We start from the raw sequence: 72,089 nt of genomic DNA on the forward strand, positions 1-72,089 counted from the left end.
CGTAAGCTCTAAAACATAATTGACTAGGTTATAATGAACCTAGAGATTTAGTTGTCATGCACGTGTAGGGATGGCAATTGGACCCGTGGGTATGGATACCCACGGGTTTCGTACCCGGTGGACATGGATACGGGTTGGAAAACTCACCCGTGGATCCTATCGGGTCGGGTACCCGAAATACGTCGGGTAGGGTATGGATAGTATATTTTACCCATGGATATCCACTGGATACCTGAAATATTAATTCACAATTTTACATGTTGTGTTTTTGGCCCATGAAGCAAATAAAAAAGCCCAAAGCACACCCAAACCGGCTAACCCTAAGTTCCCTTCCCGCAGTCCGCCACCCGCCCGGCCGCCCACCCGCCAGCACCCAGGCAGCACTCTGGCAGTCGCCACCCTAAGTTGCCACACCGCCAGCGCCCCGCCCAGCTGCCAGCCGCCCAGCCTGCTGCCCCGCTCCCGCGACCCGCCCCGAGCTGCGCCTGCGCGGCTGCGCCCCCAAGCTGCGCGTCTGCGTCATCCCGAGGCCCGAGCTGCGCGCCTGCGCCGTCCCCGAGCTGAGCCTGCCCGCCCTTGAGCTGCGCCATCCGTCGTCCGTCGCTCGCCCGCCCGCTGCCCCGCTTCCTGCCCCGAGCTGCGCGGCTGCGCCCCAGAGCTGCGTCGTCGTCGAGCTGCGCCTGCCCGCCCCAAGCTTCTCTTTGGTGATGTTGCTTATCAATTTCACATGTTGTGATGTTGTTCATTAACTCCCATCTGTCATAAATTGTGTTGCTCATCAATTTACATGCAAATTTATATTTTACAGTAGCATATCCACCGGATACCCGATACCCGACGGATACCCAGTGGGTACGGGTATGGGTCCATTTTTTACCCGATTGACTTGGTGGGTATGGATATTTGTATAAGGGTCGGGTATGATATCGGGTCGGGTTTTATTATACCCGAACACAACCCGACCCGCTGCCATCCCTGTGCACGTGCTTGAGTTATTGATCCATGCATTGTTTGTATGGGAGTGATGTCCTCATCAATGACATCCCTAGGCTCAGCGCACGTCTTCGCCAACTCCTCAACAAAACCCTTTGAAGCTCTCGAAACCCTGGATCCTTTATCGTACCTTTCACATCAACATCTCTTTCTGGTCGCCGCAACTACAGCTTTCCTCTTCGAGCATCCTTTGTCTGCTCGGGTCGCCACCTGTTGGGGGCCTTCTTCTTCCGAAGGTCCTCAAAAACTTAACTAACATGTTTTTCAGTATAACATAGACTGTTACATGAGGCTTCGGCTTTGAGATGAAGGTGTGCGTGGTATGAAGGTGCAGTCTAAATGAAGGACAAGCTAGCTCCGAAGTTGTGGCTAAAGGAGCTTTGGCTCAGCACGTTAACGATGGTGAAAGGAGAAACCGACTTAAAGGGGAAAAGAGTGCTTAGACCTCGACAGCTTGCCTTATGGTCAACCGTGAATGTGAAGGACATGAATGTAATTTCATCTAGGCTGCGTCCTATGCCTATAAATAGATGAACAGGAACACAGTAATGTGGACATACGCTGAATTGTATTCGCTCTGGCGCCATCCCTACTTTCCTACCTTCTGGCAAGCCGAAGGTACAAATGTAATATACATATCATTGATATTTATTCATGTTAATAAATAATAAATATAAATAATCTAATGATTTGGAATGATTGTTTATATTCTTTTTATATTTTTCATGTCTCTGTTTACATCTTTGCTCACTAGAATGATGAAGGTATACCCTTCATGACATTCGTATGGAGATCATTATATCCTAAGGGAAATAATGCCTCTAAGGACGACGGTCCCTAATTATTAACAATTGTGTTGCTTTGTTCTTGATGTATAGCATTCGAGAACTGAGAGCACCTAGAGGGGGGGTGAATAGGTGATCCTGTAAAATTCAACACTAATAGCCACAAAACTTTGTTATGTAAGTTAGAACGGCTAAGTAGCTTGAGGCGAGTTCTTGCGAACAAGATGATCAAAGAGAAAGCACACAAGAGACACGAAATTTTACCTTGTGGTTCGGCCAAGTAACACTTGCCTACTTCCACGTTGTGGCGTCCCAATGGACGAGGGTTGCACTCAACCCCTTTCAAGTGATCCAATGATCAACTTGAATACCACGACTTTTCTTCCTTATCTCTTTTTCCCGTTTACGAGGAATCTCCACAAGTTGGAGTCTCTCGTCCTTACAACAAAGATCACAATGAAAGCACAAGAGTAAGATTGGGAGCAACACACACAAATCTGCAACACACACACGCACACAAGCCAAGACTTGAGCTCAAGATGAAGCACAAAGAGTTCACAACTAGAACGAAGCTCAAATCACTAACACGATCGATCAAGTGCGCGGAGATGGAGTGTGGGAGTCTTAGAATGCTTAGTGAATGCTTGGGTGACTCCTCCATGAATCTAGGGGTCCCTTTTATAGCCCCAAGGCAGCTAGGAGCCGTTGGAGGCCAACAAGGAAGGCTATCCTTGCCTTCTGTCGGGTGGCGCACCGGACAGCCACTGTTCATGTCCGGTGCGCGATCTCCTTCCTATTCTGACGCAGACGAACATTGCAGATTCGTGATAGTTGGCGCACCGGACACTGTCCGGTGCACACCGGACAGTCTGGTGCCCCCTACCGACCGTTGGTGCAGGCCACGCGTCGCCCGCGGATTGCACGGCCGACCGTTGCGCTGGCGGCCATTGGCTCACCGGACAGTCTGGTGAATTATAGTCGTACGCCGCCAAACTTTTCCGAGAGTGGCCTGTTCACCGGAGGCTGGCCTGGCGCACCGGACAGTCCGGTGTGCCAAGTCAAGCTAGACTTTGGTTGTACCAAGCCAAGTCTTTTGCATTCCTTTTCTTCTCTTTCTTTCTCTGTTTCTAGTACTTAGACAATATATGTTAGTACTCAAAACAATGTACTAAGTCTAGAAACATACCTTGTTACATGATTTGCACCTTTTGCTTGTTTGGCACATAATATCCCACTCACTATGTGTTGGACAATTAATCACCAAAACATTATAGAAATGGCCCAAGGGCGCATTTCCCTTTCAAGAACAAGGACCAACATTGGCGCCCACCTCCGGTGAACTCATCCGACCACCTTTGACAAGCATCAACCTTCGTCATGCCACCGAAGAAAGCCGGGCCAGGGGCTACACTGCAGCCGCTGGATGTTAATCAGGAGACGCTACGCAAAGCTAGGAGCCAGAAGAGGAAGGCTACCAGCCCAACACCTCAGGAGGAGGAACTGGACCAAGAGATCAGGGACCTTGAAGCTATCCATCAACAGGTTCAAAAGAAGAGAGAGAGAATGCTTCGGCTCACCGATCTCCAGAGAAAGATTGATGAGGTCGCCGAAGAAATGCGCCATCTCACCGAGGAGGAACAAGACCGAAGGCCCCATCACAAGGAGCTTCGTCAAGAGAATTCATATAATGATGATGAATGGTATGGTGATTTTCATCATGGCAATTTTGCTTTCGATGATGCTTCTCCTTTGGCAGCAGAGTTGCAAGCTACCCCATGGCTCCCATCATACAAGCCACCTCAGCTTCCTATGTATGATGGGCACTCAGACCCGAAGCAGTTCCTAATGAGCTATGAGGCAACCATATCTTCATATGGGGGCAATACTGCAGTCATGGCGAAATCCTTCGTCATGGCAGTTAAAAGCGTAGCGCAAACTTGGTACTCTTCTCTTCGGCCTGGAACAATCACATCATGGCAGAAGCTCAAGGATATGCTAATTACTAGTTTCCAAGGCTTTCAAACGAAGCTAGTCACTGCTCAGGCTTTGTTTCAATGCACGCAAGACCATGAGGAGTACCTTCAGGTGTATGTCCGACGGTTCCTACGTTTGAGAGCACAAGCACCAACAGTGCCTAATGAAATTGTCATTGAGTCCATGATCAAGGGGCTTCGGCCAGGACCTACAACTCAATATTTTGCTAGGAAGCCCCCACAAACCCTGGAGAAGCTTCTTCAGAAGATGGATGAGCATATCCGGGCTGATAATGATTTCCGCCAAAGAAGGGAGGAAGCATACAGGTTTTCTGAGATGGCCAAGGGCTTCGGAGGAAGAATTCACCCCAGGCACGTCAGGTCGATCCATAATTCCATCCCAAGTGATGATAGAGGAAGTCAACCTCAAAAGCAACAACATAGCTCCCGGTCATCAGGGCCACAACAAAGCTCCTTCAGGCCACCAGCCCCAAGAGGCAGAGGGGGCAGAAGCTTCGGAGGAAGATACGAGGATCAGCCCAGAAGACTATTTTGCTTATTCTGCAGTGAAGACAAAGGCCACACCACAAGAACATGCCAAGTCACAATTTAGAAGCAAAAAGAGATTGCCGAAGCTGAGGCATGGCAGAATTAGCCGAAGCAGGTCCTACATACTGCTTCATGCTATTCTCCATATGTCCCAGAATACGTAGGTAATCAACACCCTACGACCTTTGTCGCTTCGGCAAGCCACTCTCAAGCTTCTTGGGCCTAGCTCCCCCCACCACCACCGCTACCACCTACTCTGACCCAAAGCCAGCAGCCAGAAGGGCGCCAGCACGCTCAACAGCAGCACGATTTTTGGGAGGAGTTCGAAGCTCGCAGTCAAAAGTACTGTGCCTGAATCCAAGCACATCTACTAAATAATATCCTACCCTTGGTGTATCTTTATCTTTTTGTCATTTTATTTTTCTTTTATGAAAAACAAGTCATGAAGGACTGAATTCTGATTTCATGTAATAATAGTGCTCGTATCATTGACTAAAATGCTTCCTCCTAACAAACTTCTGAAGCTATAAAAGTTGTTTTTAAGGGAGCATAGAGTAAGTTTTGAAACTACAAAAGCCGTTCCTAAGGGAGCACAGAGTAAGTTCCGAAGCTCAAAAGTCGTTCCTAAGGGAATGCAGAGCCAAAATACCACCGAAATATAAGGTGAAGAAGCTCCAAAGTTGTTCCTAAGAGGATGCAGAGCTTAAATACCACCGAAATAGAAGGTGAAGAAGCTCCAAAGTCGTTCCTAAAGGGATGCAGAGATTAAAGACTCCAAAGACGTCCCTAAGGGGATGCAGAGTCTTGAGTGTTTCAGTGTGGGCGTGTGTATTCGGCATAAACATCATGTTGCATCATATCATTGCATCATTCTGCATAGCATTACATCATACATCATATTGCATCAACATCAAAGATTGAGCACGAAGCAAATCTTCGGCAATAACTTGATGAATGAAAGTGTACTGAGGCACGAAGCAAACCTTCGACAAATACAATCTTACCTGGAAAGCCTGTTGACAACAGTGTCACACAACAGCTTTGCTATAAAAGGGCTCTTTTTACGAAGCAAGAAAAGAAGGGAAGGTGTTTTTTCGCCAAAGGCTCAAAAATGGTATGTGCGTAAATTTCATGCATCGCAAAGAAATATATTACATTAATATACATGTTTGATAATTGTTTCATACACAAATGCTACATTGTATCATCACAACAAAAGCCCAGTCTTATTTGAGAATTTTCTCGGTGGCCTCATTCAGTAGTCTATCGACGACTTCGTCGATGATGGTATTGGCAACACTCATCACATCCAGCGCCTCTTTCATAACAGGATCGGCCTGGGGGTCGTATGGCACGGGTAGCGGTGAAAGTTCAGCTGTAGTAAACAAGTGGTTAGTCCGAAGCCAGAAAACAAGCTAAAAATTCAATAGTAATACCTATACGCCTTGCGCGTTCTGCAGCTTCTTCGGCTCGCTTAGCTTCTTCTCGGGCATCGTAGGATTCTTTTTCATTTTTCTTTATAATTTCGTCGGCCATTTCCCGGCCGCCTTTCATCCAGACATTGTAATAAAATTTCCCGCCTATTAAAGTGGCTTCGGCCGAGGGCCCTTCGTGTCGTCTGTGGAGAAGACGACTTTGGCCTGGGCCGCAGCTTTAACGTGGCCACATCCAGCCTTCTCCAGAATTGTTGCAACCCCTCGAGTGCCGGCAAAGGCACAAATATCCCCATGGTCACTAAGGATCTCTTCAAAAGCTTCGGCCTCTTCACCTATCTAATCGATGACTCCCTCGGGGTCACCTCGAATGAACTTTTCTTCTGAAGAATACGCACCCACCTTGGCAAAGCTAATTTTTAGTTTTCTTACGCAATCCAAGGATTTCTCAAAGCATCTCTCCTTGGATTCACGAAGCTCCTCAACATTCTTTTTCAGCCTAGCATTCAACCATTCACTTATTTCTTGCTTTACTTTTGCAAGTTCAAAATTTTCATTAGCTTTGGCAAGTTTTTTCTGAAGGTTCTCAACTTCGGCTTTATGGGCTTCGGATTGAGCATTAAATTTTGCTTCGTTTTTCTTCACTCTATCCACCAATGAAAGCAGCATTTTATCTTTCTCTAAGGCTTCATTTCTCAGTTTGATAACCTCCGACTGAAGGTTGCCAAGGGCTATCTGGCAGCTTTCATCTTCAACATTCTTCTGTGCTATCAAAGCATTGCTAAGAATTAAGCCCTGCAAAAAGAAGGGAGACAAAGGATCAACACGAGAATAAAAGACAAAATATAATCTATTTATAAGTCCATAGCTTTCGTACCTTCAGACTATTGTACGCAAGGTTGTCTGCGAGGTCATCCTTTGACATGGCAGAAAGGCCAACTTCAAGCTTCGAAAATCCCATGTTTTTTGCCATCTCCCGGCAAACATATATTTCCTTGTTGTCCGGGAGACAGTATAGAAAATCATCTTCATCGGTGTCATTGTATACCAAGGCCTCCTTCGGGTACTTCAGTTCTCGGGCATAGTGTTTGGCTTCCGCGATTTCTTCCTCATACAACCTTTTACCCGAAGCATGTCGAATAATAAATTCAAGATCTTCCGAAGGTGCTTCGGGAGTAGGAGATCTAACTTTTTCGGGCGCGTCTTTCTTCTTCAGAGCCAAACCAGCATCTGAAGATCCTTGTTCAGTTTTCTGCCCAGTTCGAGAAGGCTTTGCTTCAGTGGGCACTGAGGGCCCAACTTTGATTTCAACGCGAACTGTAGCAGCTTCGGTAGTCTCTTTAGCAGGGGCAGGAGTCGATGCCCTTGTCGATTCTAGGACGGCGTCCAGCACGCTAGCCATCCTTCTCCTCTTGGGAGTTACTGTAGGAGCCTTTGATACCTTCGGCAATTCTGGCTCCGCTAGCAGGCTCAAGATTTTTGGCAGCCCTACCGTTTCCCCTAGCTCTGGCTCTTTGGCCGCCTTTCCTTTGGCTTCTGCACCATGTTTTGGTGTTTCGACTGACCCGGCTGCAGGAGCCTTCGGCAATTCAGCCAATTCTTCCCTGGGGACGGCAGGAGCAGGATGTTCTGCCTCAGCAGTGGAAGATGTCCCTTCACCAAGCTTCGGCACTGTGGCTGTTTCAATGTATCTAGGCCGGTGTGTTAAAACCTTGATCTTTTTTCCCTTCGGCACAGCAGAAATGGCCGAAGTAGCAACTTTTCTTTTCTTTCCCTGCTTTCGTGAGGGATAGCTATAATCAGGGTACACAAAACCAATGACGTCAAAAACTCTATTCAACCTTTTCTTGCCTCGACCTTCGAAGGCCAAGGTCATTGCATCATCTTCGGTCGTTGTATAGGCCCCAAGAAATTCATCACTGGTTGCCTCAATACCGCTCAACCACTCATCATTTGGCTCATCAAACTCACCTCTATATCTGAAGGTATATTTTAGATAGACCGGGCCACCGTGACTAGACCCGGCAGTAGCTTCCTTCGGCATCTCCCACTCACTCACGAGCGGCCACACTCTGTAGGCGATGTGCTCTTGAACCAAGTCTCTTGTGCCAATAAAAGTACACACAGTGTTGAAGCTTCTCTGGCATTCTTCTATATAATTCCCAAGAGTAGTGGCTGGCCTCCTGATGCTGAAGCGAGACCAAATGGAGCGTTGAATAATCCCTTTTATATCTTCCCTCTCAACTAAGTTATTCTTCACATAAAACCATTCTTCCATCCAGGCTCCTGGCCACCTTTTCCGAAATGTTGGAACTAGATAACTTACATCAGAGCGAGGCACGAAGCCATAACAACCAAAGTTGTTGTGATACTGCTCCTTGCTAGTAGCCTTCGTCTCATACAGTAGCTCGTGCATGTTGCAGAAGCATTTTGCGCTTGGCTCTAGCCCTTGGCTTCTCATGGCCCAAACGAAAACCCCCATCTTGATAATGGATTCAGGGGTAACCTGATGAAGGAAAATTTCGAAGGTCTTCAGCACTTCAACCAGGAATTTGCTTAGCGGAAACTGAAGCCCTGCCTTCATGAAGCTCCTGTAAACAACCACTTCATCTTCTTCGGGAGTAGGGGCGGCACTATCCCCTCTAGCTCTCACAATGGAAATATCTCAGAAATATCTCCCTTTCATAGCATCAATTTGACTCTGCTTAATGGATGATTTTTCGAAGATGGTGTGACTTGGTCGCCAGGGCCGATTTTCAGCGTCTTCGTCTTCACTTTCCATATCAAAGCTTCCGCTATCGTCAGAATCTTCAGACAAGTCTGCTATCATTTCGTTTGTAATCTTCTCTTTGTTTGTCTTCTCCATAGCCTCATAAAAACCAGCTAGTGTAGGATCAACAACCTTCTTCTTGTCAGCCATTTGATGGGCACTTGAACAAATGCTGAAGCTCACAAAACAAGCGAAATCTAACAGAGCAAGAAAATTAATACTTGAAAAAATAACACAAGCGGTTGAGATGGCACAACAAATGTTGTCGCTGCGTGTTCCTATTTATATGCCCAAGCGCATTGCAACTTGGCGGGCCCTACATGTCATTGACTTTCGCTATTCTAGCAAAGGGAAGGTGTTTTTTCGGACCTTCGGCTAAAGGCCTTTGTTCACGTTGCAGTCTGAATTTGTTAAATGCAAAAACAAATTAATACTGCGAGGGGCTACTGTTGGGGGGCCTTCTTCTGAAGGTCCTCAAAAACTAACATGTTTTCAGTATAACATAGACTGCTACAGGAGGCTTCGACTTTGAGATGAAGGTATGTGTGGTATGGAGGTGCAGTCTGAACGAAGGACAAGCTAGCTCCGAAGATGTGGCTGAAGGAGCTTCGGCTGAGCACGTTAACGATGGTGAAAGGAGAAACCGACTTAAAGGGGAAAAGACTGCTTAGTCCTCGACAGCTTGCCTTATGGTCAACAGTGAATGTCAATGACATGAATGTAATTTCATCCAGGTTGCGTCATGTGCCTATAAATAGATGAACAGTAAAAGGGTATTGTGGACACACGCTGAATTGTAATCGCTCTGGCGCCATCCCTACTTTCCTACCTTCTGTCAAGCCGAAGGTACAAATGTAATATACATATCATTGATATTTATTCATGTTAATAAATAAAGAATATAAATAATCTAATGATTTGGAATGATTGTTTAGATTCTTTTTATATTTTTCATGTCTCTCTTTACATCTTTGCTCACTAGAATGATGAAGGTATACCCTTCATGACCTTCGTCTGGAGATCATTATATCCTAAGAGAAATAATGCCTCTAAGGACGAAGGTCCCTAATCATTAACAATTATGTTGCTTTGTTCTTGATGTATAGCATTCGAGAACAAGGACCAACACCACCTTTTTCTTTTCTCGTTCATCCCCGGCATCAGCAGAGCCCTCTTGAGGATATGGGCCATACCGAAGGACATTCAATTCAAACACATAGTTCAACCTGACATTTGAACCATGTATCTCCCTACTTCTCGTCAGTTCTGTCTTCGCTGAGTACTTTCCAATAATTCTCACTGCCTCTACTTCTACGTGTCTGACGAAGGTGGCCGCATCTCACCTCCGTAGCTCAATAGCGAAGGCGAGGCTCAACACCATCCGATTATCTAAGAAGGGCATCGGGCGCAGGTTTATTGTACCCAGATCCCATCCATGAGCAAGCGGCCATACCCCGCACGCAATAAACTCTTCCACCAAATTGCGACCGCTGCTCGTCCTTGCCACGCGGTGAAGGGCGTCTCCGCCCTTGTCTCCCTTCTTCAGCTTAAACCGTAGGAACGCGATATAGTAGTGCGAGCACAGAATAGACGAAGGCAACTCGGGAACCCCCTCGGTGTCCTCCGGCATCACGTGAAACCAAAAATCCCACCAGTTACCCCACTTATTCTTGGCGCATGGCACGATCTCCACTACTTCACCTGAAGTCTTTCCAGTCCTCGGCGTGAAGGTTGGAGGATTACGGGGAGGCTACGCTAGCGCAAAACAAAATTTTTATCCCCATAATACCAAGAACTACTGCGGTTATAGGTCATGGAATTACCACTAGACGCGCAGAGCAGCGGAAGACGTCTCGATGTAGACGAACGCGTCGAGCAGTGCCGTGCAGTCGCCGGCGTCCTTCACGTCCTCGCACGGTTCGTCCAAGTGCTCCAGATGCAGCACCTCCGAGGTATCCACACGTACAGGGAGGAAGCGCCGCGTACCGAACTGCTAGGTTCGCGACGGCGGCTTGGCGAGGGCGAGAGGCGAGCGGCGGCTGCTGGTTTGCAGGTGGCGAATTAGGTTATCCCTTAACCGCGCCCCCGCCCCTCATTATATAGGAGTTATGGTGGGCTTCTGACGCCGAGGCCCATCATTAACCCTAAAGCCCAGTCTAATTTCGGATCTAATCCGAATTAGGCTTCCTTCCCCTTAAGTGTGTGACCCTATAGGTTCACGTACAAATAGACATAGCCCGAGTACTCTTACTTGGTCCAATAATTGACAGCGGCCTCTAGCAAGACATGTCAACTCCTATGTGTACGTAAAGATCATATCAGACGAACCATTGCGACATTACGTACATGCTGTTCCCTTTGTCTCACGATATTTGGTCTGGCTCTAAGCTGACCTCTCTTTCTCGATACTGTGAATTGGAATCCTTTCAATGGTTAACTCTTAACCCTAGCACGGCCATGCATTTCTTGATCCAATCACTCGAGGGGCCCAGAGATATCTCTCTCACAAAGAGAGGGACAAATTCCATCTTGACTGACCATGCCTCAAAGCATGCTTCCTGACAAACCCAAAACTACCTTTATAACTACCCAGTTACGGGATAGCGTTTGATAGTCCCTAAGTAAGTCAATTCACATCTTGAGAACATGCGACAATCTCAGGTCTAAGGATACAGTATTCATGTTGCAAGAAGAGAACTATATTACAATATCTCACGTTGGGTCGGTCCAGCCTCATGTCATACATGCACCCACATTATTAGTTTAACATCTCCATGTTCATGACTTGTGAAATGTAGTCATCAACTAATACATATGCTAGTCATCGACTCTGACTAGGGACATCATTTAGAATAACCATATAAGTAAAGAATCTCACAAACAATTCACATAATTGCTAATCAATACAAGGTGTCTTCCATGGATATTCAATTAAGCAATATATATATCATGGATACAAAGAAATATGCTCATCTCTATGATTATCTCTAGGGCATATTTCTAACAAAGGTGTAGGTACCAAACTGTGCAACCTTGCCATCGATCGTCTTTATCTACCAATGGAGACAATAATTCTTGGCGAAGACCTCGACCGAGGGCTCCCCGCCGTACGAAGTCACTGCCCACACAAACTTCTCCAGTGCCACCATAGAGTTCGACGTTAGCTGATGAATCTGAACCTCGAACCGTCACAGCACTTCGACCATAAACCAACACCCGGGCAAGCAAAGTCTGGCAATGAAAAATGCTTCAAAAACAACCAACTCCCCCTCCGGCCCCGAGACCTCTTCGGCTCCCGGAGCACGCCCCACACCTCTTCGGCTCCCTGTCCCAGGTGGATTGTGGTATCCTGGCGCAAGGCTTAATAGAATTAATAGAATATTCATACCAACAAGGTGCATCTTATTTTTTGAAAGCCTACCTCGAAAGAACCTTTGGGTTAAACGTGCTTGGCTCGGAGCAATCTTGAGATGGGTGACCGACCATGAAGTTTTCCCGAGTGCGCATGTGTGAGGACAAAGTGCGCACTAAAGACTCGTGTTGGTCTGTGGGGATGGTCTATGATCCTAGTGGACTGCTAGGAGTAAGTATCGTCAGTCCGGGAGTGGATAGGGTGTTACAAATGGAATCAGAGCCGACCCACATGGTTTCACGGGCGTGTGTGGGGTAGGGGTTTGGGTATATGGCGTATGGTGCATGTAGGCCCAAAGTGGTAACATGCCATGGCATATGACGAGACTGAACACAGAGACGTGACCAAGAGGGGGAGGTTTGTGTTTCTTGCCATCCTTCTTTGTTGCTGAGTCGACGGGCTTCTCATCTTTAGGTTTCCATTGATAGACGTCTTGTCCTTCTCGTTGTGGTTGGCCACCTTCCCCTTCCCTTTAGGATCTTCTCCTGACAACCCTTTGAGTCTGGCTCTGATACCAATTAATAGTCACCTAGAGGAGGATGAATAAGTGATGCTTGAAAATCACAACTTAAACAAAAACTTGATCCAAATTAAGTGTTAGCACAAAAATAGATCAAGTTATAGCTTATTCAACATTCCTAAGTAAATGATACTCCAACTGGTATTTTCATATGACATATGTTACAATTTATCCTTTAATACTTCAATTGGTATCATTTAACTTATGTGTCAAAGATCGATTATAGATAATTTGCCCCTCTTGATATCAAAATCAAAGTGCAAGACTCCTACAAGTATTCAAAACTTATATGCACACTCTCATGGGGAGGTTACTCTATAATCTCAGTCTTTGAGACTAATATTTGTTTTCAAGTCTATTATGTGTAATAGTCTCATTGAAGGAAAATGGAGTCACCGGAGAAACACAATAAGCTTCCACTGCAAATCTACAAGATTTTTCATTTGGTTCCACAAGTGATTCCTATAACACCCAAAATCCTAAACTTGTGATTTAAGGAAATACTTCAGAAAAATAATAATCAAGATAAAGCAACCTTGATAAATAATTGGACTTTGGAATGCACCCTTTCTAAAGTAAATGATCATAATAAAATAATGTTAGATAAATCATATCTTAATAAAGATTAGACATTGGAAAATGTTTTCTATCAAAACAAAGGAATATGAAATTTGGAATATAACTTTAATTTGAGTACACACCCAAAATAATATTCTATTGAAACAAATGTGGTGTGTGTATTTCCTGTTGAAAGCATTGCCTAAATAAAATAACAATAATAAATAAAGTAACTAAATAAATAGATTAATATAATCAGTGCACATCATGCTGGAGTTCTATTTGAGCATCTAAATTTGAAATTTGGAATTCAAAACTCGAATTGGAATTGAAATGGAAATAGGAAATCTGAAAAGGAAAATAGAAAAGATAAACCTGTTGTTGGGTCGATATGCACATGTGCGGCCCATCCCTCCTCCTTTTCCTACCTGAGTTGGCCCAATACTGACCGCGCAACCCTGGGCATGGATCTCTGACCAGCGGGGCCTCATCACCAGAAGCCTCTCCCACCCCTGGTCGGTATGTGGCCGTCGCCATAGCTACCCTGCTTCAACAACCATACGAGAAATTCTCTCCCTCACCAACCTAATCGCCATCCAATCTCTTCATTGGGGCGTATAAAAGTTGAAGCCTTCGCGACTCCCCTGATCATCAAAGACCAAGGGCACCAAGCAATTAGGCGGCCCCTGTCGGGAGAACGCAAGCATGCGAGGGGAGATATAATCACCGTCTTTGATCCGCACGTCCACCGTCGCCTAGGTCTCCACGCATGGCTCCGATAATTCACGAGTGTCTGTCGCATACGTTCGTGGCCTCGCTTGGTGGGGGAGCTCTCGGACCGTGGCGGAATGCTCGCCAGAGGATGAGCATGTGGCAAAACAGAACCACGACGTGGGCGGGAGGGACCACGCTGCAGCTCTCGGTGAGGATCTTCTCCAATGTGTTGCTTTCGTCCCCATCACGTGGTGCCCTTCAGTTTGGAACCAGAGCGTGGGAATCCAGGTTTCATGATCGCCGGTGTGTGTTCACCATGGGAGCTCGGCGGCGCTGCCCTAGGCTATCGAGGTGAGTTGGGGAAGATAAGTCGAGCGCCGTTGATTCAAAACCAACGGTTGAGATTATACGAACCATACCCCTTCGACCAGATCAATCTAAGCCCTTGGATGGTAAACGAGCGGCTTGGATCGCGTCGGGTCGTTCTATACCATGAGTCATCATATAATCTCAACTGTTGGTTTTGAATCAATGGCAATCGGCTTATCTTCCCTAACTCACCCCAATAGCCCAGGGTAGCGCCGTTGAGCTCCCACGGTGAACGCACGCCGGCGATCATGAAACCTGGATTCCCACGCTCTGATCCCAAACTGAAGGGCGCCACGTGATGGGGACGAAAGCAACACATTGGATAAGATCCTCACCGAGAGCTACAGCGTGGTCGCTCCCGCCCACGACGTGGTTCTATTTTGCCACATGCTCATCCTCCGGCGAGCAGTCTACCATGGTCCGAGACCTCCCCCCACCAGGCGAGGCCACGGATGTATGCGACAGACACTCGCGAATTCTCGGAGCCATGCGTGGAGACCTAGGCAGCGGTGGACGCGCGGATCAACGACGGTGATTATATCTCCCCTCGCCTGCTCGCGTTCGTCCGACAGGGGCCGCCTAATTGCTTGGTGCCCTTGGTCTTTGATGATCGGGGGAGTCGCGAAGGCTTCGACTTTTATACGCCCCAACGAAGAGATTGGATGGGGATGAGGTTGGTGAGGGAGAGAATTTCTCGGATGGTTGTTGAAGCAGGGCACTTATGGCGACGGTCACGCAACGACCAAGGGTGGGAGAGGCTTCTGGTGACGCGGTCCCTCTGGTCAGAGATCCGTGGCTAGGGCTGCACGGTCAGTATTGGGCTGGCTCAGGTAGGAAAAGGAGGAGGGATGGGCCGCGTAGGCCGCAGGTGCATATCAGCCAAATGCAGGTTTATCTTTTCTATTTTGCTTTTCAGATTTCCTATTTCCATTTCAATTCCAATCCAAGTTTTGAATTCTAGATTTCAAATTTAGACGCTCAAATAGAACTCCAGCATGATGTGCACTGATTATATTAATTTATTTATTTAGTTACTTTATTTATTATTGTTATTTTATTTAGGTAATGCTTTCAAATACACACACCACATTTGTTTCAATAGAATATTATTTTGGGTGTGTAGTCAAATTAAAGATATATTCCATGTTTTGATAGAAAACATTTTCCAATGTCTAATCTTTATTAAGATAAGATTTAGCTAACATTATTTTATTATGACTATTTACTTCAGAAATGGTGTATTCCAAAGTCCAATTATTTATCAAGGGTGCTTTATCTTGATTATTATTTTTTCTGAAGGATTTCCTTAAATCACAAGTTTAGGATTTTGGGTGTTACAGTTCCATTCAACAATTGGTATCATTTACATGTCTTCTCCAGACTTTGATTAGACTAAATATCATATCTTATGCTTCCCATGTTGCTATAAATGCATATGTTGTCAAAAATATATCTTTTACCTACGCATAAGGGGAGTTAGTCTAATCAAACTACATATTGCACCTCTCTTTCTCATGTGCTTTTCCTACGTAGAGGATCTCCGTCAGGGGGAGTATTTCTTCGTCTATGACTAAGGGGGAGAATATTCTTTAAAAAGGGAGGATACTCTTTTAGGGGGAGTAATCTTTTTAGAGGGCAAGACCTTTATTTGCTTCCTATATGGTTCTAATGTCTTCCTTTTCGGTGGTTGATGCCAAAGAGGGAGAAGTTTTAGGGACCAAAGCATGAAAAATATATCAAACACCAAACACCACACTTTTTCAAAATTTAAAAATCTTCATCTTATAAGTGGTTTTGGTTCTATAAGTATCTTTGGCCTAAAATAGGAAGTAAGTGAATTATAGAGTTAGGGGATACTTAAATCCATAATCTCACTTTGAGGGGACATTCATGCATCCTAGCAAGTAGACTGCGTATTTTAATCAAAATGTTTGTTATATTTGCTTGCTTTGGTCGTATTGCCATCAATCACCAAAAATGGTGAGATTGTAAGAAAAATGGACCCTAGGCCATTTGGCTAAGTGATTTTGTGTTTAATGAACAACATAACCTTGTGGACTAATGTGGTTTGCTAGTGTTTGTTTTTATAGTTCACAGGATGCGAAGAGGATTGGACAGAGACACTGAGGATGCAACACCTAAAAAGAAGACATAAAAGATGTGTAGAAGTCCAAGACTCAAGAACAAAAGAAGCTCAAGGAATCCATGAAATGGGCAGTCAGCCAGCGCACTGGTGGCGCACCGGACAGTAAACAGTACCTGTACGGTGTGCACCGGACTATCCTCGTGGGATACCGGGCAGTCTGCGCAGAGAGACCTGCAACTAGGCACTCTCGGGCTATAGCACCGGACTGTCCGATGTGCACCAGATAGTCTGGGTAACAGTCAGATCCAACAGATGGCTGCTACAGACCCCAAAGATCGGCTGACGTGGCCAGGGCACCGGACAGTGAACAATGGATGTCCGGTGCACCCGACGACAGAAGCAGCAGCTTTTCTATCCAACGGCTAGAAGTGTGGGGGCAGGCTATAAATACCCCACCAACCGGTCATTTGAAGGTGTGGGAGCCCAAGAAACATATCAAGGCATATTGTAGACATTTCCAAGTGCTCAAACACCCAAGTGCTTAATAGAATCACTCGATGATTAGCGTAGGTGCTTTGTGAAGTGCTTAGGTTAGTTAGACCGCATTAGCGCTTGCTCTAGGTGAATCCTAGTTAGTTGAGTGAGTTTAGAAAAACCATACAACCCCTCGGCTCTTGCGCGAGCCGTTGTAATTGTACTGAGTGGGGCGAGAGTCTTGCGAGAACGTGACAACCGTGTTTGTGTCACGACCGCCACCGTGTACCGGAGGGAACGAGGCCCACGGCGTTTCGGCCAGAAGCTCGATAGTGGAGACGGCGGGGAGCGTTCGAGAGGAGACGGAAGCGGAGCACCACTTGCACGTGGAGAAGGTCCACGGCTCTCTACGGAGTTACTTGATCGAGATGCTTGGCCCTCGCGTGGGCTTCCCTTTGCATAGGGGCACCAACGAGGATTAGTCGGGACCTTGTGTGGTTCCGGATACCTCGATAAAAATACCGGCGTCATCCACGAGAGTTTGCATCTCTACCTTGCTATTTATCTTCCGCATTTACAATAAATATTTAAGTTTCAATCTTGCCTTTTTGGTTAAATTATTTAGATTGGAACTTAGCCTTTGCGGTAGAGATAGCAACACTTAGATAAAACCTAGTTTGCACATTCTAGATTATTTACTTGCGTAGGTTTTACTCTAAGGATTTATTTGTGATCTAGTTTAGCGAGAATTTTTAGAAGTCCTAATTCACCTCTCTTAGACGTCACTGTTTACTTCAATACCATATTAGTTCATCTACTCTATGTGTAATTAGTATTTAAGATTATCTCTTGCTTAGTGAGTAGCTTGTCTTGTTCATACATGTTTTCACAAGCTATTACTTGGTTAAAAGAGACAACCTAAAGCAAAGAGAACTACAACAAATAATTGCTTCTGTATATTTGAACATCTTGATTTTCATTATTACAAATTTTATAGGTCATTCATCATCTTTTAGCTATCTAGATCCTATCCTTGTTGCTGGCTCGACCTCCCATGGTAATCATGTTTGTGGACGACTGATGCCTGCCACTGTGAAACTCTCCATTCTTCGTTCAAAACTAACAAGCTAGGTAGGGATGAAAATAAAAATCAAAACCTCCATAACCAGGCCCTCGTAACCGTATAGTTTCCGTAAATACAATACCGTTTCTAAAAGTTATCGTATTTTAAATTTTAAAATTTAAAATTTCTATCAACAACATATTGTAGTCATTAATGAGTAGATTAATTATAAAACTGGGTAAATTTTCGATCAACCGACAACCATTTTTGTATAGACAATATCATTTTTGACTGTTTCCATCCCTAAAACTGAGTGTACAACTCACCGACTGAAGTAGGATTAACCGAGCGACTATGACAGTCGATAGACGCCACTAGATTGAAATTGAGGTCAAGGCTGGTGAAAATGTAGAACACCAGCTCCTACTCTTCAAATTTCTTTCCTACTTATGTCATTTCATCTACGAGGTGCTTCATTCCGGTGAAGCAGGAGTGGACCCAACGAGTGGTCTATATGGCCAACTTTTTTGGATTTTAGCCCTTTTTGGGTTTTTTTTTTGCACAATTATGTCCTTTGCAGTTTCATTTTAAAAAATGGACCCCAACCTTGGCGCCATCATCATTGGCGCCGAGGTAACACACAGCGACGCCAGTACCATTGGCGCCAATTTTTCCTACGTGGCAGCCGATGTGGCAAGTCCCAGGGGGTCAGCGCCATAGATCTTGGCGCCAACCCCCCTTGACGGTGGGTCCGGTGCTATCCAGGGGGTCGGCGCCAAGATCTATGGCGCCGACCCCCTGGGACTTGCCACATCGGCTGCCACGTAGGAAAAGTCGGCGCCAATTATGTCGGCGCCACTATGTGTTACCTCGGCGTCAATGATGACGGCGCCGAGGTTAGGGTCCATTTTTTGAAATGAAACTACAAAAGGCATAATTGTGCAAAAAACCTCAAAAGAGCTAAAATGCAAAAAAGTTGGCTTATATGGGCCACGACATCCAATAAAATCACATATAAGTAGTTATCCCGGTGGTATAAGTACTATGTTTTTAATTTGACAATTAAGGTTTAAGTCTTGTTGATCCCTGTTTTTTTTTCTTTTTTATATTTTTTCTGGCACATCCTAATCGTGGCAGCTAGATCCACCGCTGCGGTGAAGTACTCGATGATATGATTGAGGACACCCCTTGGTTGACGTGGCAAGCGCCATGCGTGTGCTGATGATATAAGCTAAGGATTGAGAGGCAAACATGTATTCGATCCTGGCACCAGTATACCACACAAACAAAATGACTATCTCTGCAAATGAGACTTGCGACAGGATAAGTCACGAAAGAGACGGCAACAGAATTGAGAGAGGTTATTGTCCTTGCCAATCCAAGCGTCATATTCCGGATTTGGTGTGGGCTCGGAATCTAGGTAAATTATATAATCTAGTGCAAATAATTCAAGTGGCAAACAAACAACCATATTATGTGGATAGATTATATAATTTCAAGGTCAGATTATGATAATCCCATAATTTATTTAAGATGAGTTTATTGGAGATTATTTTTGGTAAAAGATCCACTGCCTATGGTTATGTTACTAGAAATTACAACGTCTGTCATTCACTTTTCTTCACGAACATGCTAAACCCGAAACCCCAGCACATTCCATCCAGCCATCGCATCGCTTCTCCAATCCAACCCGCCTGCAGCATGTCCATGAACAACCCGTTCACGACGACGGCTGATCCACGGTGGCAGCGCGGCTGCAGAGCTTCATGTCGCGGGCAGAGGAGGTCGCACCTCTATCCATGGCGTGCATGAGCGGCGGACGTGACCTTGCCAATAACACCGCCGGTGCAGGGCGCGACCTCGACCCCATGCTTGCGACACGCACCATCAGCCACGGTCGTGAACTAGAGAACGGCGGCACGGGCTCGTCAACTGTGTCATGGGGCGTCATCAACTGTGGCGCATGGCGCGAACTACCGAATGCCGGCATCGCCACAGTAGTCCACGGCGTAGATGCTGCCTACCATAGTTCGGGTGTGCTCTAGCTGCTCGATAAAATGTTCACAAGAAACATACATGTGCATGCCTCTGTTGTAGCTTCTCGTGGATGAATAACATTCATGATCAAATTGCCAATGCATTATTTGCTAGAATAATACCATTTTCTTTGTAGCGTACTTTCTTATAGAACAATAATATGTACTCGTAGGAATGATAAGCATGGATCAAATCGAATTAAGATAAGGCTTTATTTATATTTATTTTTAAAATAAAATAAATATAGAGACCTAACAAATTGTAAAGAAATATTTAGATCACGATCCATACCACCCTTATATACAACAAATTGTAAAGAAATATTTAGATCACGATCCATACCACCCTTATATACTTGTATAATCTACACTACCAAACAGTTGCATACGATAAATTATAATCTAGATTATATAATTCAGATTATAATCAAGATTATATAATCTTTAAGGTGAAATAGACAGGCCATTAATTCCTCATTTTGTGGAGATTCCTCATTTATTTTGTGGAGGTGGCATTAGAGGTAACAGTTGTGGAGGTGCCATTAGGGTACCAGTGAGCTCTAAATTTTATACTATAAGATTAAAGGATCAGACTCTATTTCTATTCATTTTTAAACTAAACTTTATTTAGAGCCCAACCATTTTGTGAAATTATTTAGATCACGATCCATTACCACACCAACACTGGTGCCACGCATACACAGCAGTGCAGTTTGTACCATATACGTCATCATACTCGTATGCCACTGAGCAGCTTGCAGTAACTCCTGGTACACGCGGCATTGCCAGCCACTCGGTGCACAACGAGTCAGCACATACAAGACCAGTAGACCACTATCAATCAAATTAATGTTCAGGTCCGAACCTGTACACTGGTATATATGGTACACTGAAACCCAAAAGGTATCAGGCGGCATAATTATACATGTAGACCAAAGGGAAAAAAACCTAGGTGGTGGTTATCAACTCTAGGAGTATTTCACTATCGCTGTCTTCTCATTCCCCGGTTATCAACAAGAAATACACCCTGCCATGCATGCCTATGCGATGATAACTATGTGCAACTTGCAACTCCACTGCAGGTTGAGATTTTGCTAAATTTGAAATGCTGCAAAATGGATGGGTGCAAGAAATGAGATATGGGGTCAAAAGAATACCACAAGCCTATGAACAAAAAGGTCAAAAGCCATTAGAAGCCTCCGTCAATAAATGGGCATCATCAAGAACGACATCAGCCGGGTCCCCAATCCAAAGTCTATCCCTCCACCGAAACTTTATCCTCAGCTTTCCGTTTGCATCCACACCCACAACCTCGCCTTTGCTCGCGTAGGTCTCCATCCCCCAGCCCCATCTGGGGGATACAAGACCAGATCGTATCCGTACTTTGTCACCTTGTCTGAAGGGCCTCACCTTTTCCACCTCCCATGCTTTGCATAACCACAGCCTCTCACAGAAGCAGAAAGCAATCCAGAGCTCTCCATCATCAGCCCGGTGGACCACCCCTATACTGCTGTGGTTCACATCACCCCATTGATACACTGGGGTTCCAACTGAGTCCTTAACCTTCACCCAGTCCCCAATACAGACTTCCTCCTCGTCCTCCACTTTTTCCACCTCTGCTGGGTCTGTCAACCAAGCCCTGGCACCAGCTGGTGTATGAATCCTCAGTTTCCCATCTGCGTCAATAGATGAGATTGTCCCTATGCTTGAATGACTATGATTGGACCAACCAAATCTTGGCTGGCGGATACAGCCTCTGATTCGAACACGCTGCCCAACAACAAACTTGCTAACTCCTTCAAGCTGGCTAGAAGGCCCAATCCACCTTTCCTGCTCACCACAAAAAGCGACATGAATGGTTCCATCCCAAGCATCACCTTGATATCCCACCCCATGCACCACACCAATGCTACCAGGCTTGAGTGATCTCCACTGCTCCACATCGTTCCTCAGCCTAACCCACTCTCCAACCTCGAAGATATTCTCAATTTCAAGATCTGCAGGATCGCCTCTCCACAATCCCGGCACACCAAAGAAGGCGACCCTTACTTCTCCATCAGCATGTACACCAGCGATGATGCCTCTAGAATCAGGGTTCGCATCTCTCCATCCCCATCTAGGCTCTGAAATTCCAGCACGGAACCGAACATGCTGACCAATTTTTACTGTCTGCACTTTCTCAATGTCTGTGTTATGGGTTAGCCACTTCCCATGCCTGAAACAGCCAGCTAACTCCAAGTAACCAGAGTCCTGAATGCTATGGACTACTGCAATGTTTATTCTCCCAACACTATTCCAGTCATAAGTAGGTCTGCTCCCAATACTTGGTTTTGGGCGGACCCAATCTCCAACCTCAAAAGCTGAAAGCCTCTCAGCGTCACCAGGAGCAACCTTCCATAAGCTTTTTCGGCCAGAAACCTTGATATTTAAAGTCCCATCCATGTCAATCCTTGATATGGCTCCAATAGTAGCTGCAGTTTCATTTAACCAGCCGAGGCGTGGCTCAGATATGGAAGGTGACACATGAACTTTTTCCCCTACTTCAAATGGTTGTGCCTTCTCGATATCTGCAACTGAGCAAAGAAAAAGCTTGCTTCTAAAGCAGAAAGCAACACCCACATCTCCATCATCTTGTAGACTATGAATTATCCCAATACTATTTCGAGTCACATCCTCCCATCCATATTTGGGTGAGGGAACTGTCACTTTGACTCTAATCCAATCGCCAACCTGCAAATATAAATGGAAGGTAATGATCCAAAGAAAATCGATTAAGGCATTAACATGAATATTAAAAAGTTTATACCTTGAAGTTCTCAATCTTTTCCATGTCCGATGGATCTGCCTGCCATGGTGCAGCCCGATTAGGAATATCAATGATGAGCAGGCCATCACTCTCGATGTCAATTATTTTCCCAACACTGTGATGAGTCTCACCGCCCCATGCATATCTGGGCTCTGCAACAGACCTCTTTACACATACTTGGTCCCCAATCTGGAATTTCGTTTTGCAAAAACAAGAACATAACTAAGAAAAAACAAACAGGCACCAAAATTCCACGAAAGCACAAATATACGAAAGGTGAGTTTCCATTGCTGTATAGCCCTACTGAATCTAGTTAGAATTGTAAAATAGACAGTAAAAATTGATCTTTATGTTTATATAACCATAAGGTAGTCAAATAAACACCACAACAGTACAAAGGGAGCCTTAGATGTAAGGGATTGTAAACACAAGAAGAAATAGATTATATACTCCCTCCGCTCCAAATTATAGTTTACTTTGGTTTTGTCCTAAGTCAAAAATTGCTAGCTTTGACCAAGATTTTAGAAAATAATATTAACACCTACAAGTTCAAATAAATACACTATTAAAATATATTTCATGGAGAATGTAATGAAACTAATTCAAGATTGTTGGTATTTGTGTGTTTTTCATAAACTTAGTCAAAAAAAGAGGTTCAAATTAAGACAAAGTCAAAGTGAACTATAATTTGGAACAAAGTATTGAATAGTAGATAGTTCAAATAATTGAACAGAACTATAAATTACAAATAGACATTATATTATGTGATAGTTCAAAAACTACCTTGAATGGGTCAACATGTTCAACCTCCTCCGGTTCACACAGCCATGGATTGGACAAATAGCAAAGTCCCAATAAAAGACTGCTATCTGGTCTGATGGAGTATACAATCCCAACACTTCCAGGAGTAATGGACTCCATGCCATGCACAGCAACCGTTAGTGAAGGACGAATCCGAACCCAGTTACCAACCTTATATTCTTCAACCCTTTCAATTTCTGCAGGATCAGCTCTCCATCCCCTAGAAGCTCCTGGAAAACCAACCCTCAAGATTCCATCATCATCAACACAGAGAACTGTCCCAATGCTATCCCGCGATTGACCACGCCATCCAAATCTGACATGAGAATATTAGCCGGTGATCCAAAATGACAATTTCACATGCCAAACAATTAATTGGCAAGTATAGTGCAGTTTTTTTTTTCTTCAAACATTTCACATACTATTAGGTTACCATTATGATAGTGTGCATGGCATACAAATCAATCCAGACGAAAGATCACAACAATCCCATTAGCATGCAAATGGCAAGTACATATTCCACCATAATGTTTGAACTTCACTGTTTGTGGTAGGAAGCAACTCCAAATTCTTTTTCTTGTAACAGACAGAAGCAAAGCACTATTTATAAGCTATCATCGCTAGAACCTCATAGGATGAACAAAGAGTGCATCAGTTTAATTTTTTTCCAATAGTTGAATGTAATAAAAAAAGAGATTAACAGGTCTCCATAAGTTAATAGCATGGTCAGCTTTAGTGTAAAACCTAGAACGCGAGATTGAACATGTAATACAGCATTAGGGCAACCTAAATATCTGGGGTTTCTATTTGCTTCTACTTACAAAAGACACATGGTAGATCTCCAATTCAGTATACCTTTTTATATATCACAGTAGACTAAACACCAGATCTTTACTAGTTAGATTATCTCAGCATCCAGATAAATACTAAAGCAGTTGACTAAAGACTAATAGAATGTACCGAACTAGCAAATAAGAGAAAATATTCCTGCAAACATATCAGGCATTGCTTTCTTTAGTTCAGTGAAGTGTTTGGCATTACGGCATCAAAGGTATTTAGGACCAAACTTGACTTACCTTGGTTCAGAAACATCAGGCTTGAGTTGCACATGTTGGCCCCTATTTAATGGAATAACTTTGATAACTTCACTTGTCAAAACATGGGCTTCTCCAGTACAAAATGACACCGCAAGGTGGTCATTGTCTACAACAGACTGGACAAAACCAATGCTTCTAGGTCCTGCACCTTGCCAGCCAAAAGCTGGTGATGTAACAGTTCTTCTAAATTTTACCCAATCCGCAACCTCATATCTGATTACAGCATAAAGAAAATGAATTACTAAGATAATTTGTGAATAACATGAACTTGTTTTCCTAGAATGTCCAGTCAACTTCCAAATTATACTTCTAGAATTGTCATAAAATTGAAAAGAATGTGGCTATCATTGTTTTTATTTTAAAAATTTCCGAACATATAATTAGGAAAGGCAACAGTCAAGATTTAGCATTGGAAACTGTTAATGTCCAATGCAGCGTGTAAGACCATGGTAGGATTCAAGATGCCCAGCTAGAACTGAAACATATTGAAAAAAGGTAAATAAAACCAAGAGTGCATTTCATGTAACTACCAAATTGTAACAAACCTACACTTCTACGGAAACTTTACGTAGGTCCCATGCATTTTTCTGCATACCTATCAAAGGAGAAGACAATTTGGAAGTTACAGGTATAGGCAACTTACTCCAAGAGACACCCAGGATTCACAGCTCATGCAGCAAGATAAACTCTCTCGGATGAACCTTACAAGAAGCTAGCTAGCTGGTGGACACACGCATGCAAGATTTGGGGTGGACAAAGGAGAACACACACAAGAATTTTGTGACGATGAATGCCTCCTTTTGGCTTTTATGTATTCAACTCACATGAAAAAAAAAACACCAAGTACATGGCCGGCGGGGAGAGCAGGGTCGCGCGCCGGCGGCTGGGGCGGTGGCTGAGCAGGGGACGTACTTGGCGGCGGCTTAGGGGTGGGAGGAAGGGGAGAGAAGAGAGAGAACCGGCTCTGGTACCAAGTTGAAGAGTAAAACCCTAACCCTAATGGGCCGGCAGCCCAACTACACATACATGGATAAGAGGAATACACACTAAAATTAAGGGCCCCTTTGGTTGAGCTTTTCAACCTGCTTTGGCTTCTCAAAAAGCCAATAGACAACCAAAGGGGTTGGCTCCCACCCAAAGCTACATCCAAAAGCAGCTTTGGGCTAGTATAAATTTCACAGCACACCAGCACCTTCACCCCAACTTTCACCTGCTGCGGCTTCCAACTTTTTGTGAAAATTACCTACCAGGCACTAGTTTTGAAGGTATCGATTCATTTTTTTTCTATTCTCGCTGCCGTGCGCGCTCTAGGCCAGCGAGCTCTATGCAGGTGGCTTGCTTCTTCCTGTGATTACACTGCAAAGTAAGCATATGAAGGTTTCTCTAAAGGAGCCACTTTATTCAGTTCATAAGAGCATATTTGGAGAACCAGGGCTCCTAACAACAATAACAACAAAGCTTTCAGCCCCAGGCAAGTTGGGGTAAGCTAGAGTTAAAAGCCAACAAAAACCACAAGTCAAGATTCAGGCACATGGATAACTGTTTTCTATGTAATCCTATTCAAGGCTAAATCTTTGGGTATCTAACTGCCTCTTCTCATGTCAACTTCGACCTTCCCCTGCCTCTCCCTATTGGTATCGTGCCTTAGGATCCTACTATACACCTGTGCCTCTGGAGGTCTCTGTTGGATACTATACAGCATCAGTGGCTGCCGTCTTCCTCGAGGCTGTATTCGGTCAGTTCTGCGTATATGCGCTTCCATGGTGGTGCAACAACCTTCGACTTTGAGCCTGCTAAAAGAATTTGGAAGACTTGGGCCCCTCCGCGTTGCAAGTATTTCATTTGGCTTGCATCTCTCAACCAATGTTGGACGGCTGATCGGCTGGCGCGTCATGGCATGCATCACCCGGATAGATGTCCCATGTGTGACCAGCAGGATGAGACAGTGCAACACATGCTGGTGGATTGTGTCTTTACGAGGGAAGTATGGAAGTATGGTTTAGAACTCTAAGCAGGCTGGGACTGCAACATCTTGCTCCCACGTCTGATGCAGCAGTGTTCCAGGATTGGTGGAGAGAGGCAGAAAGAAATGTGTCTAAGCAAAAGAAAAAAGGTTTTAACTCTATTGTGATTTTAGTAGCATGGCAGATTTGGAAGCATAGAAATGTGTGTGTGTTTGACAATGCTTCCCCAAACATCCACGCAATTTTGCTGACCAGCCATGATGAGGCCTTATTATGGGGGCTGCTGCTCTTAGGCAGGTTTGGTTGTAGCTTGTCTTTTCCTTTTTTCTTTTTTCCCTTTTTCTTGGGTGCTTTCTTGGCACCTTGTACTGGGTCTTTTTCTAGATATTTTTCCTGTCTTCTTAATATATTGATACGTGGTTCTCCCACGTGTTCGAAAAAATGTCTAAACCATCTCAACCGGTGTTAGACAACATTTTCTTCAATTGGTGCTACCCCTAGCCTATCACATACATCATCATTTCGGATTTGATCCCTTATTATATGGACACAAATCCAACACAACATATGCATTTCTGCAACACTTATCTGTTGAAAATGTCAGTATTTTTTAGACTACCAGGGCTCCTAAGTCCTAACAAATATCGGTTTTTTCATGTGATTGGTCACCCATAGTAAGTGCTGGACTGAAGATTGTCGTGCTCGGCGAGGTCTACAGCATCACCAGAAATGTTTGCTATGTGATCAGAAAGACAAAACCATCGGCGAGGTCTACTGGTTTCTTGTGTTTTCTCTAAGAATTTCTGGTATGAAAGACAAAACCATCGGCCAAGTCTGAGCAGTGAGCAGCAAGCCTTATCCCTTGGTCTCCCAGCTTTGACCACGATTCGCAAGTCATAACTGGCCGCCCCTGTTCCTGCATCATATGTGCCACTCGCCACCCCAAAGTCCTTGTCTCGTCCGTGCAGTACACTGTCCTTGCTTCTCCACGACAGTGCAACATCACCCCCCCCCCCCCCCCCCCCCCCCCCCGCGCGCGCGCCACCACGGCCTGAAGTCCCTGCCTCCCAGACGTGTTCGCCACCACCCGCCATGTAGCACCACTCTGGATCTGCAGGCATGCCGCCTACCTTCGACCTATCCCCTTAGGCGAGGCAGTGGCCCTCTGTCTAGTACTTAAGTGTGCCTTGTGGAACACTGCTTGGTGTTGCCTATCCCCTTTGTCATTTGTCCCTTGTTTGTGTTTTTTCTCCTAAGCGTATGTGTGTTGAGGGGGAGAGGTTGTGGATGTGTGTGTGACTAAGGGGGTGTTTGGCATGGCTCTGCTCTAGCCTGCTCCAAAACTACAAGGAGCAGTGAAGGAGATACTCCAAAAATTTGTACTGCAGCTCCCAAAACTCTATAGAGTTTGCAACCCTAGAGTTGGGGTGTTTGGCTAGCTTTGACCAACTTCCCCTTTGAATTTTGCTCTAGAGCCATGCCAAACACCTCCTAACAAAGCTATATGCAAGATTCAAAATGCATAAGTCGATATCATTCCAAAAAGGACCACCCTCATGTAAGAGGCACGTAAGAATACTGTCATGGTGGACCAAGCGTGTCGGGTGTATAGCCTGCTTGTTGATAGCTTGATACAAAGATGTGGGTGGAGCAAACAGCCCTTACTCCCCTTCAATGCCATGCAGTCAAGATGGCTTGTTTAGCCGACGACGTGGTAGCTCCATATTAGCATCATGGAAAACAGAAATCACTCAGGCCCGCCAGTTGGTCAGAGTATGTTGTCTAAAAGGACTTGCCAAAAGTGTTGTTTAGCTAATGTCAAAAGTGTAACTTTGCTAAAACCTGCCAAGTATGGTTTGTGGAAGTACCTAATATGTGAAGTTTTTGTTAAAGTACTCGAAAAACAACATGAGTCCCCAAACACGAATATGGTTCTGCAACAGATCCAGGAGGATGCCAGGCTTTGGGAGATGGCAGGTGCTAAGGCTCTGAGAAGGCTATGGCCTTAAATTAGGGGCTTGGTTCACTTCCCCCCCCCCTGTTTGTTCCTTCTTTTTCTTCCTTTTTCTCCTTTATTTTCTGATTTTTCTCTCTTTTTACCCCCTTTTTTTTGTATAGCTGTTGTTCTTGGTCTTCTTTAGACCTTCTCTCTACTTAATATAATGATGTGCAGTTCTCCTGCGTGTTCGAGAAAAAAAACAACATGAGTCCCTTACATGGTTGGTGAGAGATGAACTCCTTTATCTTCAAGCATTTCCATCAATTCTTCATAAATCCATTCTCGTGGAAGCCTCTCAAGAAAGTCTCGTAGTGTCCAACCTCTACAATATAGTGATATTGTTCAAACTTGTTAATATATTGTCATGCAAACTGAGGAACTTTTTAATTCGCACAGCTAAACTTGAAGGTAAAATTTCCAAACAAGATTGCAAGGAGAAGGTTTCAAATCTGATATAAAATATGTAAGTTGTAATCATATTTTGTCTCATGTTATTTGTTGTTTCCTTCTAAACTATTTATAGAGAATAATACATCTGTGAATTCACGCCACCATAAAAAGGGAAGCCAGGGGAATTGGATTCATCAGTTGCTTACCGGTGGTTTCTCACATCAACAGCAGGTGACGGCTGTAGTAGCATTTGAGCAATCCAAGTCAAGTTTTCGCGTATCATTTTTGCTGCGTCAGCAGCTATGTGAAAAGCATTGTCACCATCATCATCCTGATTAACAAAATAGAACAACACTTTAATACATAAAATAATTTAGTTCTAACATAAAAGGCAGTAAACCCAGGTTGAATAAAATAGTAAACATGCATGGAAAATGGTACAAAAAATAAGTATTGTGTACAATAACTACAGACCTAAAGAGAAGGTACACGGTAAAAAAAACCTGAAATAAAAGAAATCAGGCAGAAGAGTATAATGTATAAGACTGACCCAAGGCCTTGCCACAGCACATTCCAACTTCTAAGGATGCAAACATTTAATTTCAAAAACAGTAAATTCAGTGAATGCCTATAATTCATAAGAATCTGTATCGCATTCACTGTCAGATCTAACAGGCCCAATGACTAGCATAGGAGCTGACCCTCTAGAAAAAGTCTCGGTGTTGGGCCTATCAGATCTAACAGGCCCAATGACTAGCACAGGTAGCTGGTGGTGTGATATTGTGTGCAATCTTCTTGCTTCTGCATCTTCTCAAGTGTTGCTAAATGGTAAACCAGGCCATAAATTTCTCCATAGAAGGGGTCTTCGGCAGGGGGACCCTCTCTCCCCCATGTTGTTCATCTTGGTTATGGATGTATTGTTCTACTTAATAAAGAAGGCAGCTGATGATGGTTTGTTGGAACCTCTAACAGAAAATTCAGGTCACGGACATATATCTCTTTATGCTGATGATGTGGTGATCTTCCTCCACCCTGTGGCTACTGATATTGAGATCACCATGGATATTCTCAGGATTTTTGGTGAGGTATCTGGGCTAAAAACAAATATGGCAAAGAGCAGCGTTTTCCCCATCCACTGTGCTGGTGAGAATTTAGATACCATTCACAATCTACTACCATGTGTTGTTGCCAACTTCCCCTGCAAATACTTGGGGTGCCTCTATCCTTGAAGAAACTTGGTAAACATCACATCCAACCGTTCATTGATAAGATTGCAACATGGTCACTAAAGCGGTAAAACGTTAAAACATTATGAACCACCTTTTTAACATTTAAACGTTGAAACGAATGTTGAAACGTCTTTTCAGACTTGACATAGAACTTTAAATATAGAATAAGTTCATACATTAGTTGAGTACTTGAGTTCACAAACCAAATAGCATAAAAGGAAACAGATCAAATTCAACACAAGTTACAACTTGAATCTATGATCAGTAACCATCATCCAACTCATCAATAGTAAGACCTAAAAGAATGATTCACTGTGACTCAGTGACTGTGAGTCGGGGCGGCGGCGCTGGTCCGCTGGAGGTCGGCCGGCGGCGGTGCTGGAGGAGATGAGGGCGGCTGCCGGCTGCGCATCCACGCACTGGAGAGGAGGGCGGCTGGCAGCCTGGCGCTCGCTGCTCCCACGTAGGAGCTGGCGGCTGGGGATGGACCGCCCGGAAGGCTTAGGCGTTAGGAACTTAGGGTTTTTCCATCTTTTGGCCCAGGAAAGGAAAACCCCACGACGAGTAGAACGTCCTAAACGCAAGTAAAACGCCTTAAAACGCTTAGAGGACGTTTAAGCGACGTTTAAATACGTGAAATTGACGTTCTACTCCGTTTTGGTAAAACGCTCGGACGTTTCAACTCTTAATCGTGTTTTGTCGTTTAAACGGCGCTTAAACAACGTTTAAGCGACGTTTTAATAACAATGGATTGCAAACTGTCTACGTCTACCTAGTTGGAAAGCTGATCTGTTGACCAGAGCTAGAAGATTGATTCTTGTCCAGGCTGTTTTTACTTCAATGACTATTTACTTAGTTATGGCCATTGACCTTACTTCTTAGGCATCAAGGTGATTGACAAAATCAGAAGAAGTTTCGTGTGGAGAGGAAGAAAAGATGTTATGGGAGGGCATTGTTTGGTGGCTTGGAGCAAGGTTACTAGACCAAAAGAATTTGGAGGATTGGGCATCTCACACCTGCAGAAGATGAGTTGGGCCCTTAGGATGCACTGGCTCTGGTTGCAAAAAACTGAACTGGCCAGCCATGGACATCCTTTGAAATGAATGCACATCCTTCTGTTAAGGTCTTCTCTGCAACGGTTTCTTCTGTGGTGGGCAACGGTAAGAACACCATGTTTTGGACAGATAAATGGATAGATGGCTAGAGTCTGTGTTAGTTGGCTCCTCATCTGGTCAAGTTGGTCTCTTCTAGGGCCAAAAAGAGGAGTGTCTACGATGCTCTCACTTCAAGGAACTGGGTGCATGACATAAGAGGAGCTATCACTGTAAGTATTTTGTCTGAATTTCTCAAGTTTGGGACCTCACTGTAGACTGGGCCCTGAATCCGGATCAGGAGGATAAGCATATATGGCTGCTCTCAAGCTCAGGAATATACTCTGCCAAATCGGCATATGACGGTTTCTTCCTTGGAGCAACAACTTTTAAACCATGGGAGAGGATCTGGAAAAGTTGAGCACCTAGAAAATGCAAGTTCTCCATGTGGCTTGTGGCTCACGGTCGCTGCTGGACAACTAATCGTCTGACAAAGAAGGGGCTGCCTCACCCTCAAAAATGCTTGTTATGTGATCAGGAGGAGACCTTGAACCATTTGTTAGTCTCCTGCGTTTTCTCACGGGAAGATTGGTTTCATATTATGAGATCTGTCAGGTTGCAGCAACTTGCTCCTAGTCATGAGAATTCTTCTTTTGAGGATTGGTGGGAAGGTGTTACCACAGTTCCTGTTGGCCCAGCATATAAGGGGCTGCACAAGGGTCTAAATTCTCTGATCATTCTTGGAGCTTGGGCCATCTGGAATCACCGCAACCGTTGTGTTTTCAACGGTGTTCAACCCAGTTCTAGCATGGTCATCAGGTCAAGGAGGAGTCTCACCTTTGGTGTAGAGCTGGAGCCCGTGGATTATCTAGCATCCTAGCGCTCCAGCATACCAATTGGTGATCTATGTTTTGGGGTCTTCAAGGTCACGGGTCTAGCTGTCTATTTTTTGTAATTTACATCTAATCTAGAGTGTGTGGGGTGGTGTGGAGTTGTATGAGATTTCTCTTTTTACCTTACCTTTCTTCTTAATATAATGATACGCAGCTCTCCTGCGTTTTCGAAAAAGAAAAAGTCTTGGTACATCCTAATTCTTATTTGGGTAGTCATAGCGTCATTGATCTTGAGCAAATCACCAACAGCTAGCACATAATTTAGAAGATTGAACTGAATTCAAAGGTTAGTCATTATGTTAGCAAGTAAACATTTTTCTAAACATCCACATGCCCACTACTTGTTTGGTTGGTGGAATGGAGTCATTCCATCACAATTTGTCTAGTGTTTGGTTTATGGACACAAGAATGGAGCCATCCTCAGACAGGAATATTCCTTCAAGATGCCAAATGTGCTTGCTCCACTCGGATGGCGTGAGTGTCATCTCCCTCGCGCACGCACGCATGACTGGGATGAGCAGAGAGCTGATGCAGCCAAGGGCGGGCAGATCCAATGCTGGTGGATACAGAGCTTGGCCAGGCAGAAACAGCACGGCCAGCAGCGGGCGGAGCCGTGGGCAGCTGGATCCAACACTCCTAGAGACGGAGCCGGCATGACCGGATCCAACGCTGCCAGGGATGAAGCTGTGGGTGAGCAGAGCCGGCATGGCAGGAGACAAGTGGGGCCATGGGTGAGGTTGGGGCCACGCAACGGGTGGCTGCGTGAGCTCACATGGGCAGACGGAGGCACATGCTCACCGGAGCTGCAGCAGGCATAGGCGTCGGCACAAGCAGTGTGAGCTGGCAGTGCTAGGCAGAGAAGAACAAAGGGAAATAAGCTATTGTTTGTATGACATGTGGGCCCCATAGTTAACAGTGTTAACCAATCTATTATCCCATCCATCCGATCCCTCAGACAAACATAAAAATAGAACAGCGCCATCCTTCCAACCGAACATAAGATGGAACCATCCCATCCCTATGACAATGGGACAGAATCATTCCATTCTACCTCCCCTCCAACCAAATGCATCCTAAAATGATCCAGTTTAGTGTTGTAGTCATTGGATAATGAAATAGTTTGCTTCCAACATGTAAACATGGTCCTATGCTTATAGTTTGTGCTCTTTTGGAAGTTCTATCCTTAATAGTCATCTAGCCATGTGTGCTGGAGCCAAGTGGTTGATACTTGATAGAGAAGACATGGGATAATTCAATAGATCTTGATATAACTTGAGTGAGCAGGAGGACTAGGAGCTACAACAGCCCAACCTTTGTGGGCAAATAACATTAAGAAATTGACACGTTTAGTTTCAGAAATCAATATATTTTAAGACAAAGCATCTCCTAATAGTGAGGCTTTATTTGGAAAACACTGGGTAGAGGCTGCAGAAGTACTTAAGCCAGAGCATACCTTCTTATAGAGTCTGATGTATCTTGGTTGTTGGGATGTTTTTTCTTATCATAAACAACCCTTTGTAATAATTGGTTTCCTTTTAATATATTAGCTACGTCCTTGTGAACTGATAATCATCAACATTAACATCAACATAGCCTTTTAGTCCCAAGCAAATTGGGGTAGGCTAGAGTTGAAACTTGAAACCCAACAAGATGTCACCAAAAGGAGAAAGAGGGAGAAAGGGGAGGGGAAAACTTTTGAGAGCACTAAAAGGAAAAAAAAAGCCTAATCACGGTTCGGGCACGTGGATAGCTTCTTTCCAAGCACTTCTATCCAAACACAACTCCATTGGGATATCCCATTCCTTCAAGTCCCTTTTGATTACCTCCTCCCATGTCAAATTTGGTCGACTTCTACCTCTCTTCACATTATTGTCTCGTCTTATGATGCCTCTATGCACCGGTGCCTCTGGGGGTCTCCAGTGGACATGCCCAAACCATCTCAACCGGTGTTGAATAAGCTTTTCTTCAATTGGCGCTACTCCTAGCCGATCATGTATGTTATTGTTTCTCATTCGGATCGTGTATGTCATCGTTTCTCACTCGGTCCAATCTTGTGTGCCCACATATCCAACACAACATACGCATCTCTGGGACACTTAGTTGTTGGATATGACGTCTCTTAGTAGGCCAACACTCAGCTCCATATAACATAGCGGGCCTAATCGCTGTCCTGTAGAACTTGCCTTCAGCTTCTGTGGCACTCTCTTGTCGCATAGGACTCCCGATGCTTGACGCCATTTCACCCACCCCGCTTTGATTCTATGGCTAACATCTTCATCAATATCACCATCTCTCTGTAGCATCGATCCCAAATAACGGAAGGTGTCCTTCTTTGGTACTACCTGGCCTCCCAAACTTACATCTCCATCCTCACTAATTGTAGTACCAAAGTCACATCTCATATATTCGGTTTTGGTCCTGCTAATTCTAAATCCTTTTGACTCAAGGGTGTGACGCCATAACTCTAGCTTTCATCTACTAGAACTACATCATCAGCGAAAAGCATACATCAAGGAATATCTCCTTGTATATCCCTCGTGACCTCATCTATCACTAAGGCAAATAGATAAGGGCTCAAAGTTGAACCTTGATGTAGTCCTATGTTAATCGGGAACATTTGTATCACCATCAGTTGTTCAGACGCTAGTCACAACCTTGTCATACATATCCTGGATGAGTGTAACATACTTTGTTGGGACTTTATGCTTATCCAACGCCCACCACATGAGATTCCTAGGTATTTTATCATAGGCCTTTTCCAAGTCGATAAAAACCATGTGCAAGTCCTTCTTCTGCTCCTTATATCGCTCCATGACCTGTCTTATTAAGAAAATTGTTCCATGATTGAACTTCCAGGCATGAATCCAAATTGGTTCATGGTGATATGTGTCATTCCTCTCAGGCGATGCTCAATAACTCTCTCTCTCCTAGCTTCATAGTGTGGCTCATGAGCTTAATCCCTCGATAGTTGGTACAACTTTGAATATCTCCCTTGTTCTTGAAGATTGGTACTAATGTACTCCTCCACTTACCGGGCATCCTGTTTGATCGAAAAATATGGTTCAACAACTTGGTTAGCCAAACGATAGCACTATCTCCAAGTCATTTCCACACCTCTATCGAGATACCATCTGGGCCTATCGCCTTGCCCCCTTTCATCCTCTTTAAAGCTTCTTTGACCTCTGATTCTTGGATCCTGCGTACAAAACATCTATTTAAATCGTCGAAGGAGTCATTCAATTGGATGTCCGTAGACTCATTCTCACCATTGAAAATATTGTCAAAAACTCAAAATACCTCTGTCACCTCTGTTTGATGTCTTGTCCTTTCACCAAGAGTTGATCCATCTCATCCTTAATGCATTTAACTTGGTTGAGGTCCCTCGTCTTCCTTTCTCGAAACCTAGCTATCTTATTGACATCTTTCTCCCCTTCCTTTGTACTTAGTCCCTCGACCCTTTGCCTCACTCACAGCTCGCTTTGCACGACCCTTTGCCTCACTCACAGCTCGCTTTGCAGTCTTCTTTGCCACCTTATATCTCTCTATGTTGACCGCGCTCCTGTCATGGAACAAGCTCCTGTAACATTCTTTCTTCTCCTTTATTGCCTTTTGAACATCCTCGGTCCACCACCAAGTATCCTTAGAGGTGTGAACTGATAATGGCCAAGATAAAACATATGTGCAATTGGCTGAACATTTCAGTTTTCCACTTGCCATGACAAAAACAAAAAAGGGACAGGCCCAGTGCCAGAGGCTCCCAATGAGTGGGGTCTGTGGAACGCAGCAAAAAAATAAAATCCTTTAGGGCTTGATGATTGAGGTGGATAATTAACTAACTTTCCACCCAAATCCCTGTCAAGTATCAACCCATGTGGAATGGAGTGGATTGGAGTTCAGCCAAGCAAGCCTTTACATATAGCCATGCAAAAAAATATAACAGTGCCACAGTGCAAAATGACCATGAGAACCATAGCGCTTGAGCATATTATAATCACAGAAAACATAAATGTGATAGACATTAAACGCCATTCATATGTTTTATAAGTAAACATATTTGAGATGTTTTTACAGACTCCATGGAATGAAAACATAGTGCCGTGAACTGGTGATGCAAAGAATATAAATTTCATTCAGTAACTTCACATATTTTAGATGTTCTACAGAAATACAGACTCCATGGAATGAAAACATGAAGTGCCATGAACTGGTGATTCATTCAGTACAGTTTAAATCATGTATAAGTGAATAGGAATGAACAATATATATTACAAAGAGTCTGCACAGCTCCCAGTCTCCCACTAAGCATCACTACTTTATATTTCCTAATTCCTAGTATTGGCTTCCACAAGAGCATTTTATTGGACTTGGCTTCCAAATTTACCCAGTGTTATCTACGAAAATAACATGAAGAAAAACAGTAACACATCAAACCTGTATGTTGCAATTTGCACCAGATGCTAAAAGCAAGCCAACACACGAGTTTGCACCTCTATTAAGTGCAACATGGAGTGGGGTTGTATTTTGAGCATTTCTTATATTAACATCGACTCCTGCTTCCAGTATAATCTGCCAATAAAAAGGTAACAGAAGGCAAAATCAAGTCATACTACTATGATATGGTGAGCAGAAACAACACAGAAATATGGAGGAAAGAATCAAGCCACCAGATGGGATTTACCTTAACAAGCTCCACGTCATTGATCATTGCTGCAGTATGTAATGCAGTTCTACAGTGTGGATCATCTTGTGCTGTAGGATCAGCACCAGCAGCAAGCAATATTCTTACTAACTCTCGACCCTCTGCAAGTGCAAGTAATTTTACTATTAGAACAAAACAGGATCTGGACTAGATGGAAGAACATGATTGTCCAAATATCCTGGACCTTAGGGAACTTTGAATACAGATTTGCTCGTAGTGGTATAACCAAACATAGAACCATAGATCTATGTCTTTATATATGCTGAATCCAATAGAAGCAAAACCAAACATTACCTTTCTCGTGCTCCTTTTTAAGAGCTGCTGCCATGCATAAAGCTGTACCAACAGGGCTGGGTACATCAATTGCTTCTGCTATATCCTCTAGAGATGCAACATCAACCCATCTTCTTACCACAGTCGTGTTCCATGTCTCAACACATAAATGCAATGGCCTACTCACCGTGAGAGCGAAATGTCACTAGAAGGAAATAAATAGACAGATAAAACATGCAAAGGAAGAAGATTTAATGCAGCCACAACTAAATAAATTTCCAAAACTTTTTCAAGTTGTAGAACATGATAATAGAAGCTGATGCACTGGCTTCGCTTCCACTAGGCACTAGGTGAATATTTCTTACGTTTTATGTTGAGAATTTGATATTCCCATCGATCTGCAGCCTCCATTTTCAAGTATAGCAATAGCACAATCAGTATATCTCCTGGCCACGGCAATATGCAGGACAGATTCACCTTCACCATCTACTGCGTTGGGATCAGCTCCAGCCATCAGCAGCTCCTACATAACACATACATAATCTAAAAAGTAGGAACCAGCAAGCTTAAACGACATGAGGTGAGCATGACGACATACTTGCATGCACTCTGGTTGACCATGATGAGCACAGACATGGGCAAGAGTAGGACCCAGGCCTTCTCTAAGCCTAGAATTGATACTAGCAGACCTGCCTACAAGTGCACGAACACATCGTGGAGAGCCAGCAGCCAAAGCAAATACTATAGGTGGGTCTTCATCCTTATCTAATATATCTACATTCTCTTGGTAAGCCACAATAGCTTCCACAAGCTCTGCCGAGCCTCGGCGACATGCTAAATGTAGGGCAGTGAGTCCATCTGTATTTTGTGCTTCTAAGAGAGAACGGATGAAACCACCATTTCTCTCTGATGCAACCTTCGCAAGTAGATCCCTGGTATTTGCAAAAGGCTTAGTGTGAAAAAGTATATGATATACATGCAACTATACAAGAGTTGCCAGAGATAAACCTAACACCAGCAGCATCTCCTTCGCATACAAGATGATGCAAGGCATTTGGATTATAACGAACCATCTCTAGGATGGAGGTTGTTGGAGGTTCCATGCCATTGGGCAAGTTTTCATTTGCGAAATCACTGCATAAGCAAGTAGCTAGGTCAAAAATTAAGTCGGGGAAAACAATATGCAAGTATGTTTCAAGAACGGTTAGCTCGAAGACATTTCAACATTTGCTGGTACACCACCAAGTAAAGGAATCTTCAGGAATGGTTAGCTCGAAGATAATTTGATCGATAATACTTCTACAGGTAAAGGTTCTCCAAAGCTTTAAGCTTCCATGTATCATGTTTTAGCGTAAAAGTAATACAAAATCAGATGGAATTACTTCTCAGGACTAGCAGGTGGGCTCCGTGGTATGTCCAGAAGGTGTCGAAGGAAAATTTTCAGCATGTCCTGGAAGGATGGTCTTCTTGAAGCTCGGAACTGCAAACATTCACCAATCATCTTCCACAGCTCCCCAGGAAGTCCTACACCTACTACTCTTGAATATTGAGGTGGTGGCTTCTTCTCTTTTGCAACAGACTTACAGATCTCCTCTGCAGTCAGTCCAGCCCATCTGCATTTCAATGAGCATATAAGAACACCATTCACAAAGCATTAATGATAACGAATTGAATAATCATGCTACTTACGGAACAGCACCAGTACACATTTCCACGAGCGTGCAACCAAAACTCCATGCATCCGACTCTGGTGATATACCGTTTGCACTATCCCAAAACATATTCAGTGACTTCTTCAGTGGTCCCCATGCCTCAGGAGCTGTATAATTGGGACTAAGCAGCATAGCATCAATGCCAGCACCGGAGTCATCAGGAACTCTCCTATTCTTCAGAATTGCTGAAAGACCATAATCCGAAACGACTGCATGTCCATGAGCATCCAAAAGAATGTTTGACGGCTTTATGCTCATACAAACAATACCCGCTGCATGGAGTTCTGCTACTCCACGAGCAATATCAGCCCCATACCTGTAAAGTCACATACATGAGAAAATCATCAGTTGATTGGCATAGTTGAAAAACAAAGAGATTACTGAACACCGTGACACTGGTTCCAGATTGAAAATATGATGGGTAATAACAAAGAAATAGGATTTATGGGTAAAGGAGGGAACTCAAATTCAAAGTCAACAAAAAAAATAAATGGATATGAATGTTGTTGCAAGATAACAAGTTCTACTAATGTGTAATAAGTGGTTTCAAAAAAACCTAGACCAGCCTAGACAGCCCCCGGGCATTATATTAAGAACTCCTCACGCAAGTCGAGAAACCCTCGAACCCCTGTCCCACTCATAGACAGCGGCACTATTAGGGAGAAGGTCGAACGGACCCGCCCCGGCTGGCTACACCTGATCAATTGTTGGACTTTGCTCCCATGCACACGGAGTTCATCGAACGCCGCATGCCAGAAACCGGAAACGTGGAACTTGGCACATTCATCGTTCCGGGAACGTTCGTTCCGTTCCGGGGACATGGGAACAATCATGTTCCCACAGTGTTAAAACCTTGTTTTAGTAGCGTACCACGTTCCTGTTCCTCGATCCCATCGATCCGGAAACCTGGTTACTAAGCCGCATGGAACGCCAAAGAGGCTTCACTTTGCAGGAGCCAGACCCTTCAACATAGGGCGACGTCTACGACCACCATCCTCCCATCGAAGGTTGTGGAGGCCTTAGCATGGACCTTGCTATGGGCGGGAAGATCATCCAAACCAACGGACTCCGTCGTTGGCCTGGCAAACATGTGAAGGCTTGATCGAATACCGCGGGAGTGCTACCGAAGACCTCACCAACCTGCGAGTGACCCGGAGGGTGCTGAAGACTCCAGCCTCATCATCTAGACAAATTGCGTGTGTACCCGACAGAGGCCCCAAAGACTTCCCCCACTTAGGGGCTGAGGAACGGTATCAAGGCCACAGTGAATGAGTAGGCCCCACGCGGCCTTGGGGAGGCCCAATCAGTCAGATTCAAGCCCACCCCCATATGGGTATGTAACTGTGTAACTGTAATATGAGGTTTGTAATTGCAACAGTTGACACTGTTGTATAGAATATTCCTAGGATGTAGCAAGTAACAGGGACATGCCCGTATTTTAGGGGCTACCCCTTGGTTACCCTATAAGTACCCCCGTCTAAACGGGATGAGGGGACGGTTGACAAGATATTTGAGAACCACAGTTTCACATCTGTCTTGCTATTGTGCCCTTGTTGCTCCCTTTGTTCGGGTTTCACCTGTCAGAACCCAACAGGCATTGTAGCCCATGTGAGAACGACCGCGAGGTCCGCGACAGAGGTCGGGTCTTAGACTTTGCTTTGGTGTGGGACAGATGAGGGGATTTTTTAACCCTAGCCTAAAATTTGCTCCCGCGTGGGAGTCATACTCGGGACTTGAGGAGTGTCACTCATACCACCTAACCAACTCAACTAGAGGCCCTTTCGTTGTAATGAGTGGTTTCATGCACTCAACATTAAAAACTCAATCCCGCAGGTAGCTTCAGTGTATACTTTGGTGAATATGTTGCTTACTTAGGAAGTGTTGAAACAATAGGTATTAAAATGCTAAACGTCTTGGTTGTACTCAGTGGTTTCAGAACGTCCGACTAATCGTGATTAGTTGGTCTGATCGGTTCTAAGCACTCGATTACAGGAGTCAATTCGATCAGAGAAGTTGATCGTCCTTATCGTCCCACTAATCGTCGATATGGTGCAATTAATCGCCTTAATGGGCGATCAGCCAATCAACATATATCCCGGCAGGGTAGTCCAACAGGCGCCTGGAGCCAATATTAATTAGCCTCTTCTGCTTCCCATGCGCCTCTTCAGATTCCCGGTCGCCTCTTCTGCTTCACAAGCACCTGTATTTACATTCCCTTCTTCTCTCTTCTCCCTTCTCTGCTTAGTCAGCTCTCTCCCCCTTCCATACTCTGCTTAGTCTATTGTCCTCGAAGGCTTGGACGCACCTGTGACCTGTCTCACCGGCGGCTACCCAGGGGCCAGAGATGAGCACCTCTTCTGAAGGTACCTAACTCAGTCTCATGTCATTTTGTGTTCAGTACAGTACTTTAGTTCAGAGTTTCAGACTGAACAAAGAAGAGATCCATGGTGATGGACGAGTTGCTGCTGTTGACCTGATGTTGCATCTCTAATTCTAAGTATATTCCATATCTATACTCTACAGTTCTATGCTATATAAGTAATTAAGTATATACTGTTATATACAATATTATATATCAATATATAGTGTTATACACTTATACTATCTTGTGTGTGTAGTGTAGTGTTATACTGTCCTGGGCTCCTGGCGACTAGGGTCGATCAGGGGCGACTAATCGGCTGATCGCTCAAGCCAAACGATCAGCCGATCTGAAATCACTGGTTGTATTTATATGTCCATCCATCAGCTCTTAGTTGAACAGGACTGGTGCAGCGGTGATAGCTGTCTCGCTGAGTCACCAGGGTGTGCGGGTTCGAAGCAGCCTCTCTGCATTTCCGCGCGGGGGGGGGGGGCGGGCTCCGGCATGCGGGAGCCCACTCAGTTTATCCCTTCCCCAGACCCCACTCATGTGGGAGCCTCCGGCATTATGTCTGCCCATTTTTCAGTTGTGAACTGTTATAGAAGCTTTCATCAAATGTACCACTGCAACACTGCATTCTCAAAACTAGTTTATGTAATTAGCTGGATCTTGACAGGATAAGAATGAAGTTGAATCGAAGATAGTTTTAGTTACCAATTACCATAGAACAGCATCATAGGAATTTCTTTTTTATCCTACCACGACTTGCTTGTGTTTAATCGTTGTTTTTTTGTTCCACCACCATAGGATTTTGAGACAAATTGTTAGAAAAGCTAACACAACTAGCGTAGGACATTCACTTATGTTCTATAATGTTCGTAAGGGCATATACAACCCCATTAATTGAGAGGTCTCTAAGGGGTTAAGTGAAAAAATTAAGAGACGGGCTCTTCGCGAAGAGCGCGACTCTTCCCGACTTTCTATATATGTTGTCCCTTAACTACATTAACGATCTAGTGGCTCAGGGTTGTATCATGCAGTCTCTTTGTTGTCTCTTGTACCTAGAAAACCAATCCAAGGGCTCTAGGTTGTACATGCCCTAAGTGTTGATATGGTGCAATGAGTTTCAATAAATCACTACCACACTTTAATGTTGATCATGAGAGTTGGTCGATTCCACAGTTTGAACTGTGCTCTGGATAAGAAAATGCTCAAAGCGTTATAATAAAATCCCATACCTAAGAAAGTGAAATTTTGTGGAAGGTAATGAACTAAACTATAATAGTATGATGTACAGATAAACAGTTAGCTGTATAGAAAATCTTGGAATATGAACTGTTGTTGATTTGGTTCCAGCTAAAACAAGCAATCTACTTGACCTGCTAACTGAATCGCCTTTGATATATCCAAATCCAACAACAGTCAAAATACAGAAACAGACTCCTTTGCAAAGAAATATAGCAAGAACCTTTGAGCCAAAGTTAGAGCTGATAATGATTATCTCGTTGTAGACAGAAACAAACTATCAACCTGGTGCGAATATTGCTCTGAATTTCCATTCTAAATACCACGTGGGTCTTGCAGAGAAATGTTAAATGTGCCAGTGCCTAATACTGCTGGGAAAACCACAGCACTTAATAAATTTCTTGCAGTGATATTAATTTTCATAGAAATATTATTCACACAAATGGATGTCATAGGAACTTTAATGATTTCAGCATATATAAGTGTTAGTCGCTCTGTGAGCTGATAATAGATAAAAGATGAAGCTCCACAGCTTGGTAACTTGATGGTAATTGACTCAGCAAGCAAATTGCAAGCCAAAGTTATGCTACTCACAAAATATTACGAAATTGCGCGGAAATGGCTAGCGATATGATGGCCATTAATTGTGAGCAAGTTTACCTTCCTTACAACAATATAAGATAAACAAACAAAGCAGCTAGCAGAACCAATGAAATCAAAGTTCAAACTGCATAACGCCATTAACAAGGCAACCACTTTACATGTCACAAAGCAAGCTATCATACACTACACGTACACAATTTGCCACATTTAGTGAAGGTTCTAGCTAGGCATGCTTCTTGCTGACTACTGAGTAATAATAAAAGAGAGCAGCTATGTTGCAATGTAATATGTTTGCAGCGATTATTGGTAAGACAGCAGCAGAAAGAATAGCCGCACAATATTACTAAGTACCGACATTTTGATGCAATGCCACACCTGAGAATCTGCTCCAGCGTGAGGCGTCCACCATTCTGCCGCATCTCCGCCTGCACAGACCCGACATAATGATCCATCACGAAACAGAGGTGGCCGCCGACCCTCACAGCACCATGGAAGGTGCACACGTTCCGACACCATGTGGAGGCACGCCTCAGCCGCTCCACCTCCTCTTGAACAACCTCGAGCCCATCCCCCGCGGTTTGGGGCACCCTCTTCACTGCCACCTGGTGCTTGCACCGCTTGACCCCGCCGCCGCCACGAGACAGCGTGCCGACCCACACGTCCTGCCCGGCGGGCCCAGGCGGGCCGCTCCCGATGCGACGGGCGAGCTTGAGGTCCGGGTGCGAGGCGAGGTCGAAGGAGCTGCATCCGGGCGACGCGGCGGCGGGCGCGGGCGCGGGGCGGCGAGTGGGCCGTGCGAAGAAGTCATCCTCATCTTCGGAGCCGTCGGAGGATGACCCCGAGTCGGAGTGGAGGAAAGACGGGGATGAGGGGGATGCGGAGAGGAGCGATAGAATGGGGAAGTTCTTCCGCAGCGCAGAGACTGAGTTGCCTACGGCGGTCGGATGGCGACATCGCGGGCACGGCAGCGTGGCTCCGGGGGCTGCCGCTAGCATGCGGGAGAGGCACGCGCGGCAGAATCCATGGCCGCAGTGGAGGAGCAGCGGCGTCCGCTCCTCCTCGTCATATCTGACGTTGCATAACGAGCAGCATGGCACGCGCATCGCGCCGGCGCCGACGGTTTCGGGCGGCGCGGTGCCCTGGGGCGCAGGGCCGGAGAGAAAGCTGTAAATGGGGAGGGTAGATCTGGGCGTTGGGGTGGGGGTTTGGGGAGGGGAGGAGGGAAGACGGGAGAGCAACGTGGGAATTTCAGAAAGTGAGAGGTAGAGGGTTGGTGGTGATGCGGTGGGAGGCTGGGGAAGGAAGGACGACAAGCAACACGCAGCGCTGCGTTGCCCTTCCTGCTCGCTCCGCCGACCTTTCTCCTGGTTCCTGCGCTTGCAAATTGCGACGAGCGCGTGTTTTGGCAGCGCGGGTGACGTGTGACGGTTCTCATGAGCTCATCATCGGCATGGACCATGGAGGTAGCGTTGTCGACTGCCGCTTTGTGACGGAAAAAAAATCTGCTCATTCTATAAAAAAAAATATTCTTTATCTTTTATATTATCCTCTAAAAAATTATATATTATATATCTTGTTCATCTCCAGCAACATACTCTAAATTTCATTCTCTATATCAATAATTCTCTATATCAACAGTATTCATTTTTTAGAAAATTATGCATAGTTCATATTTAACCAAAAAATGACCAGACATTAGTATTATATTTTTCATGTCGTACACGCATACAACAATAGTTGGTGTGTGTGCCAAAATTGAATTACGGACTAATTAAATTAATTGCGTTTGGTAACCTATATTACTAATCTTTTTTTTAAAAAAATGCTACCAGGCTTTATTTTATACATTTTTATTCAGTATTGGACAAAATCGTAGATCTAATAATGAGTTAAAATAGAGTCGCTGAAAAATATTGACCCACTACAAAATATTGTTTTTCAAACCGGCAAGAGCAGTACTTTATTTTAGAATTAAAAAAGAGCAATAAATGAGAAGAGAGCGTCCACGTAGGCTTGCTGCAAAAGTTGACAAGCGCGAGCGGATGGACCTTGACACATAGCAAAAGTGAGGGCGCCCTCCACATTTATAGGGCGACAGAGGCGTTCAGTATTAGACCGTCTCCAACAACATCCTCTAAATTGCATCCTCTAAAAGAATATATATACTTTATCCTTTACAGCATTCTCTTAAAGAGTTCATCATCTAAATCTTTTGTATATCCAGCAACGTTTTCTAAATTCAGTCTTCTATATCTACAGCGATAACAGAATTCATAAACTACATCTTTTGTTCTCCATTTTGCATATATTGTCAAATTTAATTTTCATACATAACATAAAAATCTACTAAACATTTTAAAAAAAATTAACAATTTTGTCATTATATATGTTTAATTAAGAAAACAGTTAACCATGATAATTTTTTGTCATCCGATTCTTGCGTTAGCCTTAAATGGGACGTATGTGTCTTGTGGTTGCCTTTTCGTTTGTTTCTCCTCTACGCATTTTCTCCTGCGCCTGCGCACACCCCGCAGCGCATCGCCTCCTCGCTCCGCGCATGGCCGCCGCCGGCCCTAGATCTCTGCTCGTGGAGACGAAGAACCTAGGGTCGTTCCTGACTTTTGAGGGGCCCAGGACAAGATTATAAACAGAGGCCCCAACACCATAAAATTGTTTTTACTATTATATATATATCAACTAATTATACTTAATGTACCACAGAAAGACTTGAACAGTAAAAAATAGAAGTAAGATTATTACCTCAAATATATTGAAGAGATCAACTTAAAAATGTCTTCTAACATTTCTAGATGCAAAATCATCAATGATGGCTTCAATATTGACACCATCTAATAATTTCTTCTCAATGCATAAAGTTGCTAGCCCGTTTAACCTTTATTGAGACATTGTAGACCTTAAATAATTCTTCAATAACTTAAGCTTTGAGAAGCCCCTTTCAACTGATGCCACAGTTATTGGTATAGTAAATAATATCTGATAAGCAACAAATATATTGGGATAGCAATCCATTCTCCTAACAAACTCAAAAATTTCCATATCAGACATTGATCTATCTGGCAGTGTCATTTGCAGTATTCTTAACTCTGATGTCAGATTATTTTCCTCAAAATCAAATGAATCATCGACAGAGAAAGATTTTGCCAACATGGTACAATAATCCTTGAGTTTAATGTGATCCAATGATTTCAATGATGATGAGTTAAGAAGAGGCACAAATATACCATTGAATACTTGGAGGTCTTCAAATCTATTTTTTAATGAATTGCTTGCCATATCAAGCATAATTAAAAAGTAATTTACTTCAAAATCTTTCTCACCTTGTAGATTTGCCTCATTGTTGCAATCATTTTCATCATAATGCTTTTTCCTTAGAGCACGACGCTTTACTGGAAATGATGCCTCTACACCCATTACAGAAGCAATATCCTTGGCAACCACCATACTAGAAGCAAACCCTTCATTTCTATACTTGTCAAAGTAACTCATTATACCATCTATTTGCTCTAAGGTAGAGTGAAGACACATTGATGATGATTGCAACTTCTTGCTCACAACATTTACAGCATATAAAATATCATGCCATATAACCATACCAAGAATGAATTCAAAGGTACCAATCAAGTCATACAAACTCTTTGCATCACTCTTTGCCATGGGATCAGTATCATAAGCATGATGTAACTCAAACAAAGCCGCCCTTATATGAGGAGCTTGATATCTAATTGTTGCCACACTTTTGATACGACTTTCCCAACGAGTGTTGCACAATGATTTCACAGTTAAACTTGGCACATGATCAAGTAAAACTTTCCATCTTTTTGTAGAACCTGAAAACAATGTATATATTATTTGCACAATTCCAAAGAATGAAACAACTTTACTACAAGATTTTTCCATATTACAAAGAGTAAGATTAAGACTGTGCCAAGCACATGGCATATAAAAAGCTCTTGGATTCTTATCAAGCAATTGTTTCTGTACTTCTTGATGCTTTCCTTTCATATTAGAACCATTGTCATAACCTTGACCCCTTATGTCATCAATATTAAGACCAAAGGACTCTAATGAATCAATCAAAACATTGAAAAGCCCCAAACCAGATGTGTCATCCACCTTTAAAAAACCCAGAAAGTACTCAACCTCAATTTTGCATATCCTTTCTTTCAATTCGTCTAAGGTGATCTTGCATTACCAAATCAAATTCTGCAACCATTTCAACACAAGCCAAGAAATTTCCACTTTGTTCATTGTAAAGATGATTATTGGACCCTCGAAACGCTAAAATTGTCTTTACCAAGAAATTTCACGATGGCAACTATTCTGAATAAAACTTGGCTCATGCGTTCTTTCTCCTTTGTAATTTGTGAAAGTCGCCTAGAGGGGGGTGAATAGGCAAATCTGAAATTTGTAAAGTTTAAGCACAACTACAAGCCGGGGTTAGCGTTAGAATTAAAGTCGAGTCCGAAAGCGAGGGCAAAAAACAAATCACAAGCGAATAATGTGAATGACATGGTGATTTGTTTTACCGAGGTTCGGTTCTTACAAACCTACTCCCCGTTGAGGTGGTCACAAAGACCGGGTCTCTTTCAACCATTTCCCTCTCTCAAACGGTCACTTAGACCGAGTGAGCTTCTCTTCTCAATCAAACGGGACACTAAGTCCACCACACAATTGGTGTCTCTTGCTTTGATTACAAGTGAGTTGGCAACAAGAATAGAGGAAGAAGAAAAGCAATCCAAGCGCAAGAGCTCAAAAGAACACAAATGTCTTTCTCTCTAGTCACTAATTTGTTTGGAGTGATTCCGGACTTGGGAGAGGATTTAATCTCTTTGTTTGTGTCTTGGAATGATGTCTAGAGCTCTTGTATGAGGTTTGATGGCTGAAAACTTGGATCCATTGAAGTGTGGTGGTTCGGGGGTATTTATAGCCCCAACCACCAAAATGATCGTTGGTGAAGGCTTCTGTCGTATGGCGCACCGGACAGTCCGGTGCGCCACCGGACACTGTCCGGTGCGCCACCGGACACTGTCCGGTGCGCCAACCACGTCACCAGACCGTTGGGTTCCGACCGTTGGTGCTTCTGACAACGGGGGCACTGGACAATCCGGTGGTGCACCGGACAGGTCCTATTCACTGTCCGGTGCGCCTTCTAGCGCCTGCTCTGACACTGCGCGCGCAGTCAACACTGTTCACTTTTTACTGTACTGTTGCAGACGACCGTTGGCGCGAGTAGCCGTTGCTCTGCTTGGTGCATCGGACAGTCCGGTGCTACACCGGACAGTCCGGTGAATTATAGCGGAGGAGCTCCCCGAATTCCCGAAGCTGAGCAGTTCAGAGTGATTCTCCCCGGTGCACCGGACACTGTCCGGTGGTGCACCGGACACTATCCGGTGGCACACCGGACAGTCCGATGCGCCAGACCAGGGCAGTCTTCGGTTGTCTTTGCTCTTTTCATTTGAACCCTTTCTTGGACTTTTTATTGGTTTGTTGTGAACCTTTGGCACCTGTAGAACTTATAATCTAGAGCAAACTAGTTAGTCCAATTATTTGTGTTGGGCAATTCAACCACCAAAATCAATTAGGAAAAGGTGTGAGCCTATTTCCCTTTCAATCTCCCCCTTTTTGGTGATTGATGCCAACACAAACCAAAGCAAATATATGAGTGCAGAATTGAACTAGTTTGCATAATGTAAGTGCAAAGGTTTCTTGGAATTTAAACCAATATACATTTCATAAGATATGCATGGATGCTTTCTTCATAGTTAAAATTTTGGACCACGCTTGCACCACTTATTTTGTTTTTGCAAATTCTTTTAGAAGTTCTTTTTCAAAGTCTTTTTGCAAATAGTCAAAGGTAAATGAATAAGATTTTGAGAAGCATTTTCAAGATTTGAAATTTTCTCCCCCTATTTCAAATGCTTTTCCTTTGACTAAACAAAACTCCCCCTCAATCAAATTCTCCTCTTAGTGTTCAAGAGGGTTTTATATATTAATTTTGAAAGGGGTTATACCAATTTGAAAATTCTATCAAAAATAAGATACCAATAGAAAAACCTTCTTTTAATACAAATTTGGAAGACTACATTTTTTAAATTGGTGGTGGTGCGGTCCTTTTGCTTTGGGCTAATACTTTCTCCCCCTTTGACATGAATCGCCAAAAACAGATACTTGTGAGTGAAATATAAGCCCTTTGATTACTTTTTCTCCCTCTTTGGCAAATAATATATGAGTGAAGATTATACCAAATTGGAGAGCAAGGCGGAGCGACGGTGAAGGATGAATAATTCGATGGAGTGGAGTGGAAGCCTTGTCTTCGCCGAAGACTCCATTTCCCTTTCAATCTATGACTTATTATGAAATATACTTGAAAACCATATTAGTCATAGCACATGAAAGAGAGATGATCAAAGGTATATGAATGAGCTATGTGTGCAAGGTATCAATCAAAATTCCTAGAATCAAGAATATTTAGCTCATGCCTAAGTTTGGTAAAAGTTTGCTTATCTAACGGCTTGGTAAAGATATCGGCTAATTGTTCTTTGGTGTTAATATAAGCAATCTCGATATCTCCCCGTTGTTGGTGATCCCTCAAAAAGTGATACCGAATGGCTATGTGTTTAGTGCGACTATGCTCAATAGGATTATCCGCCATGCGGATTGCACTCTCATTATCACATAGAAGAGGAACTTTGGTTAATTTGTAACCATAGTCCCTAAGGTTTTGCCTCATCCAAAGCAATTGCGCGCAACAATGGCCTGCGGCAATATACTCGGCTTCGGCGGTAGAAAGAGCTACAGAATTTTGTTTCTTAGAAGCCCAAGACACCAGAGATCTTCCCAAGAATTGGCAAGTCCCTGATGTGCTCTTTCTATCAATCTTGCACCCTGCCCAATCAGCATCAGAATATCCAATTAAATCAAAAGTGGATCCCCTGAGGTACCAAAGGCCAAACTTAGGAGTATAAACTAAATATCTCAAGATTCGTTTCACGGCCTGTTGGGACCATGCTTCGTCGCCGAAGGTCCTGCAGGAAGAAACAGCTTCGGCTAAAGCTGCTTATACATGATGGCCGAAGCTACCACTCATGAAGCTTCGGTGTTATAGCATATCCGAAGATGAAGGGTCGAACCGACTTAAAGATAGAATGACATTTTAGTCCATAAGGGTCTGAGTCATTGTTGTAAACTTTTATAAGGGGCATAATTGTAATTCCTTACAGGCTGTGTCCTGTGCCTATAAATAGTGAACAGTATTCCTTTACTGTTCACGGATTCCGGTAATTGCAAACACATTGCTCGGGAATTATTATCTGTCAAGGCAAAGGTATAAATGTACCTAAACCTTATGTTCTGATATTTCAAATTCATATAATAAAATATGTGAATAATGTTACCTGTTTTTGATACATCTATCTTTAATGTTTCATGTTTTATATATTATTTTATATTATTTTGTAAGTTTAATCACGAAGGTGCGACCTTCGTGATATTCTGCTCATGGTCTTCGTCCGAAGTTCATTAAATCCTTGAGGGAGATAATGCTTCAGCGAACGAAGGGCATTAATATTTAACATTTTATGTTGCCTTGTTCTTAATTCATAGCATTTGAGAACAAGTCCCCAACATTGGCGCCACCTCCGGTGAACTCACTTCCACTTTCCTGAGACAATGGCTTCGTTCAAGAACCAAGCTGGAACTGCTTCGGCTCCAAAGCTGATCCTCCCGATAACAGGCGGTTCATGCTCAGAGCCGGCTAACAAGAAACAGAAGAAGGAGGCGTAGAGAAGAGTACAACATGTAGGGGTACAAGGACCCTTCATCAAGTCAAGATGGTCTCACATTCCAATTACCTTCTCTCAAGAGGATCTTCAGCTCAAGGATTACCCACACAATGATGCTATGGTTATCTCTTGTGTGATCAAAGGATTTCTGGTTCATAATGTTTTGGTTGATACAGGCAGTGCAACTGATATCATATTTGCTAAGGCCTTCAGACAGATGCAAGAGCCCGAAGACAAGATCCATGATGCCACACATCCCCTTTGTGGCTTCGGAGGAAGGCAAATTGTAGCACTTGGAAAAATCACAATGTCAGTAACCTTCAGATTTATCAACAACACAAGGACTGAACAAGTTGTGTTCGACATTGTTGATATGGAATACCCTTATAATGCAATCATTGGTCGTGGTACTCTTAATGCCTTCGAAGCAATTCTTCATCCAGCATATCTTTGCATGAAGATACCTTCGGACCAAGGACCTATTGCTATTCATGGAAGTCAGGAACCTGCCAGAAGGGCCGAAGGAAACTGGACAGACTCAAAAGCAATCCATAACATAGATGGAGCTGAAGCTTGTGAGCAGTACAAGTTTAGAAGGGAGAAAGATGCTTCGGCCGATCAGTCGAAGCCCATGCTTTTATGTGAGGACATAGCAGAGCAGAAGGTGCTATTGGGATCCCAACTGTCTGAAGAACAGGAGAAAACCTTGATAAGATTTCTGTTCAACAACAAAGATGTTTTTGCATGGTCAGCTAATGATCTTTGCGGAGTCAACAAGGATGTTATCGAACACTCGCTCAATGTTGACCCATCCTTTAGACCCAGAAAGCAGAGGCTTCGGAAAATATCTGATGACAAGGCCGAAGGTGCTCGGAAGGAAGTGAAAAGGCTCCTCAGTGCCGGAGTTATCAGAGAGGTAAAATACCCAGAATGGCTGGCTAACACTGTTATGGTAAAAAAGGCCAATGGTAAATGGAGAATGTGTATTGATTTTACTGATCTCAACAAGGCCTGTCCGAAGGACGAGTTTCCATTGCCAAGGATAGATTCTCTAGTTGATGCAGCAGCTTCATCAGAGCTTATGAGTCTGCTGGATTGTTATTTAGGCTATCATCAAATTTGGATGAAGAAGGAGGATGAGCCAAAAACCAGCTTCATAACCCCTAGTGGAACATATTGTTACCTTCGGATGCCTGAGGGGCTCAAGAATGCTGGAGGAAGCTTCAGCAGAATGACAACGAAGGTTCTTCATTCTCAGATAGGCAGAAATGTGCTAACTTATGTTGATGATATCATTGTAAAAAGCACGAAACAAGATAATCACATTGCTGATCTGCAGGAGACCTTCGCTAATTTTAGACAGGCTGGTTTAAAGTTGAATCCAGAAAAATGTGTCTTCGGAGTGAAGAAAGGGAAATTTCTTGGCTATCTAGTTTCAACAAAAGGGATTGAAGCTAATCCAAATAAAATCAAAGCTATCCTTCGAATGGAACCACCAAGTACAAAAAAGGGGGCTCAAAGACTGACAGGAAGACTGACATCTCTCAACAGATTTATATCTAGATCAGTAGAGAGAAATTTACCATTTTTCGAAGTGCTGAAGTCAGCCGAAGTTTTTCAATGTGGACCAGTTCAGCAGAGAGCCTTCGAAGAGCTGAAGCAATATTTGATAGACCTAACAACACTAACTCCACCAACGCCAGGGGCTCCTCTGTTGTTATATGTGGCAGCTTCGCACTCAGCGGTAAGTGCAGCACTTGTCCAGGAGAAGCTTGAAGGCCAAGTCAAAAAGCAAGCCCCAATATACTTTGTATCCGAAGTTCTTAGTTTATCAAAGAAAAATTATACAGAATTGGAGAAGGTGTTGTATGCTGTTTTGATGGCCTCCAGGAAGCTTCGGCACTATTTTCAGGCATACAATATAGTTGTTCCTTCTTCACAACCGTTGAAGGATATTATGAGAAATAGAGAAGCTACTGGATGGGTTGGAAAATGGGCTGCGGAGCTGAATGAATTCTGTATTGATTATGTGCATAGATCTTCGATTCAATCTCAAGCATTGGCAGACTTCATTGCTGACTGGACGCCAGGGGCTCAGGAAGAAGAAACGAGTAAAGATGCCGAAGTTTGGACAGTATTTTGTGATGGATCTTGGGGAACCTTCGGAGCAGGAGCAGCTGCTGTGTTGGTTGCACCTTCCAAAGTTAAAACTTGTTATGCAACAAGACTTGATTTCAGTTGCACAAATAATATTGCTGAGTACGAAGCTTTGCTCTTGGGTCTTCGGAAGTTAAAGGCGATGGGAATCAGAAGGGCGATTCTTAAAACTGATTCCCAGGTTATTTCTGGTCATATTGATAAAAGTTATAAAGCAAGAGATCCGAAGCTTGAAAAATATTTAGACACGGTCCGAAGGATTGAGGCTTCATTTGAAGGGTTTTCTGTTAAAAATATTCCTCGTGGAGAAAATGAATATGCTGATTTATTAGCTAAGTCAGCAGCACAGGGGCTGCCCTTACCTTCGGAAGTATTTTTCGAAACAATAAAGGCACCTTCGGTTGAACTTCTTGAAAGAGCAGTCCTCAACATATCCCCTGTATATAGTGAAGACTGGAGAACTGAGATCATCTCTTTCCTTCAGGGTAACTTTCTTTCAGATGACGAAGCTTATAACAAGAGGATAGAGGCAACAACTCGACCATATATTATAATAGAAGGGGAGTTATACAAGCGTGGGGTCTGTTCTCCGTTACTCAAGTGTTTATCCAGAACTGAAGGTATAGAACTGATGAAGGAAATACACGCAGGCCTGTGTGGATCTCACATTGGATCTAGGCCTTTGCTTGGAAAAGTTTTTCGCCAAGGATTTTATTGGCCAAAGGCAGCTTCGGATGCAGCGGAATTAGTCCAAAAATGCGAAGGTTGTCAGAAATGTGCAAGAGATCAAAAACAACCTTCGTCTTTAACTCAGCTAATACAACCCACTTGGCCATTGCAAAGGTGGGGCCTTGATTTGTTAGGTCCGTTACCACCAGCACAAGGGAACTTAAGATATGTTGTAGTGCCAGTGGAATATTTTTCTAAATGGATTGAGGCAAAGCCTTTAGCCACAATAACTTCGGTCACTATTCAAAAGTTTTTCTGGCAAAATATTGTTTGTCGCTTCGGAGTGCCGAAGGCCATTACTGTGGATAATGGGACACAGTTTGATTCCAAAGCTTTCAGAGAATTTTGCGATCAAATTGGCACAAAGATCCATTTCGCATCAGTTCGACATCCGGAGTCAAATGGACTTGTTGAAAGAGCTAATGGCATCATAATGACAGGAATAATGAAGTTAATCTTCAATCAGCCCAGGGGAAAGTGGCCAGACGAATTAATCAAAGTGGTGTGGAGCCACAACACAACAATATCAAGATCAACAGGCTTTACGCCATTCAAACTATTGTTTGGTGACGAAGCAATAACTCCGGAAGAAGCCAAAGCAGGATCAATAAGAATAGTAGCTTCGGCAGAAGGCGAAGATGAAGCTGATTACTCTGTAGAAAAAGATGCTATAGAAGGGATCAGGCTTCAAGCCGTGGAAAACATCAATAAATATCAAGCTGAAACAATAAAATGGCGTGATAGAAAGGTTAGGCTAAAGAACATCGAACCAGGACATTTGGTGCTTCGAAGAGTAGCCAACCCAGAAACAGTAGGCAAATTACAGCTGAAGTGGGAAGGACCTTTTCTGGTAGTATCTTTGTCAAGACCCGGTTCCTACAGGTTGAAGGATATGGACGACAACGACATTCCTAGATCATGGAATGCGGATGAGCTTCGGCGATATTATGTATAGCTTGATGTAATTTTTTCTATTCTTTCTTGTGGCACCCTTTTCCTTTCCAAAGGGGGAGAAAGGTTTTTAATGGGGCCACAACATGTAATTTTTCTTTTCCTTATTTCAATTCTATAAGAGTGATATCCCCCAAAGATGTAAATGTAAATGCAAAGGAAAAAGAAAAGAAAACAGGGAGAAGCTCAAAAGTCGTTCCTAAGGGAATGCAGAGCTTACAGCGAAAAATAAACGTTGATTCCGCCGAAAGTAAAAGGCGAAGAAGCTCCCAAGGGAGGCTTACAGCGAAAAATAAACGCTGATTCCGCCGAAAGTAAAAGGCGAAGAAGCTCCCAAGGGATGCTTACAGCGAAAAATAAACGCTGATTCCGCTGAAAGTAAAAGGCGAAGAAGCTCCTAAGGGAGGCTTACAGCAAAAAGTCAGCGCTGATACACCGAAAAGTAAACGGTGAAGCCGAAAAATAAACGGCAAAAAGATTTGAGTCATTCCCAAGGGAATGAAGGCTATGATTATGGTTTTGAATATATATTCCGATATTCATTTGCACGATACATTACATCATGACATTTGCATTCATAAACATTCATTTAGACATATATAGAATCATCATCATCATACCACACAAAAAAGACAGATGCTTCGGCTATGAGAAAAAAACTTCGAAGAAAGAGGAAATTTTCATGCTTCGTTGTGTACGAAAAGAAGGGAAGGTGTTTTTCGCCTTCGGCTCAAAAGTGAAGTTTCGTTCACAGCAAAGCAGATTGCACACGGATAAAGGAGACAAGATATATTACAAGGTATGTACAAATTTACATAAGTTTTTTCCACAATTATATTACAAAGATTTCTCCAGAATTTTTTGCAGGAAAGTCTTTTATAGCAACTGTTAAGCTTTAGCCCGTCATTCTTCAGCTTCGTCATCCTGCACATATTAAAAAGCAGAATAAGAAAGGTGCAAATTTCAAGGAGAAGGTAAAAGTAACAAATATAAGTTTCTCACCGGTTTAAGGTGGCTCTGAGCTTCGTCACCAGCCATTTTTCGCCCGCCATTTACCCAAATCTGGGTCATAAATCTGTTTCCAATGCTTCGGGCTAGGCTTGGGATGTCAACCAAATCTGCTAGTGACAAGCTGAAGTTTGGCCTATTTACAATTTTTCCGTGCGTACAGCCAACCTTCAGGAAAGCGGTAGCTGTGCATCGAGAAGCTAGCAGGGTGCAGAAGTCAGCATGCCCAGCAATAACTTCGTCAAGTGCATCAACCTCGCCTTCAATGTATTCCAAGGTGCTGGGCAGGTTTTCAGCTGAAGGTGTAAATTTATCAGAGCTGGCTCCGATAGAGTGAAACACATCCTTCAGCCGTTGCACGCATCGGCTGCCGAAATTTAGGCATTTCTCCTGAAGCTCCTTTAATGATTTTTGCAAATTTGAATTCTTCTCGATCTCGGTCTTGAGACTTGTTTCGAGGTTCTTCTTTTTCTGCTCAGATTTTTCTGACTTTTTGAGTAATTCATTCTTTAACCTGTCATTTTCGGCTTGGACCTCAGCCAGTGAGCCTTCCATAGAATGAATAACGAAGTCTTTCTTTTCTAAGGCAGCTTCGTGTTCTTTAACTATGATTTCAAGGTCTTGAATGACAAAGTCCTTTTTCTTCAGAGCAGCCTCATAATTTTTGACTTTGTTTTCTAGATCTTTGATGATAGTTTTGTTCTTTTCCTCTTCAAGATCTTGTTGCATTCTCAGCACTTTACTTAATAGTATACTCTGCTAAAATAACCTTCGTCAGAAAACAACTCAAATCTAAAATATATATATATATATAATAACAATAATAAAAAAAATGAGAGTTTGTTACCTTGAAATTAGCATAGAGCAGGCTACCGGCGATATGTTGTCGTTGGTACCTGCAGAGGTCCGCTTCTATCTTCGGCAGGCCAACGCTTTTGGAGAAGGTTCTAACAACTTTGGCCTCGGTTCGATTCTGAAGGCATCTTAGCTTCCCTTCGTTGACCCCACCAAATAGCAGAGACCCTGGTTTGTATCCACAGGATATGGCATATTTCTTCAGCTCTTCTTTTTCAGCGCCTGTTAACTCTTGTCCAAGTAAATCTTGAAAGTTAAAATTTCCTTCTTCCAAAATGTCTTCAATCTGCTCTTTTCCTTTTTCAGTGGCCGTGTTCACCGCAACCACAACAGCTTCTTCTTCAGCCATTTTCAGAAGTATATTGTCAATATCATCAAGTGTGGTTTCCAGGTTAGGATCTTCAGTGGTCCCGGCTTCGGCTCCGGTGGCTTCGGCTCCGGTAGCTTCGGCTCCGGCGGTTTCAGCTTCAGTGGTTTCGGCTCCGGTAGCTTCGGCTCCGGTGGCTTCGGCTCCGGTGGTCTCGGCAATGACAATTTTTGACACCGATATCGGTGGCGGTGTCTGATGGATCACATCTGCCACTTGGATAATTCTTCGTTTTTTCGGCTTTGCAGGACTTTCTGCTGCCGAAGCTTCTTTGTCCTTCTGAAAAAACTTCGTCAGTTCTGGCACCAGCGGACTTAGCTTGACAGGCAAAGGTTCAGTCATTACCTTCAGAATCTCTTCTACTTCGATAGCAGAAGGTGTCGCAGGAGCTTCCTCCTCTCGGACCAATGTCTTTGGTTTTGGAGATGCAGGTTTTGGAGATACAGCTTTTCTTTTCCTTGGAGCAGCTACCTTCGGCTCTGGGCTCAGTTTTTTAGAAACTTCTTGTTCCTTTTTGGCCAATTTGGTGCTTTCCTTGTCAACGACGCTGGCAATTCTTTTTCTCTTCGGGCCTTCGGCATCTCCGCCCAGTTGCTCATAATCAGGATACTCAAAATTCAAGGCATCTAGCACCCGATTCAATCTTCGTTTGGGGCGACTGCCGAAGGCTGCTGTCATCAACTGATCTTCTTTCTTAGAATAATTTCCGAGGATATCGTTGCACATAATCTCGATTGTGTCCAACCACTCCTGACAGGGTTTTTTAAAGTGTTTCTTAAACTTGTAATAATAAGGCAATCGAACAAGTTCTCCCTTTTTCTTTTCTCCCTCCAGCTTCGGCATCTCCCAATCCCTCATTGTTGGGAACACTTTAAAAGCCAGAAATTCCTGCACCAAGTCTCTAGTGCCAATGTGATCTGAAATCACGCGAAATTCAGCCATAGCAATTTGGCTCGGGCTCCCCCTTATCATGTTGCATCGGGGCCTCGTTTCTCCGAAGGTTAGCTCTAGTGGACTCTGGACCAATTTATCTTCATCTTTATCAACTTTAACATAAAACCACTCAGATTTCCATCCGGCTGGCCATTTGCTTCGGTAGCTTATCACTGGAAACTTCGTAGTCTTGCGATAAGCAAAGTTGTAACATCCAAAATTCTCATGAAGACCATCTCCTCTGGCTTTAGTCTGATAGTGTAGTTCATGGACTCGGCAGAAACCTTCACCGAACGGTTCCACTCCCTGGCTACGAAGGGCCCAAATATAAACACTTAATCTAACAATAGCGTTAGGGGTCAGCTGATGAAGGTAAACCCCAAACTTCTTCAACACAGTAGCAATCATCCCATTCAGGGGGAATCTTAGGCCAGCTTTAAAGAAGCTTTTGAACACCACAACCTCATTCTTTTCCGGCTTCGGAATAGTTTCCTCTCCGCCGAAACGAACCAGCTCCTTTTTTGCCTCACTAAAGTAGCCCAGCTTCACCATTTTTGGAAGATCAGCTTCAGAGATGGTGGACTTTCCAAAGTCCAAATGACTAGGTTTGCTTGGCATCCCGCAGCTGTACTCATCTTCGGAACCAACTTCTTTGACATCAGCTTGCGTTGCTTCGGCAGCAGGTGTGTCCTCTGATGGAACCAGCCCAGAGCGCCTCATTGCTTCAGAAATCGGAACAGCTTCGGTCTCGTCTCCATCGCGCTCAACCCTAGCAGTGGAGCGTATTCTGGCCATTTGATTTTAAATTTTCTTGAAAAATTCTTTGGAAGTCAATAACCTTTTTCCGAAGCTCTTATTGTAACGAAGCACAATCCTAACTGGAGCTTCGTTTGAATGCAAAAATCAAGCTTCGGCTATGGTTAAATTTTTGGCAGCAAAACAGTGCAATAGCAATGAATGCTGTGGTAACTTCACACCTACCTGTCTGTTTATATAGTGCTACAGGTAAGAAGGTGAATCGTCAGGATTTTTTCCACCGGGCAAACAGTCGCTTGGGCCGCAAAAACCAAGAAAGTGAACCTGCATGGTGGGACCGCTCCGCGCTCGGAAACTGTATCGTTTCTCGGCAACGAGCTCAGGGAAGGTGTTTTTCGGACCTTCGGCTTCCCGAAGCCTAAGAGACTTTTTTCACGAATCAAGCTCATTACGAAAAATGATCTAGCACCGCGAAGGGGCTACTGTTGGGACCATGCTTCGTCGCCGAAGGTCCTGCAGGAAGAAACAGCTTCGGCTAAAGCTGCTTATACATGATGACCGAAGCTACCACTCATGAAGCTTCGGTGTTATAGCGTATCCGAAGATGAAGGGTCGAACCGACTTAAAGATAGAATGACATTTTAGTCCATAAGGGTCTGAGTCATTGTTGTAAACTTTTATAAGGGGCATAATTGTAATTCCTTACAGGCTGTGTCCTGTGCCTATAAATAGTGAACAATATTCCTTTACTGTTTACGGATTCCGGTAATTGCAAACACATTGCTCGTGAATTATTATCTGTCAAGGCAAAGGTATAAATGTACCTAAACCTTATGTTCGGATATTTCAAATTCATATAATAAAATATGTGAATAATGTTACCTGTTTTTGATACATCTATCTTTAATGTTTCATGTTTTATATATTATTTCATATTATTTTGTAAGTTTAATCACGAAGGTGCGACCTTCGTGATATTCTGCTCATGGTCTTCGTCCGAAGTTCATTAAATCCTTGAGGGAGATAATGCTTCAGCGGACGAAGGGCATTAATATTTAACATTTTATGTTGCCTTGTTCTTATTTCATAGCATTTGAGAACAAGTCCCCAACACGGCCCTAAGGTGAACTTCCTTAGGATCGGCTTGGAATCTTTCACACATGCATACGTAAAGCATTATATCTGGTCGAGATGCACATAAATAGAGTAAAGAACCTATCATCGACCGTTATACCTTTTGATCTACGGATTTACCTCCCATGTCGAGGTCGAGATGCCCATTGGTTCCCATGGGTGTCTTGATGGGCTTGGCATCCTTCATCCCAAACTTGGTGAGTATGTCTTGAATGTACTTCGTTTGGCTGATGAAGGTGCCCTCTTGGAGTTGCTTTACTTGAAATCCTAAGAAATACTTCAACTCCCCCATCATAGACATCTCGAATTTTTGAATCATGATCCTACTAAACTCTTCACAAGTAGATTTGTTAGTAGACCCAAATATGATATCATCAACATATAATTGGCATACAAACAAATCATTTGCAATTGTTTTAGTAAAGAGAGTAGGATCGGCTTTTCCGACTTTGAAGCCATTAGCGATAAGGAAATCTCTTAGGCATTCATACCATGCTCTTGGGGCTTGCTTGAGCCCATAAAGCGCCTTAGAGAGTTTATAGACATGGTTAGGGTACTCACTATCTTCAAAGCCGGGAGGTTGCTCAACATAGACCTCTTCCTTGATTGGTCCTTTGAGGAAGGCACTTTTCACGTCCATTTGGTAAAGCTTAAAGCCATGATAAGTAGCATAGGCAAGTAAAATCCGAATTGACTCAAGCCTAGCTACGGGTGCATAAGTTTCACCGAAATCCAAACCTTCGACTTGTGAATATCCCTTGGCTACAAGTCGGGCTTTGTTCCTTGTCACCACACCATGCTCATCTTGTTTGTTGGGGAAGACCCATTTGGTTCCTACAACATTTTGGTTAGGACGTGGAACTAAATGCCATACCTCATTCCTCGTGAAGTTGTTGAGCTCCTCTTGCATTGCCAACACCCAATCCGAATCCCTTAATGCGTCTTCTACCCTTTATGGCTCAATAGAAGACACAAAGGAGTAATGTTCACAAAAATGAGCAACACGAGATCGAGTAGTTACCCCCTTTTGAATATCGCCGAGGATGGAGTTCACGGGGTGATCTCGTTGTATTGCTTGGTGGACTCTTAGGTGTGGCGGTCGTGGACCATCATCATCTTCCTTGTCTTGATTATTAGCATCTCCCCATTGATCATTGTCCTCCTCTTGAGGTGGCTCCTCTTGATCTTCATCTTCATCATTTTGAGCTTGATCCTCATCTTGGGTTGGTGGAGATGCTTGCATGGAGGAAGATGGTTGATCTTGTGCTTGTGGAGGATCTTCGGATTCCTTAGGACACACATCCCCAATGGACATGTTCCTTAGCGCGACACATGGAGCCTATTCATCATCTAGCTCATCAAGATCAACTTGCTCTACTTGAGAGCCGTTAGTCTCATCAAACACAATATCACAAGAAACTTCAACTAGTCCAGTGGACTTGTTAAAGACTCTATATGCCCTTGTGTTTGAATCATATCCTAGTAAAAAGCCTTCTACAGCCTTTGGAGCAAATTTAGATTTTCTACCTCTTTTAACAAGAATAAAACATTTGCTACCAAAGACTCTAAAATATGAAATATTGGGCTTTTTACCGGTTAGGAGTTCATAAGATGTCTTCTTGAGGATTCGGTGAAGGTAGAGACAGTTGATGGCGTAGCAAGCGGTGTTGATTGCTTCCGCCCAAAACCGGTCCAAATTCTTGTACTCATCAAGCATGGTCCTCGCCATGTCAAGTAGAGTTCTATTCTTCCTCTCCACTACACCATTTTGTTGTGGTGTGTAGGGAGAAGAGAACTCATGCTTGATGCCCTCATCCTCAAGAAAGCCTTCAATTTGTGAGTTCTTGAACTCCGTCCCGTTGTCGCTTTTAATCTTTTTGATCCTTAGGTCGAACTTGTTTTGAGCCCGTCTCAAGAATCCCTTTAAAGTCTCTTGGGTTTGAGATTTTTCCTACAAAAAGAACACCCAAGTGAAGCGAGAATAATTATCCACAATTACAAGACAATACTTACTCCCGTCGATGCTTATGTAAGCAATCGGGCCGAATAGGTCCATGTGGAGTAGCTCAAGCGGCCTGTCGATCGTCATAATGTTCTTGTGTGGATGATGAACACCAATTTGCTTTCCTACTTGGCATGCGCTACAAACCCTGTCTTTCTCAAAATGAACATTTGTTAGTCCTAAAATGTGCTCTCCCTTTAGAAGCTTGTGAAGATTCTTCATCCCAACGTGGGCTAGTCGGCGATGCCAGAGCCAACCCATGTTAGTCTTAGCAATTAAGCAAGCGTCGAGTTCAGCTCTATTAAAATCAACTAAGTATAGCTGACCCTCTAACACTCCCTTAAATGCTATTGAATCATCACTTCTTCTAAAGACAGTAACACCAACGTTAGTAAATAGACAGTTGTAGCCCATATTGCATAATTGAGAAATAGAAAGCAAGTTGTAATCTAAAGAATCTACAAGAAAAACATTGGAAATAGAATGGTCAGGAGATATAGCAATTTTACCAAGTCCTTTGACCAAACCTTGATTTCCATCTGCGAATGTGATAGCTCTTTGGGGATCATGATTTTTCTCATAGGAGGAGAACATCCTTTTCTCCCCAGTCATGTGGTTTGTGCACCCGCTATCAATGATCCAACTTGAGCCCTCGGATGCATAAACCTACAAAACAAGTTTATGACTTGTTCTTAGGTACCCAAACGGTCTTGGGTCCTTTCACATTAGAAACAAGCACCTTGGGTACCCAAACACAAGTCTTGGAGCCCTTGTGTTTGCCCCCCAACATATTTGGCAACTATTTTGCCTGATTTGTTAGTTAAAACATAGGATGCATCAAAAGTCTTAAATGAAATATTAGGTTCATTTGATGCAATAGGAGTTTTCTTCTTATGCAATTTAGCATGGGTTGATTGCCTAGAACTAGATGCCTCACTTTTATACATAAAAGCATGATGAGAGCTAGAGTGAGACTTCCTAGAGTGAATTCTCCTAATTTTGTGCTCGGGATAACTGGTAGGGTATAAAATGTAACCCTCGTTATCCTGAGCCATGGGAGCTTTGCCTTTAACAAAGTTGGACAATTTCTTGGGGACATTAAGCTTGACATTGTCTCCCTTTTGGAAGCCAATGCCATCCTTAATGCCTGGGTGTCTCCCACTATAAAGCATACTACGAGCAAATTTGAATTTCTCATTTTCTAATTCATGCTCGGCAATTTTAGCATCTAATTTTTCTATATGATCATTTTGTTGTTTAATCATAGCAATGTGATCATGGATAGCATCAATATTAACATCTCTACATCTAGTGCAAATAGAGACATGACTAATGGTAGATGTAGAGGATTTGCAAGTGTTTAATTCAACAATCTTAGCATGTAAAATAGCATTCTCATCTCTAAGATTGGAAATAGAAACATTGCAAACATTTGAATATTTAGCCTTAGCAATCAATTTTTCATTCTCAGTTTTAAGGCTAGAGAGAGATACATTCAACTTATCAATCTTAGCAATTAAATTAGCATTATTATTTCTAAGATTAACAATTGAATCATCATAAACATTTGATTTCTCAACCTTAGCAATTAATTTGGATCTTTCATTTCTAAGGCTAGAAATAGTGTCGTGGCAAGTGCTAAGCTCACTAGTTAATTTTTCATTTTTCTCTACCTCCTGAGCATAAGCATTTTTAGTCTTAACATGCCTTTTGTTTTCCTTAATAAGGAAATCCTCTTGACTATCCAAGAGTTCATCCTTCTCATTAATAGCACTAATCAATTCATTTAATTTTTCCTTTTGTTGCATGTTAAGATCGGCAAAAAGAATAAGCAAGTTGTCCTCATCATCACTAGAATTATCCTCATCACTAGAAGTTGCATACTTAGTGGAGGATCTTGATTTTACCTTCTTCTTCTTCTTGTCGTCCTTTGCCATGAGGCACTTGTGGCCGACGTTGGGGAAGAGAAGTCCCTTGTTGACGGCGATGTTTGCGGCGTCCTCGTCGGAGGAGGAGTCGGTGGAGCTCTCGTCGGAGTCCCACTCCCGGCAAACATGGACATCGTCGCCCTTCTTCTTGTAATACTTCTTCTTTTCTCTCCTCTTTCCCTTCTTGTCGTTATCCCTGTCACTATCACTAGATAAAGGACATTTAGTGATAAAATGACCAGGCTTACCACATTTGTAGCAAACCTTCTTGGAATAGGGCTTGTAATCTTTCCCCTTCCTTTGCTTGAGGATTTGGCGAAAGCTTCTGATGATTAAAGCCATCTCCTCGTTGTCGAGCTTGGAGGCGTCGATGGGAAGCCTACTTGGTGTAGATTCTTCCTTCTCCTCCATTGCTTTGAAGGCGACAGGTTGCACCTCGGGTGTGGAGGTGGCGCCTCACTCAATGATTTGTTTGGAGCCTTTGATCATGAGTTCAAAGCTCACAAACTTTCCTATCACTTCCTCAGGAGACATTAGTTTATATCTTGGATCACCACAAATTAATTGAACTTGAGTAGGGTTAAGGAAAACGAGTGATCTAAGAATAACCTTGACCATTTCATGGTCATCCCATTTGGTGCTCCCGATGTTGCGCACTTGGTTCACCAAGGTCTTGAGCCGATTGTACATGGCTTGTGGCTCCTCTCCTTGGTGAAGCATGAAGCGACCGAGCTCCCCCTCGATCGTTTCCCTCTTGGTGATCTTGGTCACCTCGTCTCCTTCGTGCGCGGTCTTGAGTACGTCCCAAATCTCTTTGGTGCTCTTCAACCCTTGCACCTTGTTATACTCCTCTCGACTTAGAGAGGCGAGAAGTATAGTGGTGGCTTGGGAGTTGAAGTGCCGGATTTGGGCTACCTCGTCCGAGTCATAGCCTTCATCCCCCACGGATGGTTCATGCGCACCAAACTCAACAATGTCCCAAATACTAGCGTGGAGTGAGGTTAGATGGTGCCTCATTTTATCACTCCACATACAATAATCTTCACCGTCAAAAACCGGTGGTTTGCCTAATGGGACGGAAAGTAAAGGGGTGCGTTTGGAAATGCGAGGATAGCATAAGGGAATCTTACTAAACTTCTTGCGCTCATGGCGCTTAGAAGTGACAGAAGGCGTGTCGGAGCCAGAGGTGGAGGGCGACGAAGAATCGGTCTCGTAGTAGACCACTTTCTTCATTTTCTTCTTCTTGTCGCCACTCCGGTGCGACTTGACGCGGGGAGGTGATTCCTCCCTCTTCTTGTTGGCGGACTCCCCCGATGGAGCCTTCCCGTGGCTTGTGGCGGCCTTCTCGTCGGTCACCATCTCCTTCTTGGCGTGAGCTCCTGACATCACTTTGAGCGGTTAGGCTGTTGATGAAGTACCAGGCTCTGATACCAATTGAAAGTCGCCTAGAGGGGGGTGAATAGGCAAATCTGAAATTTGTAAAGTTTAAGCACAACTACAAGCCGGGGTTAGCGTTAGAATTAAAATCGAGTCTGAAAGCGAGGGCAAAAAACAAATCACAAGCGAATAATGCGAATGACACGGTGGTTTGTTTTACCGAGGTTCGGTTCTTGCAAACCTACTCCCCGTTGAGGTGGTCACAAAGACCGGGTCTCTTTCAACCCTTTCCCTCTCTCAAACGGTCACTTAGACCGAGTGAGCTTCTCTTCTCAATCAAACAGGACACTAAGTCCCTACAAGGACCACCACACAATTGGTGTCTCTTGCTTTGATTACAAGTGAGTTGGCAACAAGAATAGAGGAAGAAGAAAAGCAATCCAAGCGCAAGAGCTCAAAAGAACACAAATGTCTTTCTCTCTAGTCACTAATTTGTTTGGAGTGATTCCGGACTTGGGAGAGGATTTGATCTCTTTGTTTGTGTCTTGGAATGACGTCTAGAGCTCTTGTATGAGGTTTGATGGCTGAAAACTTGGATCCATTGAAGTGTGGTGGTTGGGGGTATTTATAGCCCCAACCACCAAAATGACCGTTGGTGAAGGCTTCTGTCGTATGGCGCACCGGACAGTCCGGTGCGCCACCGGACACTGTCCGGTGCGCCAACCACGTCACCAGACCATTGGGTTCCGACCGTTGGTGCTTCTGACAACGGGGGCACCGGACAGTCCGGTGGTGCACCGAACAGGTCCTGTTCACTATCCGGTGCGCCTTCTGGCGCCTGCTCTGACTCTACGCGCGCAGTCGACACTGTTCACTTTTTACTGTATTGTTGCAGACGACCGTTGGCGCGAGTAGACGTTGCTCTGCTTGGTGGACCGGACAGTCCGGTGCTACACCGGACAGTCCGGTGAATTATAGAGGAGGAGCTCCCCGAATTCCCGAAGTTGAGCAGTTCAGAGTGATTCTCCCTGGTGGCACACCGGACAGTCCGGTGCGCCAGACCAGGGCAGTCTTCGGTTGTCTTTGCTCTTTTCATTTGAACCCTTTCTTGGACTTTTTATTAGTTTGTTGTGAACCTTTGGCACCTGTAGAACTTATAATCTAGAGCAAACTAGTTAGTCCAATTATTTGTGTTGGGCAATTCAACCACCAAAATCAATTAGGAAAAGGTGTGAGCCTATTTCCCTTTCAATTTGTCGTTGCAAATCTTTATCGATTGTTTCTTGTTTTCTTAGTCTATCCCTCAATTCATTCCAACTGTTCATACCAGTAATATGCTCAGCACTATTTTCATGTTCTTTCAGTCTCTCACTAATATGTTTCCAATCTCTATATCCATCATGTGCTAATGAACTTGTGCAACTATCAGAATTGAAAAGCTTACAACAGAAGCAAAAACACTCTATCAACATGCTTTGAGTAAACTAACCATTTTTAGTCATGTTCCTCACCATTGCTTAATTTTCTAAAATAATGGGAATAGGAAAAATGCCTAGAGTTGCTATCCATTGGAAATACAAGATTCTTTTCTCTTATCGGTCCCTTCTCGACTAATGTATCTCTTGCTTTGTTATCAAGATTATTCCAATTTCTTGGATCATATATGTCTATAGTCACTATTGGCGGTTCATCAACACTAGTAGATTCTATAGCAGTTGGATGAGATATATTATCATGGTCACTTACATTATGGTATGTAGGTCATTGGTATTCTGAATTCCCACCAATTTGTTCATCCACCGGCTCCACAAGCACTATTGCCAATTCATTTGTGTTTCTCAGATCTCCCATATCCCTCTTAAGAAATTTATCCATGGCTCCTTTCTGTGACAAGACAAAATCCTCCGTGTGTTTCCTTCTTTTCTTTTTTGGCCACCTGATGCATATTTTCTAGGAGGCATGATGTCAACAACAATCTACAAGAAATCAATAAAAAAATTTAATAAAACAATCTGCACGCAATCAATAAAATAATCCATAAAAGGAAAAGCACGAGAACCTGTCGATCACGGGCTTGCAGAAGGCAGGGGCCTGCATCGCGCCGTCGCCTCATCGGCTGGGCTCCCCAGCAGCGCGTGCGGCGTGCTACTGTGCTAGATTATAGATAGGCGCAGCCATGCATGCGACAACATGCAGCAGCAGGCGGCGGCAAGGAAGCAGGCAGGCGACGGCAGGAAGCATGCGGCGACAAGGATAGAGCCTAGGCAACTAAGGCAAGGCAGGCGGACAACATGCATGAGGTGAGGACCTGCGGTACGGTGCCTGCCCTAGTTCCTATAATCCTATTGAACTTTATATGGGTGGGGCCCCTGGGAGATGGGGGCCTAGGTCAGCTGCCCCTCACGCCCTGCCTCAGGCACGACCCTGGAAGAATCGTATGTGGTTCGTGGTTGCTTTCGTCGTCAGCCGGCGAGGCATTGATTGTTCATCGTTTCCAAGTCTATGCTCCATCTCCTCTCTTCCCCAGCCCTGGCCCCTCCGTCAATGTCATCGGCGGTGCCGAACCGAGCTTGCCTCGTCTCGCCGGACTGCGCTCCATCTCCTCTCTTCCTAGCCCCGACCCCTCCGTCGACGTCGTTGTCGGTGACAAACCGAGCTTGCCTCACCGGTCCCACTGTCGTGCCACGAATCCATGAACCACGTCTTCCACTACCTTGATTTGGAACGAAGCAGTTGGATACCGGACGCACAGTGCATCGCCAGCAATAGCGTGCGCGAGTAGGTCCACTATTTTAGCGAACCCTTCACAGTTTAGTGTTGGGACGTTATAATTTGACTAAAAGATTATCTTTAATCAAGTTATAATCTAAATTAAAGTTGAGTTAATTATTTATAGAATATTCTCACTTATGGTGTATACTAATCAATTTGTAATATAGTTTAATATTTAAATCACATAGATCTTCCATAAATCATAATTTTATAACCGTAACTCCGAATTTATTGGTTCTCGAACCAACGCGTAGAACATTATTATGTAGTTTGTTCTTATGTTTGGTGTTGTCGGTGTTTTGGGTCCGACCGCGCACCCGGGGTTGCTCCTCGAGGTGCTTTTTGGAGTAAGACGGTGTTACCGACTGTAGCTCGATGGTTCGTGCTAGATGCACGAGAGACAATGGATAATTTTGTACAGGTTCGGGCCGCTTTGAGACGCGTAATACCCTACGTCCTGCCATGGATACTTTGTGTGGCGGGTTACAAGGGGGTTCTCTAGTGTTAAGGATGCCAGAGAACTGAGTGGATGGCTAAGTAGTGAGATATGTTTTTGAGGGGATGCCCCCTAGGCCTTATATACTTGACCGTGGGGCGTTACATGCGGATATGATAACAACGTGAGCCTAAGTAATAGTGAACCGACTGAGCCTATCCTCCTATAATTCCGCCGACCTATCTTCATTCAGTTCCGATGTATGAGGACACTATACGGGAAGGTCGGATCATCGCTATGGTTGCTGCTCAAATTTATCGAGCCGTCTGGGCTTGTGTTGATCCAATCTTGTGTCAATCCACTTCACCGGACGTCCCTCCCCAGGCCCACGAAGGAATGTCCTTGCGAACTATTGGGCCCAAGGCCTTTCGCGAGGTCTTTTGGCCTTCCAGTGGACTCGGGGGATATCTGTCCCCCACAAGCCCCCAATCTTTGGGTTGATTTTGAAATAAACGGCCGAAAGATTCTTGGTCCAGCTTGTAGTTTTTGATTTTGATGCCTTGAAAATAAGTCTGTCGAGCCGTTTCTTCTGCACTCTGAGTGACTCGGTAAAAACGATCTTCTGTTGTTTTCTTCTGCCATTATTCATCGGCCTTCGCTTTATTCCTCAGAAATCGGTGCTCTGTCTCGGGTTCGTACTTTGGAGATCAGCATTCTGCTCTTTGGAATTCAGGATTCATTAGGTGCACCGTGTGTAGCCCCCGAGCTTCGAGTGGATTATTGAAAATAATTCACTCGAAGGTCTTCATTTCAAGTCTTCTCAGAAATCATTTTTATCTTCAACTCATGCTTTAGAAGTCAGCATTGTTTTATTTTCATCTCATGCTTTAGAAATCAGCATTCTATCTTTTGGGGTTGATGATTCATTGGGTCCCAATTGGTGTAGCCCCCGAGCTTTGAGTGGATTACTGAAAATAATCCACTCGAAGGTCTTCATCTCATGCTGTTTTTAGAAATCATCCATTCCTCTTCGTCGAATGCCTTAGAAATCAACATTATATCATCAGCCTTATGCTTTTAGAGGTCAGCATACAGTTTGCCTTTGAGATCGAGCATGCGATCTGCCCATATCTTGTTAGGTTTGAAATTTATTTGATCTGCGACAGATTGGACGTTCAGTAGATGGCTCTTGGCTAGTCTTCATATCACTTCGTGCTTCAATGCTTCTGTTGATTAGACTTGTACCTCATCGGCTATTTTTGGCTTTCCTCTGATCTCCATCGATATCTTCCTTCTGTCTTGATACATTCAGTGCGTATATTGTATGGATGTGACTGCTTGGGAAAATCTATTGAAAATTCCTGGACGTCCCCCCCAATGGGTGTAGGCAAGGGACGGCTTGGTGCGCTGAGCGTTTAGCAAGCTGCTCCTGAGTAGTAACTTGACGTGACCGCGAGTGTAATCATATCGTCCAAGCAGTTGACTTGAGTCCCAATGGGTGTCGTGTTACGTGGAACGGCGCCAACCGCCTGACTTGTTTCCAGACGGTTTGAATTGCTTATTGAATATTTGCGACTGTTCGGTGACCGTGGTAGGAGGTGAGCGGTTGCCTTCTTCTTCTATAAATAGTGTGCTTGTTTCACTGTCGTCTTCACACATCTTACTGCCGCTTGTTACTTACTCTCTTCTCTTCTACTCCACCATGGGCAAGAGCAAGAAGGGCAGAAGTTCGTCGCACCACTCCGGCGACAAACGGAAGCGCGAGCCGACTCCTCCCTCGGAGGACTTCGGCGATTCTGAGTACTCGGAGGAGGAGTTCTCCTCTGAGTCCAAGGGGTCGTCGGTCCATGCCTCTCCCCCGGCATCGTCTGACGACTCAGACGATTCCCAGGGGATTGCAGCGGAGGTGTGGACATACATCTAGGCCGTCGAGCACGCTGGGCTCGAGGGCTCGGATGAGTCGGAGGCCTCCTCGGACGAGAGGGACTCCTCTGACTTGTCTGAGGAGGGGAGCGACGGCGACGACGGCAGCGAGGGCGAGGGCGGCGACGGCGATGGCGGTGGTGACGGCGATGGTGGTGGCGACGACAGCAAGGGCGACGACGACAGCGGCAAGGGCGGCAGTGGCACCGGCAAGGCCAGTGGCTAGGCACCACTGGATTAGATGTTAGTATAGTAGTAGAAGTAGTATTAGTAGAATAATGTAGTAGTAGTTAGTAGTATAGTGTAGTGAAACGTAATGTAGTAATGTAATGTACTGAACAGTGGGAAGAAGATCAACTCATAATGAGTTAGTTTTTAAGTTTGTGAAAATACTTCCCTTCCTTATATAATGAAGAAGACTTCTCCTTGTTTTGTGCGCATTTCTTGCTTTTCCACCATTTCTTTTGCAATTGGCCGATCGACTGTTTTTGTGTTTAGAGTAACCGAGTCCTTTTGAAACACCTCGGCGTTTTAGATATAACAGCCGAGTGATTACGGGTGACGTCGGCGTTTTAGAAGTAACGGTCGAGTTATATCGAGCCATGTAGGCGTTTTAGAAGTAACAGCCGAGTGAAGACCGGTGACGTCAGCGTTTTAGAAATAACAACTGAGTTATATCGAGTCACATCGGCGTTTTAGAAGTAATAGCCGAGTGAAGACTGGGCACTTTTAGAATCGGTGCCTGGCCCGGGAAAACCCCATTTGTACTGCACCGTCGCACGCCTCTGCTTTCTGAGCCCTAGCCTTACTTTCCGCTTCCAGACCTCCTCTATTTCCCTTTGATCTCGCTTCCGCTCAGTTCGCCGGTGAGATTGAGATGGCGCCCAAGCGAAAAAGTCAGAATTCCGCCGCTGCGATTATTCCTCCCATCGATCCCAACAGTCAATTGCCTTTCGCAGGTAATCACATGTCTGTTGTTTCCAAGTCGGACCTTCTCCATCTTGTCTCTGTCGGAGTTCTTCCCCCGAAGGAGCTTTGCTCTTGGCGGATCTATCGTGGGGTTACTGTCCCGACTGAGGATACCCACGAGTCCGTTATTTACATTCCTTTTCTCATCCGCGGCCTTGCTCTTCCTATTTCTCCTTTCTTTCACGGTCTCCTTGATTTCTACCATCAGAATCTGACTCATCTGAATCCCAACTCTATTCTACAAGTTTCTGTTTTTGTTCACTTGTGCAAAGCCTATCTTGGAATTCTGCCTCATTTCGGCTTGTGGAAGTACTAATATCATTGTCGGCCTGGGATGGCCGGGGGGGCAGCACCAGCTCGTGGGTGGTGTGAGTTTGGAGATGCGCCGTGGGAGGAAGACAAAGTATCTCGACATCCCACTCAAGGACAGCATCAAAGGATGGCGCTTGGAGTGGTTTATTGTAGAAAATCATGGCAAGTCCCTCCCCCCTCGGTCGGGGAGACAGTCGGATGTTTGTGCTCCAAGTTGGACTGAATCCCCCACAGACTTGGAGATAACCGAAGCCATGATTCTGCTTGCTGAAGTTGGCTTGTTGAAGGAGAGAGGTCTGACTGCTGAAGCGGTAGTTGTAGACTTTGTTTTCAAGAATATTCAGCCACTGAAGGATAGAGCGTACCCGGCTTATTTGTATAGTGGTGTCACTGATTCTACCCGGGTTACCAACAAGAGGATTCCTGCTGTGGATTTGGTGAGATGACTGGAGATGATTCTTAGGGGCAAAGTGTCGAATACTAGTGATCCTGTTGCATATTCTGCCTGGAATCTGCCACCTTCCAAGACTTTTTTCAATTTTGTGTCCAATCCTCCTGCTAGTGATAGTAGCCTGGGTCTTAGAGTGTGACCCTCTCCCGAAGAAGTCGAGGCTTTGGTTGCTTCACTTGGTGATCTCCCCAATAATGAAAGGCAAGTTCACTTTGAGATGCCTATAAACCCGAGTGATGCAGAGATAAGTGCTATGTTGGACATGTTGGCTGAGGATTCATCTGACTTCGTCCCTGCTGAAACCATAGCTATTGCAACTGTCCTCGAGCCT

At 44.0% G+C, this 72,089-nt stretch overlaps 1 protein-coding gene across 1 annotated transcript; it reads right to left on the bottom strand.

The window, feature by feature from the left end:
* Positions 1–20,545: 20,545 nt before the first annotated feature.
* On the bottom strand, positions 20,546–44,346 carry LOC103635738 (E3 ubiquitin-protein ligase KEG). Its single transcript, XM_008658118.3, has 15 exons — positions 43,272–44,346; positions 38,667–39,005; positions 38,360–38,590; positions 37,986–38,111; positions 37,576–37,909; positions 37,343–37,500; positions 36,999–37,156; positions 36,684–36,805; positions 36,437–36,571; positions 28,999–29,123; positions 28,620–28,724; positions 24,419–24,652; positions 23,325–23,658; positions 22,542–22,730; positions 20,546–22,465 (listed from the first exon to the last, which is right to left on the bottom strand). The coding sequence occupies exons 1-15, from the start codon at positions 43,997–43,999 to the stop codon at positions 20,915–20,917; spliced, it is 4,869 nt and encodes a 1,622-aa protein (XP_008656340.1). The 5' UTR covers positions 44,000–44,346; the 3' UTR covers positions 20,546–20,914.
* Between the last annotated feature and the right edge of the window lie 27,743 nt (positions 44,347–72,089).

The sequence above is a fragment of the Zea mays genome, chromosome 8 (assembly GCF_902167145.1).
Source record: "Zea mays cultivar B73 chromosome 8, Zm-B73-REFERENCE-NAM-5.0, whole genome shotgun sequence".
NCBI lineage: Eukaryota > Viridiplantae > Streptophyta > Magnoliopsida > Poales > Poaceae > Zea > Zea mays.

Bases quoted from the DNA above. Each gene is read 5' to 3' on its own strand.
- LOC103635738 (XM_008658118.3), bottom strand. From the start codon at position 43,999: ATGCGCGTGCCATGCTGCTCGTTATGCAACGTCAGATATGACGAGGAG. The intron at 38,112-38,359 runs GTAATTCCATCT...TTGCTTATGCAG, and splicing joins CCACCTGCTAGTCCTGAGAA to TGATTTCGCAAATGAAAACT. The intron at 36,572-36,683 runs GTAAATCCCATC...TTTTATTGGCAG, and splicing joins ATGACGTGGAGCTTGTTAAG to ATTATACTGGAAGCAGGAGT.